Raw genomic sequence first — 60,948 nt, forward strand, 5'->3', positions numbered from 1 at the left:
CTTGCTTCTTCCCAAACTTCCCTTTTCTGCTGATCCGGGAGGTTCCACCAGGGCACAAATTGGGATGAGGGAGGGAGTCAAAGGGGAAAATCTGTTCAACCATAAGTTGACAGCTCGTGTTCAAGCTCTCTCTGTAGCTTTCTCTTAGTCTCCCTTTCTGTCGATGCGCTGTATCTGTCCTTGTCAATCTCCTCTGTACCCTAACACTTTGTCTTAACGTCTCTCCATCTCTCTGTCTATCCGCATTGGACTCCGTCTCCCACCGTTTCTTCCTCATCACATCCCTCTAAGGTGTCTGCTCACTGTCTGCAACCTCATGTATACCTTTTATTTGATGCAACACAGAAACAAGTTGGCTGGCAGTAGGATAGCTTTCCTTAAAACAGGACGATAATTGATGATCTTTTTTAAAGGACTGTCTGAAAACACATGCACTTATGACACATGCATTCAAATATTGCCATGCAAGCATGTTTGGCTTTTCTCTTGTGCAGCGTTAGCATTGTTTGTGTCTGTCAAAATGGAGGAGGCCAAATGCTGCAAAGTCAAATAGGAAACAGATTTATCGAGAGAGGATACAAGACTGATTTCGCACTCACACGCCCGAATGAGCAGGTACACAAAGTTATAGACATGCACATCAAACACGTGCAAACTAACTTATCTTCTTCATTTCTCATAGCACAAATACACACATGTGCATGCAAAGCCTCTGTTTCTGCCATACACAAACTCACAATGGGTGTGTGCACTTGAAAACATGTACACTCATACCTCTCTATCACAAACACACACACATGCCCACCTCTCATCCACACCACACACGCAAACACACACGTCTCCAGCACACATATCCTAACAGAGGCTTTTATGACAGGGCCGGGTGACATGAAGTCCGCTGGATGAATAGTTTGATAGCCCCGGGCGGGCGAGGGGAAAGGATAGGCCGTAAATAGGATTGAAGTTTAAATGGAATAATGCGGCCTGGAAAAGAGCTGGGACCTAGAGTAGGGGCAAACCCAGAGGTAACATAGAGGTGACGAGTTCGCCTGGAGAGCGACTGAAGCAATAATAAGACTTTTTGGATGGATGGAAGTGAGAAGAAAGAGGTGTTTGAGACAAAGTTAGAATATGGTACAATGGCGCAGTCAGGAGTGCAGATGAGGAATGTTGGTTTAGTTCCAGCAAACAACTGAACCTTGTGCGTTTGACAGTTTTCTTCTATATTCTTCAGGTTTACTGCGCAGGGCTTGCTATATAGATGACATACATGAGAAGAGAGAGGGACAAAGAAAAGTAATTGTAGTAATAACTAACATGTTTTGAAAGGGGAAGGAAAGCTTGTCCTTTGGAACTGATGAGTGGACAGCCTGGTGTTCGAGTATGGGGGTGATCCCAGTAGGCCCACATTAAGAACAGAGCACTGCCTTCGTTACGAGTCATTACACAGCCTTAGAGCTGATGGCATGGGTAGGGAGAAGATTAATAAGTATCAAAGAGGAAGACCATTTGCAGGATGTTTGTGCAACATTTGCATGCATTATGCTGTATACTTGACCAAACAATCAGCTGAAAATCACCTGACTGCACTAATTGTTGTATGTGCATGGGTGGATGCACGAATGTTTGAAAAACAAGAAAGTTATTATGCACACAGTGTAGTGAAATGCAACACAGTACCATGCAATGATTGAATGAATGTATAAGTGAGTGTCTACATATATATCATATCTGATTATAGCATGTATTTGCAGCAATGGTAAGCTGGGAGTTGGGACATGGTTTCTTTTGCATAACTTTAAATAAAGCTAGACATTGACAACCCTAATTAATTGCAATTTCAGTTTTCCCATTAACTGTAAACATGGACCTTTGCATGTAAAGTTACTAATCTAGATCTTCCCCCTCTTTCCTCTGCTCTCTCCCCTGCTTATGTCAATAAATAGCAAGCATAAAAACCATTACGGCTGCTCCCCTAACAAATGCAGCTTGGGATAAGCTTCACAGTAAATTAGCTACAATTAGCGCTGCAGCAGACATCGACAAGACCATCCCCCGAATGCTATTAAATGCCCACCCAATCATATCTGAGTTAGTACAGTCCACTGGATCATTTCTCAAATCAATGATCTCAGTAAGTGCTTGGTAAAAAGGCCTCCTATGCCTGATCAGCTGGATGTGGACAATTAGATTGGAGTTAGGGGACAGCCTTGATTAGCACTTCGCTCCGGGGCAATGCAAGTCATTTATTATGCAACGCTGCACCGCACCACCTTTGTACACAGCGACAGCAGCAACTTCAGCTTCACGGTATGCAGGTTAAATGTGTTTTATTTAAGTGATTAGATTACTTTAGGAACTTCTAAGGGACTTGATTTTTTTTCCCCCTTCAAACCCTAATTTAGGATTTATTCTGTCGTCTTGTAGTGTAGCTGTTCTGCTCCTATCACTGAGTATACTTGGTTTTTAAGCATAGTGTGTTTATGGTGGAGCTGTCAGTTTGATGCTGCAAAAACAAACAGGCCAAAATTTAACCTGAAATGTCTGGGTCATGAGATAGTTTCAGGCAATATGAAAAGCAATGCAACTTTGGCATCAATTATGACCAACCTCAGCTTTCATTTTACCCTTGTTTCAATAAAGTGAACTGTTTCACCCACGTCTTCTTCCTCAGATCCTGAGCTTTGTCACGAGCTCTAGTTTTCACTGTTACCTTGAAAATTCAGTCAGTTTAAGTTTGCAGTCAAAGAGGACTGAACAAGATGCACCTATTTTTCACAGTGGTATTATTCCATGACCATTTTAATTGCAGTAATGTGCTGTGTCATGAACAGCGCACACACTTTAAAAGAAAACTGTGAAAGCATTATATCATTTGTGTATTACAGGGTGATGTCTCTGCAGAATAACAACGTTCATGGAGGTTTAAAGCTACCGTATGCTCACTCACCCATGCCACCCAATGCCACCCACTGCTACCAGGTAATAGCTCTGGTGCCCAAGCAGCATCAGCCAGTCCTCACCTCCATGAAATTAAGCATAAAACATTAATAGAAGCAGATTAGGTTTTAAAACCAGACTAATGTAGCATGAAATGTTGCAGCCATGCTCTAGCGATCAGAAGCTCCGAGAACTGACCTATTTTATACCGGCTGCGTCTGAAGTCTCTTGGTTTTTGATGTAACACACAAACACATTCACGTACACAAACGGGAATACACAGTCTTTTATATGTCGTTTAAAGAAGCAGGCTCAGCCATACATACACGCTGCAGACGCATTTCCCTCGATGCACACACACTGGCAGCCACACATACGCACACACACGCACACACACACACCTAACAGGCATCAAAAGATTTTATGAATGTGATAAAAGAGGAAATGATTATTAATTTGTAGATTGTATAATATTTGGTATAAGTTTGACACATCTTTACAGTTTTCTATGTACAATATTCCGTTAAAATGTACAATTACCCCATTCAAGCATATGTAAATCACAAGAAATGGCAAAAAAAACATCTCAAATTGTCATAACCTGGGTCACCTAGTTTGTTTCCCCTTATATGGAGCAGAGATAACAGTTCCCATACAGAGGTCAACAAGGGCAATGTATCAGTCAATTGGTAGACAAGATATCTTTGCAGTGCTACTACATTACTGGAACAGACTGCATCTGGTAAATCAATTCAGGGGATAAACTGTCTCGTTCATATGTAAGAACTCATGGTGAAACGAATTGGAAAAGACTCCAAATGTACTAAAGGGGAACAGCTAGACTGAAAAAGGTCAGAGGTTATTGATTTGGGTGTTTTTATTTGTCAAGTGGATGTTTACTATGTTTCACTTTAGAGAGCAGAGTCTGGTCCATGAAGGCAAACTAAACAAAGACAGATAGGCAGTGAAGCAGGCAACAGCACTGTCGGATGTTGCTGTTTATGCTCCCCATCACACACACACCAAACACACACGCACTGCAAACACGCCAACAAACATATGAATGGAATGCACATCTTCTTGACACACACACACACACACACACACACACACACGCACACATCCTCAGCAGTAGACAGCAGGGCCCTGTCTCCAATCACGACGGAGCATGGATCTGCAGCGTGGTGAGAGCAAACGATTTGAGGCATATGTCAAGTCCTTGTGGATTCAAAACAAAGCACTGTCAAGAACGCTCTGCCTTGGCTGGGCAGCCTGCTCCCTGCTCTGCTGTGCTCTGCATGCAGCAGGCGATACAATCCTCCAAGTCCAAGACGAAACCCATCATCATCCTTTCACATCTTTCTGTTCTTTGCCCCTACAGACTGCTGTAGACTCCATGTGTGCTGCCCCCATCTGAGCCGCTGCCGCGGATTTGCCTGCGAGGCTAGAGAGGGGGCCACGACACCCAGGAGACTGAGTCCATTCACATTACCCACTGCGGGAGAAGCTGCGTGGCGGCCCAGGGAGGGAAGGAGAGAGGAAGACGGGGAGGACAAGGAGGAACAAATAAAAAGAAAGTGTGTTGGTATGTGTGTGAAGTAAGACTTATAGAACTTAGTGAGGTACAGACACTGTGAAAGGTTTCTACAAGAACTCAGGTCTCTAGAGAGAAAACGATCTCTGGTGCAAACATGCTGGAAATGCTGCTGAAAACTCAAACCAGAAGCAAACTGAACACTAACAAATATTTAAGTTGAAACACACGTATTCTTGCTGAGGCTTTGATGACAATCTAATCTAAGGCAGGATAGTAACTCACTGTGCAGACCAGAACTATTATCACCCTGCTCTTAATCTCAAAAAGAAAGTGAACAATATATAAACAATAATAATATTTTAGGAAAAATATGTCAAAGTATTGCTTGAAGGTTTCAACTTACAACCATTGTTTATCGAGTTGTGTCTCTTTTCTAGTTATATTCAGATCATTTTAAAATAAGATTAAGAGACACATTAATTATAACAATCATATAATGTGGAAAACATATAGAGGGGATAAAAATAAAATTTATGGTGCAATTAGTGGCTACAAAAATGTTATGGATAAAGAGATGCAGGCCCCACTAATGGTATTCTCTCTGTGTTTGGATCATAATGACAGTGTGCTTCTTAAATTAAAGAGCCCTCTGATAAAAGGGAATTAAATAATCTCTAATTGCAGTATCATAATAGTCTTAAACGTCTAATTCAATTATCAACACAAGTGGTGTAAAAAGTGATGTAGAGGGGGGGGGGAAAGAAACCTTATTGAACATGCAGTGCCATGTCAAATGAGTCTCCCCATTATCCAGAGTCAGAAAGTATTTCCAGCCTGCCCCTGTTAAAAAACAAAATGGGAAAAAGAGCCTCTTTTTTGTCCTCTTTGCTCCAGGGCAGTGTTAGACTCTAGAGTTTGCCTTGTATGTAGCTTGCTAACCTCAATAATCCTAATCCGACATAAGCAAATAAGCAGTTTCTCTATATGAAACCAAAGTCATAAATTATTTCCTTTATGAAAACAAATCCATCCATGTGTATTTATTCTTATCTGTCACTCTATTTTCCACTGGAATGAACAGATAACAACATTTTGTATTTGTCATGTGACACACATGATGCATGGGGGTGTGGAGCATGTACATATAAAACATTTTTAAGGACACAAATACTAATACTTCTACAGCTCATTTTAAAGTTTTTACATCGTAGATAATAATATACATCTAATTGTAGGACTATAAAAAACACATGAATATGATTTTTAAGAAAAAGAGCCTGAAAGCAGGAAAAATATTCAACAATACTGCTACAGCCATTTCTCGTTTCCCTCTTTCCTCCAAAACATGATGGATGGTTTTTCTTTGCACCCCACGAGGAGATGTATAATGGGGTTAAAACAAGGATTGCTGAGTTTCATATAGACCTCTTCTCAAGACCCTAGAAAATGACTCTCATAATCCTTCACAGCAGGCAGGAAGGATCCACTCAGTATGGACTTGTCGCTCCCTGAACCAATATGGCCGCCTAGACTTTCTCTGTTTATTTATCAGTCTGCAGTTTCCAACAGACTTGTAAATGAGCTTCAAGGATCCCTGTTTGTCAGGCAGATGTGTGCGCATACACACGGGCACAGAGGCGACGCTTTGTCCACCATCCGAACCCACTTCACACGTACCCCCCTCTCTAAACATGCTGCTAATGGAACTGTTCTTCCTTGGTCTTTAGTATGTAAAACTGATATGATAGATGATCAGAGGAAACACAGAGCAGGCTCAGACGCAGTGGTGGTGGTGGTAATACACTACGCTCGGTTCACAACAGAGTCGACCCAAGGCCCCGGCTAACGACTCCTTGCCAAGCAAATGATGATAAACACCAGCTCTACTTCCACCAGTGAGTGCGCATTACCTAATGATGTTCAATGGCAGTGGTGAGCGGTAAAGACAACAAATATATTATACCAATGCATCTTAAATGGGCATCCCTAAGGAAACCCATCTGAATTGTAAATTCATACGCGGGCCTCATTTTTCATATGCAGCAAGGGTAAAATTCCAAACAACTGTGTACTTAATGTGCAATGTTTTTTGCATTTTTACATCTTTACAAGCACTTACTGGGGTGTGTATGTATTTATTAATATGAAATGTGCAGCATTTACCCATTGTCAGGAGTGGACTAGGTTTAGATTGATGTTTTTGTGCAGGAGCTTGCCACAGGTCAAACTTCTAATAGTCTGTAACCCTGAACTCAAAGAAAAGCATAGAAATTGAAATGCTGAGCTTATTTGTAACGGATGAATCTGAATATATTCAGGCAATATGACTGTCACACTCTAAATCACCCAATAAGGAACTTTATTCATTCAAGGCAGTGTCTCAAATTGGAACACCAGCTTCTTTATTCATTTTTTCATTCTTTCATATTATTTTTGACAACTAACTTCAGTGTTGTCATGCCAATTCAGCAGCCGGTGGTTTTGGTATGAATCCATTTTCTTTGAATCAAAGGTTTAGTCTGGATCCATTTCAGCGTTTTGGGGGGGATTTTAAAGATAACTTGTGCACTCAGATGACCACAAAGACCCTTTATATAGAGAGGGTAGCCTATTAGCCGCAACTAGAGACGTCCTTTAGCCTCAATATGAAAGAATAGCTGGCATCAGGTCCATTACTTAGAAATCAAGCTGCCTCTGAGAGACACAAATTGCAAGGGACAGCAGGCCAGGCAGTGAATGAATGCTGGCCGGACTTAAAATGATCGTGAGATGGATACCTGGCAGCTGCTTTGGTGCTGAGACAGGTAAAGCCTGTTGGATGGAAAGGAGTGGGAAGGTAGGGAGACGAAAAACAAGCGTCCAAAAAGAGGAACATGATCTGATAAGCCTGGAAAAGACTCGGGCCTGGTGACATCTGTGCCAAGGGCCTTTCAGCAGCTCCAACTTAAACTGCCTGGCCCAGCAGGTCCCTTGGGAGAGCTGGAATGGAGCATATGCACACAAGCACTCGAACAGACCACACACACACACACACACACACACACACACACACACTTAGATGACAAGGGCATCTATATACATGTCAATACCAGAGGAAAGATAAACCCAAAATTTCCAGATAACTGGCCACTTGATCTTTAAGTAAAAGTGTTCTCGTGCATTTAAATGTCAATAATAAGTCTCTCAAATGTTCATACATATTCAGTATAATGTTTTATTTGTACAATACATTTATCAAACTACAGCACCTGAAATAATTTCCCCTGAGCATCTTCCTGCTACTGTAACATATTCTGACAGACTGCTGAGTCGCTGAACTCTGATCATTTACAAGCCGATACTGATCTTCAGTCACTTGCCTCAGATCGAGGAAAAAGAGCGAGAAGGAGACAGAGAGAAAAAGAGAAATGTTTGATTCCCTCTGGGCCCACCCGTACTGTTGTAGGGACTGTGGATAAAAGCGTCCAACAAAGGGCATGTACATCTGCTCTGTGAGTCAAATTTGAGAGAGATTGAACCTATTCTATTTCTGAAATCGTGAACTGCGGGTTGTCTGGGTGGGTGTAGCACTGAGAGCCTCTAATGGGGAGGTTTAAGTGCATCTCACACACACACATTGCCTCATGGCTTCGCAGTCAAACACTGAAAAGTACCTTAGTAAATAAAAGACAGCTGCCAGGGCTGCACAAGAAAGACAAACTTGATAAAACTTGCAATCAGCAACTTTCTGCATAATTGTCACCATCTTTCAAGGGTCGCCTTATGGATTTTTATACTGTACACAAATGGAAATCAATGGCTGTAATTTGAAAATGTGAAATTCTGAAAGGTTTATTTGTTTTCTTGTACCTGTAGGCTAATGCTAAATGTGAGCTTTGCCAGCCCATTAGATTAGCTTAGCATAAGGGCTGGAAGCAGGACGCTTAGCCTCTGGTGGCTAAGAAATAGCTCCGGCGCATGAGTTGGCTATTGTGGCTATAACGCTGGAGGGGTCAGGAGTCGGTGGAGACTAAAACAGGGTTAAAAGGTGAGTAAATATTATCAAACTTACATTAGTCAGGTGGCTAGACATATAACTGCAAATAAATGCCAGTATTGCTCCGTATCTCCTGGAGATAGCAACTGAAAAATACATCAATGTGCTCACAATTTGTTTCTAGATTCTGTTCAGTTTAACAGACAGATATGAGAGAGATATCGACCTTCCCATCTAACTACTGGCAAGAAAGTGAATAAGCAAATTTTTCAGAATGTGGAACTTGCTTGCAAAGAACACTGATATGATCCTCATGGTCCTTGGTATTCATAGATATGAACTGTTTTAGATACCACTTCTCTCTAGAAATAAACCAGATTTTCAATAAAACAATCTAATCGCATCCCCCTTTGGTCGAACAGTTGTGACACATAAACACATACTGTGCACACATTTGCCTCTCCATCTCTTCTTCACTCCGTCACGTTGAATGATGCAGTGTCTCAGTGCTACCAAGGGCACGTCAACAGGGGGGAATTGGTTTGTCCTGTTCGATTCAAGGGCTACTGCAGGACTGTTGAGGCTTTCAGCCACCTTGAAAGTGCTGAACGTCACCCATCTGACACATGAAATAACACATATGCACTCAAAGACACAGCACATACACACCCCTGTACTTTTTACGATCCCCACAGTTGAAGGTGTGTCAAAGCACGACCGAAGGCCTAGCTGCTAGCATGTCACCAGAGTGGACATTAGCTGTCACACACACAGACACACACACACACACACACACACACACACGCACGCACACACACACACACACACACACAGACTGATGCCTAGGCTAATGTCCTATCTGCTTCAATCTGGAGGCTGTATGACAAAGACCTCTACACTGAGGAACAGGGCTGAATCTTTCTGTCACTGAGATCTTTGTAGCTTGTAGGGAATCTGCTGAGGTGCAGAAAAAGACACAAATGCAGGACGTGTGTGTGTGTGTGTGTGTGTGTGTGTGTGTGTGTTTGTGTGGGTACCGCATGTGGGGTGGCCTGTATAAAATATCTCTTTCTGTTGGTTAAAACACTTCTTTTACAGACTGTTTACGGTCACCTCTTTAAGCGAGCACCATGCATCGTGAGATTATGAAAGCGGAATTCTCCAGTGAATGATTGTAATTACCCATGTCAACATGTAACATGAAATAAAAGGCTTCCAAAGTCAGAGGTCTCTGTACTCAGAGATGCCTCAGGTAAAACTAGTAAGCAACATCATGTGAAGGGTAAACAAAGGGTTAATGAGAAGACCCCCCCCACTCTTCATGGCCACCAGTTTCCATGCCAACATTCACTCCCTCCACCCACTGAAACATCCCCAGATGATGTCATGTTGCTCCATTTGATGTTTCCATCAATCTTTCTATAACTTCCTTCTTATTTGCATCTCAGTGTCTCCCCTTCTTCTTCTTATTTGGATGGCACCAGACCTCGGTTGTCTCGACCCCTTTTACCCAGCCCTCGTGGCCCCTGGGTCTCCTCCACAGCCCTGCACGGCCCCTTCACACCAGTCAGCCAGCAGCCATCTGTCTGTTCATCCGTCTCTGTGCCCGGCTCATTTGGCCGCCCAGTAGGACTGTGTCGATTCTCCATCGCTGGTGAGCTCTTCTTATCAGACCCATGCGGAGGGCCTAATTAGTCGGTGGGCTTTTGGAAGCGCCTGGCGGGTCCTGGAGCAGCCTGACATACGCCGTAGCTGGGGTTAAGAGGTGGCCAGCAGGGCCTAAGAGGTGGTCCGCTCCATCCCCTCCAGCAAAACAAAATGGGAGTGGAGTAGATTGATATGGGGAGCATGATTATTCCAGTGTTTGATAATGAAAGACACTGGTGTCAAAAGAGTTTCCTCTTGTTGGTTAGAGTTGTTTCTTTTTCTTCCCTGTGCTGTCATGGGAGCTGACATTGTCTGCAGCACAAAGAACATGTTTCATTGCCCCGAAGGTAACTACATATTGGAAATTTGTTGTCAAATGTTGAAAAAAATGTCAGTCAACAGTTTTTCTCTCTTTGGAAAGTTTTTTTTTTTTTCTTTTTGTTTGAGGCACACAAGGTCTCTGTAACACCAGGATCTTTTTACACAGCTAAATTCAGCATGTGTGTGTCACTCTGTGAGTCAGGAATTTCAGCTCTGTTTGTCAGTGGGTTTGATCCGGGGGTGTAATCAGGAACCATCTGCATAGAGAAACTTTGATTAAACACGATGTCACCTACAGGTAGAACAGGAAGATTTGGGCCTGAAAATGAAGGAAAGAATGGAGTGTGTGTTTTCAGGGAGAGTAGAATTTGTCTGGAAAGCAGTTGAGCTTGAGTTCACAGACAGGCATTGCAGTATCTTAAACACTGATTAATATAACTAAATTTGAAATTCACAGCAAATGGTTTTGACATCAAAATGTGTTTTTTTACCCATTTTGATGTGAAAACTGACAATTCAGAGGGTAAAAATGGGTGCAGAAATCAAAGGGTCAGTGCTCTGAAGTCAAAGGTCATGAACTTGGATGATTGTACACAACAGGATCAAAGACAACCAACAAGGATAATTAGATTGCAAATGCATACACACTCTCAAACGCACACACACTTTTACCCTGCTGCTTCCTCCTGTCACGTAGCGCAGTTGCAGCAGGCTGAACAATGAACACTGTGAAATCGACAAGGTGGCGACAGAGGAGAGGTAGGAAGCTGAAGTGGGAGAAGTGAAAAGGGAGGAAAGGAGGGGTTGGGTTGGGAATAGAGAAGAAGAAAAGAAATGGGGTTCAGAAAGAGGAGAGGAAGGGAGGAGGAGGAGGAGGCAGGGAATAAAGACCTCACTCAAGCAATTAGGTCACTTTAGTGAAGTGTTATGTGGAAAGGGGTTTTGGGGTCACATTGTGTGTAACGGCATGGTGTTCATACATCAGCATGAGTGTGAGTGCATGAAGTATTGACATTAAAAGCAGTGGGAGGTTATTACCCCCCCACCACCACCACCTCCCCTCCTGCTATTCCTCTCTCATCAGGTCACATTATAGCCCCTGAATGAGACAGCCCACGCACCCAAACAACCAACCACACCCTTCCAACAACGCGGGCACAGCCAATCACAGACTGCAGCGCTCCATTACTTTGCCTACCTCTCAAAAAACAAATCTGTGCATTTCTCTTCCTCTTTTGGCAAAGAAGGTGCAGATCTGTCTCCGCTCCCATCAGCCCCTTTCAGATCAGTTTTGTAAACAGGCTTTGACACAAATCCAACAGTATCATCATTAGCCTTCAATGGTGATACCTTGTTTAGACAAGATTTTGACAGGCCATGCCAGCAGACTTTATAGAAAATGATTAGCGTGACAAAACTATACAAATTGGGTTGCTGATTTACAGTAGATAGATTGATATATTAAATTAATAAAAGGTTGCACATACTGTCAAAGCCCTTTGATCTTCAGCATAAAATGCATGAAGCTCTTCATCATCATCCTCTTTCATCAGTGATAATTATAAAAATAAAAATCTGTGCAGCGCTGACAGTATGAAGTGATATGAAACACTCCGGATAATTCACTATACTTGATGCATCATGTGAAGATACAGTATGCCTACAGCAAAACAAACCTGGCATAAAATACAAGTATGAAATAGTGTAATAGTATAAAATACATAACACGTTTCATTGTAGATATATGGTGATGTGTGTTATCCACTTTCAGCTCATTGCAGCTGTAACTCATTCACCAAGACTTGTTGGGTCGGAGCATCTTGGTGGCACTGTGCAACAAATTTGGACAAATTATGAGAAACACACACATACTCACACAGGTACACAGACTTCCTCCTTCGTCACAGCCGGTCAGAACTGTGTTTGGCTTCCCTGTGACGGGGCCCAGAGTGAAATACAACACTCACGAGCTAAATTAAAGAGATGAATGCGTGCGCTTTGGATCGCTCAGTGACTTTCCCGTCTCGCCGCCACCATTCATGTGGCTTTAGGTGTGTTTGCTCATGCAACAAGGTCGTCCAATTAGCCCCCTCTCTCTCTCTCTCTCTCTCTCTATCTCTGTATCTGATTCCATCTCTCTCCCACTTCCTCTCCCTCTCTTCTCCCGAGGCCTGTGGGCAGGTGATTATCAGAGACCAGTTCTTCCTCCAATTCCAGAGATTTGAAATGAAAGATGACTGTGGCTATCAAGCTATAAGTGATTCCTTCATCTTAGGAACAAGGGGTGGCTGTTTTATAGGGACTTTGTGGTAGTAGTGATGGAATGATGCCACTGGAGATGCTGTAGGGTGAAGGTGCTCATTAACCTTTCCAGGGGGATTTTTGTGTTGTAGCATGGCAAGCTAAACAATCACAGTGAATTGTGGTCGTTTATTTTTTTCGGTGAGGCTTTGTTATTGTGTTGCCAAATCAGCACATACATACACCTGCGCTCAAGGCATCTTTCCTAGACTTTACTCATCCTCAACACCCTCTTTTCTCAAATCTTTTCTTTTGCACTGTGTAAAAGTTTGGCTCTTCAGATGTTTAATGATAAAAGAGTTACGGCGATAGCAAGCTTTAAAGAGACTTGGTAGATTTTACCTGAGGAATGAAAAGATTTCTCACACCTCAGCTTTGGAAGCTGCAGCTATAGGAAGGACACGCGGGCACCATGCTGGCGAGGTGGGGATTGATTTGAAGGGAACATCTCCCTTTCAAGCTCTCTTCCACAAACACATGCAAACACACGCACACACATACAGAATCTCTCCCTTCACACACACACACACACACACACACACACACACACTTACAGTAATCATTCAGCAGAGACATGTGCAGGTGGCTCAGGAGAGGAGGCAGAGGAGAGAGTCAAAAGCCTGACTTAAATGAGAGAGAATGACCGCTGGCGCTGCTGTATGGTGTCGGGGTTTGACAGCAGCCTGAACAGAGGCCACTCTGACTAATTGGGCTAATTTGGCAGCAAGGGAAGAAAAAGAGTCTCAAAGGACCAAGTGGCTACTCTTTTCATCATCTCTCTCGCCTCATCTGAACCCACTCACACTCTCACCAACTCTCCTTTTTTCCCGCTCACTGGCTCGCTCGCTCGCTCTCCATTTCACTTTCCCTTTATCTTGCTTTAATAACCGCCCCTCATCCTCCAATCAAGGGATAGTCGAGCCATCTGAAGTTACCTGGCTGTCAAAGCTGTCGCTATCCATCTCACAGATGTATGTGGAAACACTACTCCCAGGCGCATTAGAGTGGGCCTGCAGTTAGGATATGCCGCTTGCAGTACAGTATATAGTTCTTGTTGCTTTGTGCTTATTTATCCTTCCCTGTTTTTTTTATTTTTTTTCTCCAGAACAAAGCTTCCAGCGTGCCCTGCAAGCTTGGTGTTGAGTGAAAGATTAGCATGGCCAAACCATCTAGTGAAACATGATACAATACAAAAAAAAAAAAAAAACAACACACACACAGATACAAACACACACCCTCCTGGAAAGCAGGAGCAAGTCGGAGTACATGCCAAGGAAAAGATAATCTGCTTTGTGAAGGTTCCTCAAGGCAGCGCAAAGACTGTTCTCCTCCAATATCAATAAAACATACAGGCAATACATTACGGAGGCATGTTCGGTGGTGGTGGTGGTGGTACTCTGAATTTAATGCATTATGGCTCCTCTTCTGGGTTTTGATAGGGAGCATTCATATTATTTTGCTCCTCACTCTGGAGATGAATGATAGTCTATGTGACATGTTTCCAGAACACTCTCCTCTTCCTCCTGCCTTCCCTCTTCGTCCTCAGCCCTTGGCACTGGCAGACTCACTGGTCATCTGCACCAGTGGGATAAGGGGAAGAAGGGTGAGTCTGAGACACAACATATGTTATTCGCTTTTCCAATAGTGTGATGCCTCGCAGGGAAATTTGTGCTATCGCATTATGACACAGAAAATGAAAGAGGCTCCATTGTGCCCCAAGATGGAGTACGGACAGCCAGAAATAATATCTAGAATGTAGACATTGGGGGCGGGTGACAGTCGGACTGCATGGAGACATCACAAACAATATATCTGACTTCAACTTCAAAAACAATCATACCAAAGATAGAGAATGATAAAAAACAAAACAAAACTTGCAGATATATGTGTGTCTGCAGTCAAGGAGGGATGGAGAGAAAATTACAAATTGAGTTCTTTTGTTCTTCTTTGCTCTTCTGCGTCTGTCGTTTTGAATTTGTACATGGATAAAAGAAAAAATTACATATCAATATGAGCAGGAGAATAATAGATGATGTAAGGTTTTGAGATAGGGCTGGAAAACGCCTGGAGCAGAATATTCCCAGCCCCAGCCAGTCACAGTTTCTGGCAGATTGTCACTGTTTGCTATTCTTAGTGGTCGCTTCTCTAAAAGGCTAAGGAAGATTAGCCCACTTAACAAACAGACATGGATCTGCAGAAGAACAAATTACTGCATTTAAAGCATTAATTAAAAGCACAGTCCGTATATCAAAGAAGCATACAAAAATAAATATGTAACTAAATACGTCAAGCAAATATTGTCATGCGCTATTCTCTCCTCTTTCATGCCTCGCCCATAAAAACAAGTGAAAGTTCAGAGTTGAACAAAATGGCAGTGTGCCCATTCACTTAAAATTGCAAAGGCCTACTACAGCACACATGTAATCCTTGTATTTATGCACATATGTAATCACATAGATACAACATACATATGCTACATGCAGGGATTTTTGAGGATAATCACTCATAATCACCCCATTTGTAAAACCTGGGGTGCGATATATATATATAACCTGAAATTATTCATGCTCGTGCATCAGAAAGCTTGACGCCCGCATTGTGCACATGTGCTCATAGTAAAACTGTAACACCCATGAATTTACAATCACTTAAACACACGCCACAGTGTGAGGAATGCACATTGAATTGTTGTATGATCAGTGCAGGAGCATTCACAGCACAAAGGGGGAGGTCAGGAATCACTGACACACATGAGCATGCACACAGATACACACATGCACATATGCATAGCAGAGATATATGCAGCGTTTTTAAAGGTGTTAAAATGTATATACAACTGTGCTAATGTCAAACAACCATGTGCTTTTATGACATGGCTATTTAAATGTACATTATTTGAATACCACATACATTGCCTACTTATATATGCATCATCTTCCATGTGAAATAATAGGCTCTAAAGGATCATTCAATAGGCTCTAAAGGATCATTCAAGCCCTTTAAACAGCCTACCTGTCATGTGCATATGCAGTAAAGCTCTTTTTTTCATAATTTTGGGATTTGGCACAATTACAAGTACTGTTCTTGTTTGCTGCTGTAGCTCACATGCGACTAGGTATCTGGATGGATGTAAGAGGAATAAATAGCGAGAGAAGTGGAATCGGATGGACCTCAGAGACGCTTTCTGACCCAACACTGAAATAACATGTTTGTACACTTGCAGCACTTGCAGCAGAGAAGGTCAGGCAGGACTGAGAGACACACAGGCACAACAACACAGAAGCGCGCGCATAAATACACGAGCACAAGAGGCTCAGCAACAACGCAGGTCATCTGCAGCGATCTCGGAGCTGTGCGGCCAGGGTTCTCGCAGCAGGGGATCTGCGGGGCCAGTCAGTCCTCCACAACAGTGCTGCGCTGCCAAAAGCCTTCGTTTAGTGTCACAGCTCTGAATTTAGCAGAGTCAAACAGGCAGGAGAGGAGGGAAGGAGAGAGTGAGGAGGAGAACCAAAGAGAGAACAAACAGAGTGAAAGGAACAGAGAGCAAGCAGATTGGTTATCGTCTGGTGGTGAGCTCGTGGTGATAACAGACACCTAAAGGATCAGTTAAGGCTGATTTCATTGTGATATTCTCTGGCTCCCGCGTCAATTGTGATTCTTATCTTTTTTTTGGAACATACAAAAACATTATTAAAAATTACAAGTGATATATGAACAGTGACAAGTGTATAAGCTCACCCATGACCCAATTAATGTATTAAGTGTATATTATTTGGCTGAAGGGAGATCAAAATCACACATAAATGTGTACATTGCTTATTGAAAATGAATAAGAATAATCAGATACTGCTCAGTAGCAAACAGACTGGATGTGTAAAAAAATGACTTTTTCGGAAGAAGCCCTCCAACAAAAAAGAGCAGAAAAGAATGAGGTGTCTGTGTCTCACTTGCCCGGGCTGATCTTGGCTCCTGCAAGACAAGAGTGACTGTGCTGTGCTGGAAAGATAAAAAATGGGAAGATCAGGAGACAAAATTTGGCTGCGGCTCCTGCAAAGGAGGCGAGAAGGCAGGAGAGGGGAAGGGGTGATGACACTGAGAGCAGAGCAAGTGACAACAGAAGTCATTCGAGGAGTAACACTGCACACACAAGCAGTGTATGCACCTTAATTTGATATTAGTGATCCACTATGGTGTATTTGTCAATGTTCAGACAAATACAGTGTCATACAATAAAATCAGTTAATGTCTTCTGGGGACACCTTCATGTGCACAGATGGACACATGCCGACACGCCTTGTCTCCACCCTGGCTAACCACCCACCCAACCACTAACCATCAAGAGCAACACCACTTCCACCTCTGTGCTGGGAAATCATTAGTAAGAGATAATAACCTGGAGTGTGTCAAGTCACGGGAGGCCTGTGTAACCTAATATCACTAGCAACACACACACACACACACACACACACACCCTCAGTGAAGGCTGCAGTCAGTCCGACGCAGGCAGGTCTGGGTCACCCCCTCCCCTGTCTCTGCAGAGACGAAGGGGACAGATGTGATTGGCTGTGACAGATCCTTGACGAATAATTGCTCTAATCACTGGACGGCCCGCGACTGAACCCCCGTCCCCATCCTCGTTTTCCCCACTCCCCCGTTCGTTTGCTAGTCAGCGTGGTAACAACACCGGGGTGTGGGCGGACCGAGCGGCACAGGGATGGCTCCTCTGAGCTGTCCTGCGATTATCAAGGCTTCCGCCGTTGACACATTTATGCAAACGTCTACAATAAACGTGATCTCTTGGGGTGTGCTCACACATTTTTCACCCGCCGCCTTCCCCTGTCACTCTCTTTTCTTCCCGGCCCATCTTCTTTTTCCCGCTACATCTTTCCTCCTCATCTCTGTCAGTCCACATGTCAATTCTTGCTTTACTTCCTCTATGGTGATCTCTGGTGTCTCTGGCCAGTGGAGGCTTCTCTAGATTCCACAAAGCACATCACGCAACCACTGAGTTAGCCTCCATCAACGGCTCTATAGTATGTTGAGATACAGAACATTTACATTTTCCACTGGAGCAGCAACATGAGGTTTCTGACTCTCTCCTCCAGCCTGTTAAGAGATTAGAATGGATATGGAAACAGGAAGACAGAGAGAAAGAGGCATGCTCTGTAGTAAGTGTGCCAGCAGAGAAGCAGGCCAAGAGAGGGGAGCAAGAGATGCAGCAACTGTGAGGGTGGGGTGATGGTGACGATGAAAGGGGGGCATCTAGATATCTAACCACCCCCCAATCCATGAACAGCCACCCCAATGCCTACTCACGCCCACCCAGACCCACCCACCCTGGAATAAGAGACCATCAATTAGGGCCAGTGGGTTTGTGACCGTCCCTCAGCCTCCCCACCGCTCCACTGAGCTGCTGCTCAACCGGTGCAGAGGAGCTGGACGAGGAGAAGGAGGAGGAGATGAGCTATAGGTAGGCCTCTTGCTGTCATCTCTACTCATAGGTAGTGCTGCATTCATGGCCCTTAATTATATGTGGGTTGTCAGCACTGGTAGAAAACCCCGGCCAGTGAGTGAGAGAGGGAGAGCCTGAGCCGTGGTAGAGTATAGTTAGTGAGATTGGCGAGCGTGGACGAGACAGAGATGACAGGCAGGCTACCCGTTCTCCAACAGCGACGAGTCCTCCATCCTATCCCTGCCCCCCCCTTAACTCCGGTGCCATTGTCCACGGCTCGACTGGGCCAGTTGACTGGGAAGGTGAGGTAGAGGCTCCCTGCTCCATCTCATTGGGTAATGATGGGGCTGTCCGTCTCGGTCAGTTACTGCTCCCCTGCAAACCAGAAGAGCCTCAGAAAAAGAAATCGATATAATGCATCCCCGTTTCGTTTTTTTCTCCGATGATTTGTGTGTACTTAGTCACGGCCACTGCACACATAGTCTGGTTGTCTTCAGACAGGTCGTGTGGGGTAATATGTTGGATTTTCCCGGTCTGTGACCGAGTTATTGCTTCTAAAACACATAGAGATTATCATTATTATTTTTTGTTACGCTCTGCCTCATTACATATACTACAACCCTGGATAATATGTGACTTACACAGTGCACATGCACAGCTGTCACTTCCAAATAAGGAATACTTAACCTGATGCTAACATGGAGGTCAATCCAGTGAACTAGCAATAGCCAAGTAGTTTGGAAAAATAAGAGCCTGAATTACCAATTGCCATCTTAACAATAATCCTATCTTTACCCAAGCAGGAAAAAATAGGCTTAAAACTGTGCTTACTTTCCTATTTTTACACTGCTGACTTGTTTGATTAAAATGCTCAATTTAAGAAAACACTGGAAGTGAAAGGTTGAGTATTCAAAGAGGTGCCTTCTGTACAATTCCCGGTGTACAGTCGACAGTATTACCTTAAGACTATGTGTAATAAAAAAGAGCTTGCACTGTATTTGACTTTCATTTCATGAGTGACAAGACTAATAAACAGGACATTCTGGTTAAGTGCTTCCAGGAAGTGAATTTATATGTGGGGTGATACACATCTCAGCCACTCGCCTGTCTATAAGTGGATAATGCAGATAGGAAATTAACAGAGGCACACAGCCTAAATGCATATGTGTTTGTGTTTTTAAGCTGTGTTTCTCTGTCTGGACCCCTCAGGGCTCCACCAAAATAGTCACCAAGTTAAGTCCCCAAAGCTGGTGCACCATGCTGAATATACTGTATCTCACACTCTGTCTTGTCTGAGGTCAACTACGATCCAACGCACTGTATGTGGTAGTTGTGTTGGTTAGGAAACACATTATTTTTGAACAGTTATTTCTGTTGTGGTTTGTTCACAGACAGTATCGCTATAAATATCTATAAAGCACCCCCCACCCCCCCCACCCCCCCATTTTGCTGTCTTTTATGCTAAGCTAAGCTAGGCAACAATGGCAGTTTATTTTGAAGATGGCAAGTATGTCTGCTCAACAGTAGGCAAGAGTTTTGAAGAGAAACAAGGCAGTCCAGATGGCCAAACCAAGGCAATACTTGTTAACTCTGTCAGAACAATAATGTCGCGTGCAAAACTAAGTTGAGCTTAAGTTCAAGAAAAAGTTAAAAAACCATGAGCACACACAACATCAGTGTTTGGATCTGGTTCAGCAAACAGTTTGCCATGTTTTGCCTCAGGTATGTTCGGTAAACACCACAAGATCCTATTGAGAGTGACGAGTGGAGTGATTCCACCTCAGAATAAATCTCGGTGCTCGGCCCCCGAGCACAAACAAAAGGCCCTCATCATGGCCTTCAGGGGCTTGGTCCCAAAACAAGGGGGAGAGCACCTGGGACCGCACTCTGTACCCTGACAGCTTACACCCACAATGCTAACCAGGGTCAACACTAACTCACATGTGGGGGAACTGTTTCCAGAGAAGGCCACTTGTTTGTCAAAGTGGTTGTTTATCATCATTTTCTAACAAGTGAGGCTGGTTGGACTGCAGGACGTAGCCATTAGACTTCATCCATCAGGAGTCATTTAAACCCAGCGGTCAGACCAGAAAACCAAGTGCTGTCAGACGCAAATTAACATTCAATAAAACTGTAAAATATTAGAAAATATCTGAAATTATAGAAAAGACATGTTGAGGGATAAGCAAATACAAAAAACCTGGAAAGTGTACTCTTCATAGCTCATGAAATGAAAACTTAATATCAATGCAGCATGTATGGTTTTAAATCCTCTTTCTAAATGAGGAATAAATTAAGTCTCTATTTATAATCAATCAATCAATCATGGTACACCTGTCTGTGCATCCATTTTGGGTCAGTGGTTCAGAATACAGTAGCTGACACTGACCCTGATAGAGTCAAATGAAAGTTGTTAGTGCCGGGTCATTACACTGCTAAACTGGGGTGTCACACAGAGGGCAACAGGGGAGATGACATGGGTGGACGTCTCTGCATATTCACTGTACGGCCATATTTATTCTCTATCTATCTATCCTTAACTGTCCATGTCAACACCAGCATGTTTTCAATCTAGATTTAAGCGTACAGAAATGTTCAAGTCGAGTAAGAAAGGAGAACTTTGGTACCTAAAAGTCAACAAAGTCATAGCCTGCTAACTTCACCTTTTCGCAAAGTCAGTGATATAACAGCATTTCACTGTTGGCCATTATATAACACATAACTCCCTCTCCGTGAGAAAAGCCTTGGAGTCTTATTAAAAATAAAATCCCTAAAAACAGAGCAGCAACTTTCGAAGAAGAAGATTCCCGTCATTCTCCTCTCATTGTGTCTCACCCTTTTTCTGCTCCCTTTATTGCTGTTGTTAGTCTCCTTCATTTGGTAGCTGTCCCTGTAAAGCCCTCAGCATGTTGGCGTTTCAAAGGCATCCCAGAGTAAATCAAGACCGCTCAAGATTAACAGTGGCAAATTATTCATGAACCCAAGATCTCCTGGCCGGGAATAGCACAGAGTGGCCTGGGCGACATGTCACAAAGCATCGGGGTTAAAGAAAATGCGCGCACACACCAAACACACACAAACACATCTCACTGCTTCTGCTGCTGCCACCAACACAGCTACCACTTAAATTAAATGTCTTGGTTATTCAGTGTGTGCACACATTTCATTCCTAACAGCCAGAGGGAAGGCAGGAAGGAGTGACACCAGAGGTCAACAACGCTGAATGCGGTTACACTCACATTTTTACAAGCATTACATCTGCTCACTGATAACCACTCTGTTTATGTAATCAATAAACCAACACAATTTCGAATGGTGAGGGATTTCAACAACACGATTACCGCCTGCCTGACTGCCTGACTTGAGCGGATGTGGGAACAGCAGCCCCAATAACGCAGTCAAGGCAGGGGGAGCTCGGAGGGAGTATCCGTTTAGCAGTGACCAGCTTCGGCCTGCGCTGATTCCCCCGTAATAGGCTTTGGGCCCGGCTCCCACCGGAGAGTTTGGTTGACAATCTGACAAAGTTATCTCAAGATAAATGGGTTACGGGTCGGAGGCGGCAGGAGGGGAGAGAGAGAGCGACTTGACTTCTCTGTCAGTGATGTTTTGATGGAGGATGTGTATAGCCGCGGGCGCCGGCGCTAGCAGGTCCCCCCAGGTAGATGGGAAGATTGTCTTTGGCTGTATCTGCAAACAGAGCACTGCTGTGTGTGTGTGTGTGTGTGTGTGTGTGTGTCTGTTTCTCTGTCTATTGGGAAATCTGATAGCTTTATTAAGAGGTATATTTGCAAAGACAGAACACAGCGCATGTGAAGCGCCACCAGCAAGCCGAGAGAAACCTGAGGCAAAGGTCACAAGTTCAACATTTTAGATAGACAATTTTTCGATGGACAACGTTGATAGGCCTAAACAAGCGGACGCTCCGTATCAGCTTATATCATGAGCCATTTAAGTAATAACTGAGCCTGTCTCTCACTCTCACTTACACACACAGAAACACGCACATGCAAGCACAAAAGTTCTCTCTTCACCCCCACACGCACACACACACACACACACACACCGTGCAGGAGAGTACCTATCACCAAGCCAGGCCTCTCTTTACCCTTTAATTCCCCAGATAAACAGACTTTTCTCTGATCCTGTCAGCCTGCGTTATCTGCAACGCTGGTCAGCCAGTCCGCAACTGTGGAGCAAATTAGGCCCCTAAATGTCAAAATTGCTACACTTTATTAAGTTAATTAGATGCTGAATGTACAGGGAGGCCAGGACAGGACGACAAACACAGACAGACAGAATGACAAACACAGAGGAGCGCTCACAGCCACTGCAGAGTATACAACACAATGGACACAAGCCAAACATGTAGAATTATATATAGTAAATATAGTATAGTTTACATCCATTTGTTGACTTGTACTGTGCATACAAACGGTCCAACATGTCCTCATACCTGAAAGACTGGTTGATTGCTGATGACTCACAAAACAACAAATACAGTAGGACCATTGGAGACTAATTGTAATATTTGTACCGCACCTTTGTCATCATGTGGTTAAAGTTTTGGTTTAGGTTTAGAACTACATGGTTAACTAAAAGATCATTATTTGGGTTTAAAATGTTACTGTTATGTATATTTGGTAAGTTTAAAAAAGTCAGCGTTGAGTCACAGTTTCATACAGGACACAAACAGCTGTCTCTGACATGGAAGTCCTGTGTTTTTTTGGCCCATCCATCCACTTTTTTCTGGTGAGGACAGGCTGAAGCAGTCACACACAGTGTTGCAGACACACTATTTATGCAATGAAGCAGACACTCACAGGCACTTACACTATAACCCTGTGTAATATAGCTTATTACCATAATGCATTCCGCTGAAATTAAATGCTAGTGCCTGTGCACCTGCAAGTCTGTCATTACTGCAACTAGCAATACACAGAACACCACACAGGCATTTGCAGTATGTCATCAATGCATGTACCACTCAATCAGAAAGGTTAAGATGATGAAATTCTAAAGTCTGTTCAATTTAAATTTCTTCATCATCATCACCATGAAACTTTCTTTCTAATTTCTATTTTTACCGCCTTTAGCCTAAAATGTTGTTGTTGGAGCACAGTTGTTTCAATTAGTAGAGGAACTTAGGATGAAATTAGGTCTACTTAAAGATGAAAATCCACAACATTTTGTGTTTTCTGACAGTAACTTCACCTGCTCATTGTTTGTGGTCTTACAGATATCACTGTGGTATGTCTAAAAGTAATAGTAATAATTGCTATTTTCCCCCTTATATACAGCGTATATCTTTTTCTCTGACCTCATTAAAATCCAATGTGTAGAAAAGTACTACGTGGAAACCTTCCTTTTGCCACAAACTGGGCTGCATTCCTCATAAAAGTTACAACACAGAGAAATGACCATAAAGCGCTGTTATTACACCAAATATGGAAATATTGTGGCTCATATGGGCTGTGCACCAATAAACATGTTCTCATTTTGTTTTCCAAAAAGTAATTTACAGACAAGGAAACGTCGAGTATGTTATCTTACTCACATTAGTGATGTTTGTGATCAAATAGATTTATTAAAGATTTAGGATTTTGGAGGAGTAGTGCTTGATAAAAAGTACAATCACAGATATAGAGTAAATTGTGTTTAATATTGTTTTACAGCTGAACCAATGAGTAAAATCATATTTAGAAGTAAGTCAAAGTGTCAAAGTGATAGAACAATGTTAAGTATGTTTTATTGAGCTGTTAAAGGGTTACAGAGCGTGAAGGGTTCACAGAGTTAAAGTGTACATATACTGTTCAAGCCAAAATCTTTATTTTCTCTATTCTCAAAACTCGTCTGCTTTATTCTATTCTGACCCACAGATTTTAGTTACAAACCTGTTCAACACCCTTAAATCTGTATTTTCTGAACCTCCCCACCATCCCAACACATGAAAGCAGACCGCTGATCAATGCTTTGCAGACTGTACTAATCGATTAGGAGTGAACAGAGAGAGACGAGTCTAATGGCTGGTCCTGACTGAACAGGCCTTCTCATATGAGAGCAATTGTTCATTACAGGGCTATTTCATGGTGTTCGTCGCTTTGCAAGCTTCTGTCTTTCATTCAGCAGCGCGTTGGATGGAGGAATGGCCTCGGGATATATTGTCTGCTCAGAGCTTGAATGTTGTCATGCTAGTTCCCAGTGATTTGCCTCGTGCGATTCAAGACTTTGAAAAATGGGAAATGTGTTTTGCAGACTTGGGAGAGGAGGGCTGAATGTGATATCAGTGTTACCCAGTGCAGGATGTTAAGAAAAGTCTGTGGGAGAATGGAGTTATGTTTCAGTTCAGTCAGAATCTTAAAGTAATGTTTTAGTACTTATGGTGGCTTTAATGTTTTATTACAATCAGCGTTACATCCAGGTTTTAGAATGCTTTTTAATGTTTCTCAGCACTCAGGCCGAACAATATTCCACATACAGCACAGACTTTATATGGTTCACATGCAGTGCAGTATGTGCTTTGTTATGGAATACGCATGTTCCACAGCCATGTTCCCGGGAAGCCAAAAGCAATAAGTCACTGACAGATTCTTGACTGTTGCTCTGAGTTGAATTATTTACCCTACATTCCGACAATATGTAAAGTATCCAAACCATCTCAATCGAAATCTGCCTGCAACACAGCTCAGTGATTCTCTCCATACTAAACGGAGACCTCTGGGCATGACAGCAGCCATACATTATTTCTACCACACACACACACACACACACACACACACACACACACGGCTCATACATCTACACACCACACATAGCTCCACATATAACCTCTGATGCATTATTTCTCTTGCCTTCAGTGCGAGAGTCACAGGTGAGTCCTGGGCGCTTTCATCATAGTCTGGCTGTCCGGCTGGCTGGCTGCAGTCTCATCTGTCCCTGGGTTGAAATTGCCAATAAAGAGGGTCTCATATAGATCAACCCCGACGGGGGCTGGTGACCTGTCATGCAGACCATGATTCCTAGCTCTCAGAGAGGGGAAGAGGGACAAATAACCCCCTGAATCTCCCTATATCTATCTCGCCACCCTCCCCCAACTCTCCGTCTTCTTCCTCAGTCACACACACACACACACACACACACACACACACACACACACACACACACATGTCCCTTCTACCCCTCTCCAGTAGGCCATAAAGTGCCACACGAAGGGGATATAGTGGACACAGTCATAGGAGAGACAAGTGCCGGCCTGAGCTTTCACTTTCCCGCTCCAGAGGTAGTGAATCAAACTAATGGGTTAAAGACATGAAGACGGATGAGCGGGAGGATTAGGACCTGGGTGGAGGTTTCCCAAATGTGTTCTCATACGCCTGTGATTCTTACACATTTCAAACTTTGCACTCAAAAGATGGAGTTTCATTTTAACCTTTTGAAAACTGCCGAAAAAAAAAAAAGGAAGAGAGAATCATTAATGTGCCCCAGAGCACAGAATTGAAGGAGGCCACTGCAAGGTGCTGAACGGCACACTTGAACCTGTTCCTCATCTGGTATTGTGGAAGATGATGCTACAAAGCGACACCTTTTGGATGGCCATGATATAAGGTCATGTGAGGAACATGCATATTTTCATGTCCACACACAGAATTAAGTCCTTAAGATAATAGAATAAAGTAATTTTAATGTCGAATTCTAATAAAAATGTTCTTAATAGACAGTAAAAGTGCTCCAGTGTCTTGGTTTCATTATTTTTCGAGATGCGGTTACAGTGGTTTCAATACTTCTATAAGTTCCACATGATCCCATCTCTTTTTAATAGTCACCTTCTTATTTCAGATTGAAAAAAAGTTGATTTTTACAAGGCAGAGTCCTCTGCATCTGGACTGTGAATAGAGCTGGGCGTTGTGATTTTTGAAAGACCCACAGTGCTCCCTGCTGGTGAAGCACAAAACAGCAAAACGACTCTGAAGCTGCACACAGAAGCCACAGCTCACAACCAGCCCTTAGCATGTGTATGTGCCTGCGTGCATGCTTAAACCTCACGTGAGCTGCGTGAGCTCAAACCTCCAACAACATGGGAGTCTCCCTCATCAACCTCCCGGCCACAGCAAGAGCTCCGGCGTAACAATTTCCTCCAAGATTTGGTCTGAATCATGGACGAGAGACACAGAGCGAGAGTGAGACAGAGAGAGAGAGGGAGATGGAGAGAAACCTGCATGGCCAGTGGGCAACTTCAATAAAAGACAATCTGACTTTTCAGAAGCTATAATAATCAAGATCCTCCCACCGAGGTTGTTTGTCTGAGGGGGACACGGATGGCTACGGGTAAGGAGGAGGAAATTCAGAGCGGTAATTAATAGTCCTAAGTGACTGCTGCTGGATGGGAGGCAGGGACAGGGTTTGTTGTTACTGTGAGCTGGTACTGTGTCCCCCAGCATGTCCCTCAGCCTTGTGGGTTGGCATGTAAGCAGAGGAGGAGGAAATGGAGAAAGTGCCTTTATTACTTGTTCGTTTGTCTCCGGGGCCTCTCCTGATCAGCCAGAGACTCCAACCACCCTCCTCCTGCACACAGACACACACACACACACACACACACTTATGAGCATGCCTTCCAATGCTAATCTCGTGTCACAAATGTTAAGGGAAAGACATGAAATGCCACAAAAATGTCATCACTCCACTCCTGTCACTGGCTCATCCAACCCTTCCATCCCCCTTGTAAACATATTCGAACATACACTCATTTGCATGTGTGCGCATGTTTGTGTGTGATGCAGTGGGGGACCAGCTTGTTGTTTTTAGCCTTTGGGTGCCTGTTTCTGCATGGAGCAGCAGGGTGGTTCATATAATCCCATCACTGTTGTCGTCATGAAGGCCCAAAGGCCCCGCCTGGAGGTGCGACATTTCTGGCATCCTCTGACTCTCCTCCACTACAAGAGCCAGCAGCTCCGGAGCCAAAAGACACACTGTGCGGACTACCACTAGTCATATACTACACTGGCTGAAAGTGACTTACTGTATAGGAGATCTTGCTTGGAAATGAATGAGAAACATGTCACGGAGATAAGGTTTAGCTGCATTAAGGAACATTAAAACTGGAGCTGAAACAAGTAAAAGGTTAGTTGATTGAAAGGAAATTTATAGGGAACTATTGAATAAGAACTATTGAGTAAGTTTTTTCTGCTAAAAATGGCAAATGCACATTGGTGTAAGGATTGTCTCTGTTTCGTGTGAGAGTAGACTAATATCTTCAGCTTTTGGACTGTTGCTGAGACAAAAGAAGACATTTAAGATGCCACCTTGGCCTTCTGGGAGGACATTTATACACCAAACAATGAATTGATGATGAAAATAAGCTAAAAAGTATCAGTCATCCAGGTCACAGTTAACCAAAGAGGGGTGAATCTAGATTCTAGATACAGCTCTTACAAAAAATAACTGTGATTTTGTTATTTAAAGCCCACTCACTGTCCTATCCAATCTATTATCCATTTACCAAAATCTATTTTAATCTCAGTTTCCTCAAAAAGTTGACCATGCATCAAGCTCTTTGGACAGGATCAAACCAAAAATGAGACCTGACAGTGGCGGAAGGTGCAGGCAGCACTCTGACCCCCCCCCCCCCATACATCAGTCTTCATCTCACAACTCGCAGCCTTCTCCCAAAGTGTCACCCAGCCGCCTGGCGCCCGTCCCCATGTTCACTCCACGCCGGGGATCCGACCTAGCACCAATATGCAATTTCACCAATCCGTGCTGACAGCGTTCATGTCGACCACTCACAACCAATCCCTTTCCTCTCCTTCTGCGAGCATCTGTGTGGTTAAAATACAGTATTCAGTCAGAGAGCTTTCACAGGTCATGAAAGGTAACAGAGGAGACAGGCGGGGCTGAGGCCTTGCATCCCAGGCCAGACAAATCAGCGTAACAGCATATTGTAAGCTACAGACTAGGCAGAGGGGGATATATCTACCAGGACTGAGGCTGTGTTTATGGCTATGCCTGCCTCGGAAAGCCCCACGGCACTATTGGTGACCCCCACTGTAGATTTCCTTACTAATGTGACCCGGGATTGTGTATCACAATCTGCATGAGAAAACTCCCACAGGCTACAGTTAGTCCTGGGCACTGGGGATCGTTGTCCTCAGCGCGCCTGAGTACAGACAGGATGTGGCAGCTTGGAGGCATTTAGTTAAAGGAGACGCACTTTAACGCTGCAGGCATGCATTTATGGAAGCCCTACTAGGGTAAAAGTGTATGACGTGCTGGAGCCTATAAACAAACAGCAAAAATGGAAGGTTAGATGAAAAAAAAAAAAAAAAAAATACAGAGAATTAGCCTTACCTTGTTCCATGGCATCTAATCATTTGTGATAGTCTGTGTACTCATTCTTATAATTAATTTGTTTTCTGGGACAGTTTTTTCTCAACAAATTGGGTTTAAAAATATCATCTGTTCTTTTCTATTAAGTGTACACAAACAGAGGGAAAGATGTGGATACATGTACGTGCAAGGCAATAAACATCAGTGAAAGCAGTTCACATGAAGCACAGCTGCATATGAGAACCAAGTGGTACTCAGCATTAATCTGCTGTGCAGGAGTATGAGCCTGATGTTCATAATTGACTTGCTATGATAAGTGGCATGACAGCACTGAGATGCTCTGTGTAATGCAGAGGCACCGTAGTACTACTGAGTACACAGGGTAACTCGACAATGAGAATCACTATCTTTTAGAGAATTAGGATAAAAATAGAGAGACTCTTTGTGTTTTCTGTGGCCGTCTTGTAATTTCAGGCTGGACAGAACAGTGTAGCCTTGTGTACTTAGGCCTAAAGACTTTCAGTCGAATTCCATGATAAGGAATATGAACACTGTATTCATTTCCCATCTTCACATCATCAAGTGAAAACTAATGACTTGCAAAAGCTCAAATGAAATGGAAGATATTTTGATGTCACAGTCAGAAAAGTGCAGGTGTAAATCAATGAAGACTCGCTGTCACACTGTCATGGCTCACTGGGACACTGGAACAGAACAGATCTCTTGTTAATGTAATTAGTAATTTCTGTGCTTTTCCTACTACAGCAAATCAAACTGTCTGCTGTGAAAAAAGACTTCTTTTATTATGAGGGAATGAAAATGATTTCCCCCAATTAAGCGGTTGACGACTCCACCCTGAAGCAGATTTCAAATCTGTTTTCACTCTCAATTTGCCACATTCAAATTGGCTACTGGCTGCCTTGTTTATTGCACTGAACATTCTGCTCCTGTACACAAATCCAGAATCCAAAGTAACTTAAGCACATTTACTCAATTCTTTAAGTACAGAATTGTGCTTGCATGTTTCTACTCACTGGACTTTAGACTTTTACTGCACTACGTTTATTTGACAGTTTTAGTTCTGAGCGGATTGATATTCTAAAAAAAAAAAAAGAACATATAATGAGCATATTAGGAGGGAGCAGTTCCTCATGCACAATGAGTATTTTCCTAATAATTGTGTAATATTATTTAAGTCAAATTTTGGCTTTCACTTGCAAAGTTTAAATTGTGGTATTCCTACATTTACTTATCTGAATACATTTTCTACTGTGGCATGAATCTGCAAGTAAGTACAGTACAAAGTACTCACAGTGGGCTCAGTTCGGACTCCCTCCCCTCTGTCTCCCTTACTCTGCATCTCTTGTATATTTTATTGCAGTCTGAATAAGGTCAATAAAAATCCAAAATATGAATTTGATTTGTATTTCTACAGACATCACCTCGAGCCTTGTCATCCAGGTGTGCTGTTACAAAGTGAGACCGCTGGGGATGGGAAAAAAAGCTTGTAGTGTGACACCTCAGCCCAGCTGTCACTGTCTATGGTGTCACACGAGCTTGGACTGTATATATTTAATAAGCCCGCTTTTGACTGACAGATGACATTTCATTATGGAGAAATCGTAGAGACACGGTGCAAATCCAAACAGACACGACACACACAATGTCAGAGGCAGATAGACAGACAGGACGGGGAAACTTTGCTGCAGGACTTCAGACTGAAACTCCAGACCTTCCACTGTCATTCTGATTCCGTTTAAACACAAATCCTCTTGGAGAAGTTCTGCAAAAACAGGCATGGTTCTGCAAACTGGCCAGATTGCATAAAACTCATTTTTTATCAGTTCATGTGATGCTTCTGGTGGGGGATTACAGAGTTTAGACCACCCAAGGAATGCTGGGATACTCATATGCAATAACAGCATACTGCCCTGATAGAGTGCGATGTGTGTTTGTGTGTGCATTTAGTTAAGCCAAATTAAATAAGTAACTGGGGTTTATTTTGGTATGTGGTCAAAGATACTCAGGAATCACACCCGTCTGATAGATCAAATCAGATTTAGGGATTTGTGTTTACTTCTTGCAATAGTCATACGCATTTTATGGTGATCTGTGATTATCATTTATCTGGCATCCATCACAACCTTTGAAATTAAACCTTTGTAATACTGTAGCTGGCATGTTTGAGAATGATTTCCAGTGTGGCCTTGAAATATCAAGAGACTTCCTGGCTAGATAAAGGTGATAAATAAATAAACAGATAAGAACAAGATAAATTGCACTATCTATTAGTTTATTAGATTTTTGTTTTAAATTAAATCTAAAGAAAAATCTTCATTTCTGCTTTCTCCTATATAAAAACGGGTACTAATACGAACACTTTTCTATCCTGACGTAAAACTCGTCCTTAGTTCTATTTTTATAACTGATATTACAAAAACGGGGGGATAATAAATTTAGAAAATTAATAAAAAAAATAAAATAAAATAAAAAATCATTTGTAAGTGTGAAAAGTAAGAACATAGTAATTAATTACTAATACTTAATTTTAATTTTATTTTATTTTATGATGGAACGGATGACAGCTCATTCACTGATGCAATATAATGAAAGAATCGCATGCTGTGTTGTTATTGGGTTATACTACTGTCAGTCAAACTGTAGTGGGCGGGAGTTGAGATTTTCACCCAATCAGATCACACGCAAATTGCACAGCCCCTGCGACTGTCAGAAACATGGCGTTACGGGAGCTATCATCGCTGGAGAAATTTTTAGGATTGAAAAAGCCGAACAAGTACAGCACACAGGGGGACAAGAAGGTGACATGACCGTACATGTTTGTGGCGTGCACTGTTGGCTCCAAATCGCTATTTAATTTTATAGGAAGCACGTAAGCTGTTGTAATTAGCACACAGTAGCTAGCTAGATAATGCTAACATGCTAGCCATGTGTTTTGAAAACATAGGCTTTGAGCCATATCTACCTTGTGGTATCAGTCGCTCGTCAGTGGTCTTTCTCATCGTTTAGGCTGATACTCAGAGCAAATCCAGGCAGCAGCATTTGATGCCAGCTGTCTTATTTCCACAACTCAGCACAATGGAAATAGCTCCATGCTTTGCGCATGCCCGTTCATACAAGTAAAGTGAGGGGCGGAGTGGGCTGTCACTACTATATGAATTGCACCTGAAGTACTGATGACTGAAAAAGGGAGAGAGAAGTGCGTTATTTTAAGTTGAAACGATCTGATCTTTAGGGAAAAGGTTGAAAACAACTATTCTTATATCCCCCATATTGGGCATTATACTCATCCTCATTAATTGATCAAGTTAAATATTGATATGGCTGTGCATATGAGACACTCCCGCAGAGCAAACTGTTTTATTTGAGTGTGGTAGGTTTAAAGGATGAGGTTTAAAGCCAATTTTTTCTGAACTTGAATCAAAGATGAAATTCACACTTTTTTCTCTCCCTCTGTCTCACCTCTCCATGCACTGCAGGTACCTGTGCTACAGAATAATAATGGTCCTCCACTGGTGGGGCTGGTGACCATTGCCTGTCACTTGGTACAAGAGGCCAAGCGCCCAGACCTGCTGGGTGACTCTGCAGAGAGCAGGGCTGTGGTGCAGCAGTGGCTGGAGCACAGAGTCACCAAGCTGGACGGCTGCACGAAGGAAGACATCAAGACCATCCTGAAGGTAGAAATGCGGATATCTTTGAAATCTTGTTCTTCCAAATTGCTGTTGTATTGTGTCTGCAGACTGAAGAGCATCTGTGCTTAAAGGTTGTCCCAGATTTTGATGCAGTTGTTTCCAAGTTTCCTCTGAATTAAGCATTGCTTCCAGTTTTTTTCTTTCTGTTTTCATTCCCTACCTTTGAGAGGCGCCACAGCATCTCAGTTTTTCCTCACATTCCTTTTCTCTGCCCACCAGCTAGGCCACTCTGTGTGTGTGTATGTGTTTGTCTTGTTAAGGCACAAGCGACAGGAATACAGACTGATGTATGGCCCTTCAGTGACATGGCCCCACAAGACAGAGAAAAATGCTTTAATGTGCTGACGCCAGTCAGCGTGAAATGGATCACCAGCCACTGGTCTTCTGGATGCTGGGCGCCTCTTGGCACTCTCATGTCAGCATGAAGTGTTTGTCTGCGTGTGTGTCTGTGTGTGCGCACTTCTCAGCGTGACACACTGTTGTGGCATGGCTGAGGAGTCATGCTGTGTGGCAGCATGTTATCTGGACAGGCCTCTTAAATATTTTAATGGTGCCACTTACAGAAGGGAAGTCGCCCTGAGCAGCTCGGCTCTGGTCCCCGGTGGCCCCCTGTCCTGTCCTGCTGCTTTATCTCTGTCTTTAACACTCTTCTTTCAAGCACACCAGTCATCTCCCATTAAATTATCCAGTGAGAAAAAACTGTCAACTGCAGGAGTTCTTAAACTTTCTCACCCTGGGATGCAAAAGAGAAATTCATAGTTTTTCATCTGAGACTTGTTTCTGAAGTGAACATCTTGTGATGATGGCCAATTTGGCCCTGAACCCAAAGTTAGCCGAATGTAGAAAATTAAACTGGAGACTTCCTGCTGCCACAGAAGTTGATTATTATCATTGGTTTTATGAAGCAAAGCTGCCGCCAGTTACATTTAGGTCAGTTCCCATTTTGTCTTTAATCAACAGAGACATCTTTAACTCCATGTAATGCATTACAGGCTTTATGATTTCTCAGTTATGACATTTGTTTTAATAGAAAGCACCATTCACAGGGAAGGCAGAAAACATGCTTCATAGATTGTTTGAGTTTTTCCTCACACTTTGAAACGTGGAGTGACAAATTCTGGAGAAAGATTGTTGAGTCTCATTCCGAGGTCGTTACATATCGAGCCGCCAACCCAAAGTGTCCGTATTTGACGATCTGGAATTGAGACTGAACTATCTTTCTCCAGAATCAGTGACACCACCTTTCATGGTGTTGGGACGTTACATTTTGAGAGTTCATCAACGGTAATGGTTGCCTGACGGTTGTGTTGGGACAGTCTGTTTGCTGTGAGGTCACTGTGTCTGCATCAAATATGTAGAAAGGAGTGTTCCTGACAACTGTTAACAGTAGTTATCAGTACATCGAGTAGAAAAGGGCACATAGATATTCAATGAACTGCAATATTAATATATCTTATGTGTTATTCTTGGTTATTAGTTCCAGTCTAATATAAACATGAACAGCAGTGCTTTATCATGACCTACCCCAAAGGCAAAAAACAGAATTTCTCAAAGTGTTTGGCCCAAACTGATGCTGTACACCAGTACTCTGTCTAAATTCTGCTACCAACTTTGCTAGCATTGAATTTTCTAATGACAGCAGGCACAGTAGAGGCGGGGGCAGGTAGAGAAGAACCCAGGTTTGGAGATCCATGTGTTGAGTGGGGGGGCAGGAGAGCTGCCTCTCCTCTGATGCTCGACTGGGCTTCAGCTCCATGGCTGTAGGCTAAGAAAAGCAAGAATCTGATTGTGGATGGGGAGGAAGTCTGCAGTCTTCATGCCTTGTTTGGCATCACTCACTCTTGCCGCACAATAACTCCATTTGCCCCCAAGATGCTCTGTGTGCGTGGAGTGTTCCCTTCGCACAATGTACAAGTGCTAAAGATGGTCCCTTCCCCTGGGACCAGCACTTCCATGCACGACTTTGCACACACAGACATAGAAATACACATCACGATGCCCAAGTTTAGGACAGCTTCATTAGATTTGCAGCGAGAGTTGCAGTCATTTGGTAGTGGAGTAAACAAATAGCCTGTTCTGTACAGCATCTGTGCTAAGTCGCCAGTCATGGAGAGAGATGCTATACCCCCTCAGGTTACATATTATTCCTATCCACATAGCACAGCACAGACACACACGCAAGCTAGGATCCAGACTCGCGTACCTCACGCACCCACAGATATATAGGTTAACGAACCTGCTGTTGTGCTCTTTTAGTGTCCATCAAGAGGGTGAAAATTTGTTAAAAAAATAAATAAATAAATAATTGAATTGTATTCATTTTACTTTCTCTTTTGTTTCAGTTTGTTTTTCAGCATAGCCCAAAAGAGTCAGTGTTTACAAGAAGGCCACAACATTCGTTAATGAAACACAGAACATTGGTGATTCATATCAATATTGTTTTCTCCCCTAATGTATAATGTGTTAATCTGTCATGTGAAGACAAGTGTGTTCACATAGATATTCATGCCATAATGCAGACATGAATGGCCTCATTTGCATAGCATCTCATGTTGTGAAAATGATTTTTGCAGGACCTCAACGTCTACCTGCAAGACAAGGTCTACCTGGCCGGCAACCAGTTCACCATAGCTGATACTTTCATGTACTACGGAATCCATCCGCTCATCGTAAGTCACCTTTTCTGTCACTTTAGGTGTCATGATTCCGATTTCCTTGAGCTTATTATCGCTTGAAGTGTAATGTGACGCTAAAATATCAAGTTTTAGTGGGGGTTTTTTAGAGTTTTAAGTGATGCAGTTCAGTGAAAAGAAATGTTGAAATATTTAATGATTGGATTGAAGTTAATGTTGGTTAAGAGGGAAAGTTAGGTAACAATGACTGAAACTAAAACATAAAGACTTTTGAGGAGAATTTTTAGATTTTCCTGACTTTTCCAAAGATGTGTGCGATCGCATGTTCAGAGGTCAATGTGATTGATCTGTCGCGCCTCAGTGCCATTCTCACCAGCCTTTACCAAGGACTCACTCGTCCGTCCATTCCTTCATCCGTCCTTTCCCTCCCTATCAGTGCTCACTTCAGTCAAACCACAACTTTAATAAGCAATTTGTCACAGTGCATAACACACAATTAGACCAGTCATATGGCCAAAGGGCACCAAGAAAAAGTTGGCAATAAACACACGGGTTATAAACATATTCTCACTTCTGTTCAAAGGAATAAAGTGATGTGGCATAAAGTGAAGTCTTTAGCCTCAGACCAGGGACAAGTAAGTTTGTTATGCCTCGCAGGATTCCAAAAAAGTGAGTTCAGAAGTGGGAAAGACGGAATGAGATGGAGGGAGGGAGAGATCACATGTTGAGAGATGTCAGTGGTTGTGGCGGAGATGGAAGGTTGCCCCCCGCCACCAGGCAGAGGAGCGTCACTTTGGTTTGCAATCAGGGTGGTTTTTAACCTCGGGGACAAGGGGTCAGCCAGCCCAACCCTTAACCACAGCCTGTCCTGATGTTCAATTCATGGAAAACAACATTACACAAACATTAAACCTGACTGATGCTCGAATGGTTTTAGGCTGGATTGTAGTGTGTGTGGGGAATTTCCACATTCCAGTTAATTAGATACTGGAGAGCTCACGCCCAATACGATTTCCTACAAGGATGTCCGGATGCATTCTGGTATTGGGATTTGCCACCTGTGCAGCGGCAGGCAGATATGTGTTTGACTCCAACTTGTCAAACTTGTCTCAAAGGAAAAAATGATAAAGTGATGACGTTTTACATGCAACAGGGGACAGGACCTTGTTTGGTTACGTTACAAATTAAAGCTGCTATCAAAAAATTCTGTCTTTCACAGCCACCAGCATAGACTGCATAAAACACCCTTACCTTTGTCAACCCCACCTCCTCTTCTCTTCCCCAGGTGGACTTGGCCATCCAGGAGAAGGAGCAGTACATGAACGTGACGCGATGGTTCGACCATATCCAGCACTACCCCGGCATCCGACACCACCTCCCTCCTGTAGCTGTGCTGAGGAACAGAATTTACACCGGCAGACACCACTGAGACCTCACCCCACCCATCCCAGCCTCGCTCATCACAAGCTCGTCTGTCTTTTGAACCTGACCTGGGCAAATTATTCCCCAGAGTATCCAAGAGTGCATCATCATCACAATTTGAATATGAGTCCACATAATCACTTCTGTCCAAGAGCTCCTTTTTTCCTGTTTTTAGAATCATGATTCCTGCCTTTATGTTCTTCCTGAACTCCACCTGTATTAAGAAGAAAACACAAAATGTTTAACCAGGAAAATTAGTCGGTACTTAAACTCCATCAAGGGGTTGCTTGCTAATAAAAGTTCAGTTTAGTTCATGTTCTTTAAAGAAAAAACATTGTTTTTGATAACTGTAATGCCCAGTACCACTGGCTGTTGACTACAAGAAGGGTTGGGAGTGGAAGAAAGAATCTGTCATTCAGTCCTGCTAACACTAAGAGGTCTTGTGTCTTAACCCTTATTCCATAACTTGGGAGCACCGGTGTGAGACAGTTATGTCGGTCTTTTATGTGTTTTGGTTGGAAATGTTTGTGGGACTTTGGGAGGTCTGCTTTTGTCTGGTTGTCTTCAAAGGGAATGCAGTACGGGTTTCAATGAGGTGAAGTGCTGCTAGTTTGTTTAAAAGGTGTTTCTATTTATAAATGGTTGTTAAGTGGTTATTCTTTGTTTAATCTGAGCCTTAAACATGCAATGACAAGTATTATAAGATGTTGAGTTTAAGAGAGATGTTACTTAACTGGCAGTACATCGTGTCCTTAGGAAAAGCAGCTTCCTTCATGCGATATCAATGCATTTTCAGCAAGAGTTTGTCCAAATAAATGTGTGGTGGTTCACAATCATAACCCCATAATGACCACAGTCACTGCTGAGTCCACATTGTTTTGCCATCTATCTGCCCTGATGAAGCTGGTTGGCCTCTCTCAGCTCACATCCCTATCAGAACTGTGCTGTTTCTTTTTTTTAAACATGCAACTTTCAGCCATTTCACTGGACAGTTTAGTTTCTGTGTGTGTGTGTGTGTGTGTTCCTGATTACATCCCCGCTCTCTGTCCCACTTCCTCACCACCAGTCGTGTGGGCAGCAGTGAGCAGTTGAGCGTCAGCCCCAGAGTCAGAGATCAGAGTGAGGCTCCAATCAGTCCCACTACCACCACTGTTGATGCTGCAGGCCAGAGAGAGGGCAACGGGCTCACCAGCTGCCACACAGATCCAGCCAGCCAAGGCCAGAACCCAGGCCCCTGGGCGACAGTCAGCCACTGTGTGTCATTTCAACCCTCACGCTCCCACGGGGCTACTGGAGAGAGAGGGACGCAGCGAGGGAGGGGAGGGAGGCCACGGAGAGAGAAAAAGAGCACCCAGAGGCCGAGGGATCTTTTTGTGACATGTGAACAATGATCCGTGTGTCTGAAAGCCTTACTGCTGCTGGCTGGATGTTTGCTATTAGCACCATCAGGTCACGTCGCGGCGGTGGCGGCAGAACCTGCAAATTAACACTATGAAGGTAATAAAACAGTAGGAAAAGGAGGAAGGATGAGATAAATATCTCTATCTCAGCAACTCTTATTTGTAAAATTCCAGTTTTCATTTTTCTTGCTGGTGTATCAAACCATTTGTACACAGCATAAAAATGCTCTTTTAGCACTGGGTGTTTTTGTATTTGCATCAATGCTTCAGTTATTCGTTACCGTCTTCTTCTGTTGAAACGCTCCCATTTGAGCCACATGTTGAACATCCTCCATCCTTGCAGGCTGCTGCCTACAACCTCAGCTTTTCTGTCATCACATGTAACCATGACGTTCGCCCTGTGCCAATAAATCAAAGAGATACACAGCTCATGACCAATGACTTCTCTGTGGATTTTTAAGTATGTGCTTCTGGTATTCTCCAAGAATCTGTTTTGCGCAAAATCAGCCAGAAGACAGAGCTGTTGTTCAGCGCGGCTTCGTAAGATGCCTCGCTGTGTCTTTGTGGCAAGTGTTTTGAAGAATATGTGAAAGATAAAAACAGCTCGCAGTCATTTGAACCGGCCTTGTGACTGGTGTGGGCAGTTTATGATGTGGCATACTATTAAAGAAGCCCTTGTCCTCCTGGTTTTGTCAGCGTTTGGTTGGACTGCTGTTTCAAATGTGCAGTGTCAGACATTTGTGCTCATTTCTGAAGTGTAAATTATGACGCTTTGCCCACAGAAGCCGCTGGACAAATTGTTCTGAATTGACTGTTTGCAATGATGCCATGGTTACAGACCAAGCAAGGTTAAAAATACTGTTATTTTTATGGATGCCATATAACACCTTCTTGTTTTGTAAAACACTTAACTAAACAGGAAAGATGCACTTCTTAATGTGCCAGTGAAAATGTTAAAAATTACAGCAGGTAAAGCAAGAATGCCACAAACCATGGAGCATTAGTGTGTTAGATGAGCCGTGCAAAGTCATTTGTCACTCAACAAATCATCATTTTAAGTACAACTTAACACAATAAAATTCACGTGCTTTAAATAACTTTTTGCATCACTTCATTCTCTTTGTTGGCATTTCTTCTGAATGCTGAATTTGACATTATTTTCATTAAATCAGGAATACTTTGCCACTGCTAATTATTGACTTTATTTTCCAGCAATGATTCATGACTCACCAGCACTCTGTGTGTATTTTTAGAGGACTTAAACCAAAAACGTGTTTTAGAATGACTCCAACCGTAAAACATACTAATTAATCAGTCATTTTGAAACTTTCCTTGTGTGCCTTTGTGCTGACTGTTGGCGCGGTCTCAAAACGCTGGTGTGGTTCGGCCTCACAGTCGGCTTCCTCCCTGATCAAACCTGAGCGCAGTCAAAGTTGCAGACGCAGTTGAGAGGCCACAGCAGGTAACCAGGACAGAGGCACCAATTAGAGGCGACCTTCCCACCGACTTCTGAAGGCGAGGGGAGTAGCGCTCCGCAGGGGTGGCCCTCCCACCTCAAGACCCACCCACTTTACCAGCTGTGCCCCCCGGCCCTTGGCAGCCTTATTGACCTTTGACCTCTCCCCACCGCTCAATGAGGGAGAGGTCAAAGGTCTAATAAGGTAGTGTTATCATCAGTATTTACTGATGACTTCATCTCTCACCATGGAGCTGTGGCGGGCAGTGGTGCCCCTCTCTCTCTCTCTCTCTCTCTCTGTCGCTACAGCAGAGGATAAAAGGGCAGAGGTGGAATAAACCATGAAAAGAATAGCGACTTTGATGGTTTTACCAACAAAAAAAATCTTTTTCCAGGATTTTTAAACTTGATATATTTTATGTGTCCACACAGTGTTTATTATTGACTACAATAGAGAGTTCAGTGAAGCTGATGATACTGTACCTGCAGAATATTAGTGCTCTAAATGCTCTAATTAGTGCTCTAAATAAGACTCCTGATAATACTGAATAAATAATAATATGCATAAAGCCATGAGCAGTGTATTACATCACTACCTACGAGGTCACTCTAGGTGGATTTATTTCCTGGCCCACATCAGCAAGTCATCTGAGTGTTACAGAGTCAGGATTAGAGCAAAAAGAAATAAAAGCAAAAGACAAGAAATCAAAATATCTAGAGGTGGACTGCAGGAATAAACAAAATGATGTGTCTTTAGGTGGCCAATTTATCAAATAGATGGAGCGCTCTGGGGAGGGTGACGGTCATGAAATGTGAGAGGAATGCAGTGAAATCTTTGGCTTTCTCTTCAAAACAGTGGTTCTAGACACGTATGCTGACAAGATGATTAAGAGTTTAAGAGATAACCTTCTGGATTTTGATGAAATGGACTCACAGATGCATTGAGATCACCAGGATGACAAGACCAGATTTCCACCATAGGTGCAGGATTTATCTCTAGCAGGTGTCACTGCATTCACTTGATGATGAGGGAAAGTGTTCAGGTTTTGCTCATGCCACCTCCTCCTCATCTCCCAACACCTTTGTCACCTTGCGTTTACGAGCCATACGAGATAGACAGCCCCCACTCCACCTACGCAACAACAAACAGCCATGCAGCCGCCGCCACCCTTCATTTATTCTTATTAACAACATCAGGGAGAGGGAGAAGCATCGGCCGCGACATCTGCTAAGAGCAGGACTCCCCGTCTCTCGCTGACTGATTCAGAGGAACAATCAACACCGTGTGTTGGTGAGGGGAGCGTTAGCATGTGATAAGCTCTTTTGACAGGACTGCGCTTCATCCTGGTCTTACACATTGTGACATTTGTACCATGCGCCTATAAAGATGGCATCTGATTGTCTATTGCAATTACATGAGTGCATGAGCAAGGATGCGGCTATGACGGACACAAGGGGGAGGGGGCTGCATGTGTTGTTCACAACATGTTCTCGTTGTAAAGTTATTCCTGCAGACATGAGGGAGAGAAGGAACTACTTGTCATCTCCAGTCTGGAACATCTTCTATATCTTGATAGCTTTATATCTAAGAAAAGTGAATATATGAGTGTAACTTATGAACAAATATGCACTCTTCTCAGTTGCGATTTATCTTTTTTTTTTTTAATGCAATTTGCAGAAGTTTAACATATGTAGTAGGCTACTATCAAACTGGGTAATTCGAAATCTGTCAGATGTTGTCAAAATATTAGTAGATGACACACACATACTCAAAAATGAACTACACGTAGGGGCTACTGCAGCTATGAAGGTACCATGTGGGGACTTAAGTGCTGAGGGTCAACATGGCATGCAGCATGTTAAACACACAGCTAGCAAAGCCATTTCCTCTGCAAACCCCGTGCTCACCATGATCACAGATCTCTATCACAGGGACACACAATAAATGCATATAGTTGCAGTGGTGATGTCAGTGGATGAAATCTGATGCGTTCACTGTCCATTTTACTGCGAGATAAAGTTTGGCTGAACTGTTGGCTTGTTTAAAACCTGTCCACTCTGACTGGGCGGCTGTGGCTCAGGAGGTAGAGCAGAGCGTCCAATAGGTTGGTGGTTCGATCCTCCCCTTTAATTCTGCACGTCAAACCCCAAATTGCTCCCGATGGCTGTGCCTCAAATATGGCATTGGTTGTAAAGCACTTCAAGTGGTTGGTTGACAAGAAATGGGCTATATCAATGCTATGTATATCTATATCTTTTCTTGCCTGACTTCTATCAGCAATGTTTGCATGTTCACAGCTCTCAGCAATTAACTTGCTGCATTAATTGTTATCATAACTGACAGATTTGATGGCCAACGCTAAGAAAATATGACTAAAGCTGTAATAAGATAGAATTACCCTTTAACATTTCAATTAGGGGGTTAGCAAGTACTGACGTATCTATACTCTGATCTTCTCTTTCGTCACCATCTGTGAAAGAGTACATCATTATCTTAACAACTGAATCAGACATCTGCTTGATTGCTTACCTCAGACGATGGCTCAGAGGGCTTTATATCACTACTGTGAATCTACAAATACCAGTTTACCATATGTATGCATTTCTGCCAGCAGAGCTTGCCGAGTTGTTTTTATTCTCTCTATCTCCTGCAAGACACAGCCTCACCTTGGATTGCATAAGGATCCCAGGTGTGCAGCGAGATCAGAGTTTTACGAGATGCAACCACTCAGCTCATCAATCAGAGAGATGGGTGGCTGATTCGGCACGTTGGTGCTAAAGTACATATGTGTGACCCGGGGCAAGGAGATTGCACAAGATTGCACCTTAAGTCTCTCCTTGTCTCTCTCTCTCTCTCTCTCACACACACACACACACACACACACACACACACACACAGATAACTGTTGTTGAATTAGCCGCCTCGATCGCTCCTCACCCCGTCTGCTGATCTACCTCAGCTGCAGCTTCTTCGCATTTTTCTGTGTGTGTGAGTGTGTGCGTGTGTGTGTGACCACGCACCCGTTCACAGGGTTATGCTTTTGGCCTGAGGGTAAGAGGTGAATTAAGGGTGAGGGAGGCAAAAAAAAAAAAGCGAAGGAGAGGGTCGACCCACTCAGCTGAATGAGTTCAGAAAACGGGCCCGTAGCAGCAGTTAAAAAATGTGAAAAATATTCTTCCTTTCCGACTCACACACTTCCACAAAATTGAACAATTTTTAACTCTCCTATTAAAATGATTCCTGGCTATAGCACGCTTGGCCTCGGTTGATTCAAGGACTTCTCATTTGCCATGCCATCACATTGTGTGGCCCTGTCACAATCCTCATCCCTTTATTCAAATGTTCCACAAATTAGCCATACATTTATCCCCCCTCCTGCTCCATCCACCCCACAGGTCATGCCACTTAACTTCAGCCTGCCCCCCTGCTGTAATAGGTTCTGATAGGAAGCCTCCAGGGAAGTTGACTTCTCACTGAGAAGTGATACTAAAAGTAATTGCAGCTGAAACCCTGTGACAGGAGGGTGTACTTTGAAAAAAATGGAGAGTGCAGCAGAGGGGAGGATGGCATTTGAAATAAGCATAGAGGATATTTGGAGGGGGTGAGGGGTGAGGGAGGGTGAGGAGCTAATAGACAGACTCCTGGGTGGGCAGAGAGCAGAGAGCGCTGCCCTCAGCCATTTACTGTAATTTGACCTCCATGGGAAAAAAAAAGCAACAGTCTCCTAATTTGCATATTTCTCATCTGCATACGTCACCAGGATGGAGATTTTTTTTTTTTTTTTTAACATCCCATCTTTTTTTATTATAACAGTTTGGTTTTAATTTGAGATGACTAATTTATTTAAACCTGGAGTTAAATGCAGAGTACTTTCTCTTTTTAACGCATCTCATTTCCCTAATGATTAAAAAAAACAAGGGGCTGATGACAATGTAATAGAACATAAACAAGGTTTCATATCATTAACTTTGAATATGAGTTGTTAACTTAATGACCCCACTCCCTTTATTATTCTTGTGTGAAAACCAGCTAGTTATTTTTAATGAGGACGTGGATGTGGTGCCTGGTGGTTATGGCTGACACAGAGGAATGCCGTGCAAAATGACCTGGCACAATACTTTCACCATAAAAACAAAGGATTTTATTCAAAAGCGAGACGAGAGTCCATCTGCAGACAATTTAAGACAAAGCGCTTAAGTTCCAGTAATTTAAATGTAAACTCTCCCTCAAGAATCCCCGGTTTCCCCTGGGCAGGGATTAATCAGCCACACAGATAAAAAGTATTTCTCTTAACTGCTGTGAGCTCCTCTGTTTCCATTTTACAGATTACTCACCACTATTTGTCTAATTTCTTTCAAACTTTGCACCATCTTTTCTTGAAACTGCCAACTATGTTACAACACCCCGACCCCGTATCTCCTCGGTTTGTTTTTTTTTTTTTTTAAACACGAGTCACCCATTTTTCACTTCAGCCGAAAATGTGTCTTTGTGTGAAGATGAAGAAATAGTGTCAAAAGCAAACAGAAACCTTTTCTCCTGCTGATGACTTTCCTATGCAGGAGGGTAAAAGTGTTTTTAGCTGTTCCAAACATCCACACTGTGATGAAGCTGAGGCACAATAGTGAGATTGCAGATAAATATACTGGAGCACACTTTCAGACAGTCTTTCCTGAAAGGTATACATGTTGGTGCACTCATTTGTACAAATAAGAAGTGATGGAAATGGTTGTGTAAAGAACCAAAAGAGAAGCAAGTTTGAGAAAGATGTTCAAACCCTGCTTACCTTCTCACTCCTGCACACCTGACCCACTGCTGCATTGAATTAGCACGACTGTCTTGATTGTTGCTTTTGGAAGGTGATACAGTTTAGAGTCCAGCTCTGATATTTTGTCCCTTTTCTCTGTCTCTCTAAAACACTAAAAGCATTAAAGATAATCAACACATCGTTTTACTGCCTTCCATTTAAAATATTGAAGATAAATTTTAGCATCTGACTAGAAAGAGTCTCTGTATGAATGTCTTTCAGTTGTTCATTTGATCGACTTGGCTGGCGTTCATTGCTGAGGAGCTAAAGGAAGAGCAGTGTCAAGTGCGAGAGAGCTGCAGGACTTATTTAGTAGTAGTGCGTTCCTACTGTATTGTGTACTAACAAAGGAAACATTACCGAGGGAGCTACTGACTACACTCAGTAACAGATGAGGAAAGAGAGAGCAGAAATGTTACACAGCAGCAAAGTCTGATAGAGTTTATATAATGGCATGAATATGATATAATATGAATGATGCCCATACAGTACAGTGCAGTACATCACCCAGTTTGAGCCAGAGTGACTGATGGGACAGCCAGTCAACTGTACTTTAATTGATTAATCTTAAAGGGACATGATTATGAACCAGAAACAGAAATTTACTGTGTGTGTGTGTGTGTGTGTGTGTGTGTGTGTGTGTGTTAGGAGGGTGGCTTCACTGCTGACTGGTTATCTACTGGACTGAGGGCATGAAGCCACAATCTGGCACAGACGGTCCCCCCTACCCACACACACACACACACACACACACACACACACAGGCATGCCAACCATGGTCCTGACCAACAGTCTGCTCAAATGGCTGCTTCCTTGTTCTCATTTAGTCTCACACACACAAACAGGCAGTACATAGAAACGTACACATGACGCCGCACAGAAAAACTGGGCCGGATCATTATGAGTCGGAGAGAGAAAGGGAGAGACGGGGGAGACATGTAGGAGGAGGATGATGAAGAGGCAGCACTGAACCAACTGGTCTCCTGTATTCTCATTAGTAAACTTATTTAATAATGTCTTTATATCTGTGACTTTGTGGATACATTAAGTATTCATTTATGATAAACATTCAAAATACAGAATGAGAGAAAATCACTGCTATAGATCTAGAAGGGTCCCATAATTTTAAATAAACAATTGCAATGAAAAAAATTGGTTTACAAATAGATATCAGATTGTATGTGTGGGATCATTATTTATTGTTAAATAAAATATACTGTTAAAATGGGAGCAAAAGCAGTCTAGTGACTTGTGAAGACTGTTGGATATCAAGTTGGTGCAAGTTTATTTTGCAGTCTTTCCAAAGTGGTAAAACAGATCATTTAATGCAGCTTCAAACTACATAATACCATTAAGTAGAAATAAGTAGGACTTGTTAATAAGTAGCTCCTGACTCACTCTGAATTGAGGACTATACAGCAGCTGATGAGTTAGTAGAGAACAGAGTCTCTGTGTTTCCTGACAAGGTTGAAATATCATAATCTAAAGCAAAAACCTGGAGATTGTCCCCACAGAGATGCAAACTCCATCCCTCATTCAGAACTCCAGCAAGCACAGCAGCAGATATCAGTAGAAACTGATTCATGTTTTTTTCATTTGAAAAAAAAAAAAAAAATCAGGTCAAATGTTGTACTGCAAGTTAAAAAGCTTCAGTTCCAGGGTAGGTCAAGTGTTTTTAGTACACAGTCCTGCATGTGTGCGTGTGTGTTTAACAGTGACAGGCATGGATAAGCAGAAGACAAACAGATTGCTAAAGGTTAAAAGCAGGCTAATTCTCCAATTTGCAGGGCGTGGGCCGTTGAGGGCCGCTTTTATTTTCACTACCCCATGAAATGAATTACAGCCTGTCCATACAGTACAATAGCCAGTGGGCCATTGCAGGGCCAGCGGCCTTGATTCACACCCTCAACTGGCACCCAAGTGCCAGTTGCATCTCCAAGAAGACAGCCAGTGAACAGTATGATATTTGGATTAGATGAATATAACTGATTAAGTTCAGGAGGACGCCCCAAAAAACAGTTAAGCTCCTTTTTGGACATAATGACTGGGAGGGACAGTGGCTGATTTGTGTGTTTGTGCACACAGTGTTTTAGCACTGAGTTAAAAGCATTTGATCTTGAGGGATGACCAGAAAACACTCCTTATTCAGGCTAAATTTAACAGCACATGACAAACAGCTGATCACTGGCCTCTTTTAAAAGCAGCCACAAATGAAGGCAGTGTGAAATCGACATTTGGACAGAAAAACACAAAGTCATCTCTGTATCTCCTGATCCTCTAATGTTCTGCTGCTGAGGATTGCACACAGACACACACACGGACACACACACACACACACAGTGAGCTATCTATCCAACTCTACGATGCCTGGTATTTCACAAACTCTGACCCATCCAAAACCACCAGTTTTTGAAGTGAAATCCTAAGGATACAAACACACGGTTACACACACGGCCTGCCTCAGGGGTGAGGGTTTGAGGGTGAGTCGGCAATGAAAGATGCTGTTGATGCGGCGGAGGGATGGGCGAGGGGATAGAGGATGTGGGCCACTGATGAAGTGCCGATAGGCTCTACAATAGACTCCAGTGTGTGGCATTTAGCTTCGGAATCAGCTTTGCACATGCAAACCGACACAGAGACACACACAAATACATATGTACATATATTCAAAATGTCTTTTCTTAAAAACATGCACAAACTACATTACACTATGACTATTAAAATATATATACAGGGAATCACTGTATATGTCCACATGCTCAGGTCATAGCCAGAGGGAGGGAAACTTTGCCTTCTTTACGGCGCTGGCGGACTCCCCTTGTGACTTTCACAGCTGTCATGCTCCTCTTTACAGCTCTCATTCATCCACTGACCTCAGGGGAAGAGCATGTGATGATGCCTCTCTCTCTCTCTCTCTCTCACACACACACACACACACACACACACACACACACACACACACACACGTGGATAATGTACACAGATGCATTGATAGAAGGAAAAAGTTACCAATTGTTGACATGGTGTTAATGCGGAGTGTTATTTGTCATTTCACACTGTGTTCTGCCATTGCAATGCTAATTATATGGACTGTTATCAAGTAGGTGTTTTGTGTTCGGGTTTATTATATCATGCCTTTAATAATATTGTTGTTTCAGGGCTAATAAGTCTACTTTGAAAAGTAAATTTGATTGGGAAAGTGCCCCCCCTCTCAATAGTCTGTCTGTTAGAATGTCAATAATGCAAATTAGATTAGTTTCTGATGCATTTTAATCAGCCAAAATCGATCATGTGTGACTGAAATGTTGTAGTCACTGCGAATAAAGGCACTGCATTCATCAGGAGAGGATTTCATAAAACTAAATGATCCCCAGACGCTTTCAACACCACTGCATTCTTCACTGTGGCACAAAAAGGAGATAATGTCACCTTTCCACAAGGCTCTTATTCAAAAAGAGTCCCCTCTACGGCTAATGTGACACCACAGTCTTCAGCGCTTCAGTGGTGAGTGTGACACAACAGGAAGACAAAAATGAAAATGTCCCCTCTCTCTACAGCATATCTATAGAACAGTTGAGTAGCTTATTTGATATATTTTTTTTAATCCCTGTAGCCAGGAGTGTTATGCACCCTGCCACTTGGCTTTTGTGCTTTTTATAGGTGACACAGTGTGATAGACCCTGCCCGCAAACCCTCCATTACAATCATATTGGTCTTCTCTCAACTGTGTTCCTATGGGGCACCGTCACTGCCAAGACTGGCTGAAGTTTAGTCAAAGACATTAGGAGAGCACCTCCAGGGACAAACATCAGCAGAGAGCAGAGGAGAAGAAGAGTTGAATGATGAAGGTGCCTTAAAGCTGCAATCGGTAACTTTCGGCACGTTCAAAGATGACAGAGCGTCTAGTGTGGCATTTGGGAGGCTGTTTCAACATGTTGTTGTTAGTATGCAATGAGAACTACAACCAGGTCATATCAATGCAGCAGTGGATACAATGTGGACACTGTCCACCATTCAAGTTTGACTCTAACTGTGCTTTCATGCCAGTTTGTTCACATCTATTACTCATTATGTTCAACACAGACTGTGACTGTGCCCTCTGGAAAATCTAATTATCTTTGGATTATACTCTGTGTTATTATTCTGAATCTGCAAAGTAACTACAAATGAAATTCATCAAAGAAGTCTTCAGAAGTGAGAAGTACAATATTTCATTCTGAATTGTAGTTGAGTTTAAGGGGGAAACTGGATTTAAGTGCATAGCACATGAATAAATGTGCTTTTGTCACTAGTCTGGTGGCATTCCTGCTTTGATAGGAGGCAGAAGCTCAGACAGAGGACACATTCATTTCGTGTATCTCTTTTTAATTGGGTATGTTCCATGCATATTTGAGGCTTTTTTCAGCATTAGTATCTGTTTTCTGTTTTTGTAGTGTTTTGTCTGCAACTGTTTCCCACCGTTGTCATAGCCAGGACTCCCTAGCAAAAAGATTTCCAACCTCAGTGGGGCTTGAATAAATTGGAAATAAAGGTTAAATACATAGAAAATAAATAAAATGCCTTCCTGGACTTCGTAGCTGAGTGTGAAAGCAGCAACACAAGCGCCTCAGCGACGCTGTCGTCAGGGTTCATCCTCTGGGCACCATGCATATCCAAGGAGAGCTGGGGCGACTCAGCTTGGTTGTAGAAACCTGAAAATATTTCGCATCTTAGATGAGAGGCAAACAGTTCCCTTTGATTCAACCCTCCTTTGATAACCATGACCTGGATCACAGACACCCCTCATATTCTTTCATAAAAGCCATAATGAGATACACTTTCTCAAAACCACAGTCCCACAATGTCTGATACTGAAGTGTGTCATTTTCAACACACTTTTCGAGCCTGAAGAAGCTCAGCGTGTAAGCGTGTAACAATCGCACGCCCACGCTCGTACACAGTAAAGTGACAGTATCTCCCTCAAGGAGAAGTGCTGCCATCTCTCGCCGTGGTGGTCATCAGCGCTAAACTCCTGTCAGGTTCCATCTTACACCCTAACGCACAAATACACACCCTGGTCTGTCTCAGGGCAGGACAGGCTCACCAAAGGGCTCAACATGTTGTCACACACACCAGGGAGCAGTGTTGTTGTTGGCAGTCCCTACCTCCTCACTATTGTCCATGTCACCTCACACACTTGAAACCTGCTGCGGCTATTAGCATGCCAGCATGGCAGGGACACGTCGGGCCCAGGAGGACTTCACCCTGGCAAAAACTTGGCAGCCATCTTTTATTTATTTATTAAAAGAATGAGTGAGCAGTTCTTTGTCCCGCTTAGTTTGCAGACAGCGCACTGCAGTGATAAAAAAAAAAAAAAAAAAAAAAAAAAAAAGAGTCAAAGTGACAAAAATGAACAAATCTCAAGCAGTGCATGGTGCTTCTTAAAAATCTCTTTCAAATTTTGGTGGTTAATTTTGGAGTAGTCTTGGTAAGCCTTGCTTTCTTCACTTTCCAGGAAGTTTCCTAGAAAGGATTCTGTGAGGAGAGCTCAGTTTAGAACCAAAGCAAATGTTCATTCGTTATTCTTTTACTGTGTTATTGTTAAAATTGTCTTCAGTGCAGGTTGATTGGCTGTACTCAGACTTCGCATGTTCAGCTGACCTCTGTTTCAGTAAAAAATTCACTTTATTTTTTGAAAAGATTGCAGAATTGCACTGAAGGGGGTCATACAGGAGGGAGGGTTATGGGTTTTTTGTTTTAAATACAGGAGGGTAGTCTCCTTTTTTTAGGTACTGGAGGGTCTTTTAGCATTTTGCCATGCCAGAGTTACATGTTAGATCTTTCCTTATGAGATTTATTGCAAATAAATTCTTCAAAAAGTCACATAAAAGTACCTTTTGTCAAGACCACGCATAATAATGCTGGCAATCAATGGCTGTGTGAAAATGATTGTTCCATCAGCATATTAAGATTTAATAAGGTCGTCTTAAATTCTTAATGGTCTCTTCATCATCAACTGCACAACAGTTGTACCAATTTTTATGTCATTTTGAGATATTAGAGGGATATTTGTTGCAGTTTTTCTTCCTCAAGGCTCCCCCTGGCAAAGAGTTCATGCCACTGATTCATACAATCCATTCCAGCAAAGACGGTGTGACCACAGCAAGAGCTCTCACTTGGAGAAGTTGTTTTTATGACTCTTAATGGTTTCTGTCTTTAAGTTGATTTGGTGCGTGATGTCTCCCTTCATGTTGCTGCACTACTTACAAACTAAATGTTTACAGTTTTTCACGCTAACTACATGATCTAATTTGGACTAAATGGACAGCTTCATCCTCGGGGCTTTCGATCATGCCCCTTTTTGTACATTCAACAGTTGTTTCAGATCTCACTTTTCAGACAGGCTTTCCTTGATAATTTCCTGTTATGTAAATGTTCACTGAGGAAACATTTGATGTTTTGTTTAATGTCATTTTTGATCATGCGCCTGACATTCACAGCTGTCTTACAACTGGGACAAGAGGGGGTAAAAAAATAAAAAATAAAAAATAAAATCTTGGTGGAAATGCCTTTCCACTCAAACATGGTACATCTCTCCCAGGTGACTGCTTAGCACTGGCAGTAATTGAAAACTTGCCCCTGGCCCTGTGTGTGTGTGTGTGTGTGTGTGCGTGTGTGTGTGTGTGTGTGTGTGTGTGTGTGAGCACTGAGCATGCAGGGTGTGTACATATATGTGTGTCTAACAGTTTTTTTTCTGCTTGAGCATGTGTATCTGCTAGTATCAGCATGTATGTGTATGCATGTGTGTGTTTCTTGGTGTTGGAACAGTGTGTGTGTGTGTGTGTGTGTGTGTGTGTGTGTGTGTGTCTTCATTACAAAGCCTCCCCCCTCCACAGGTCCACACTAATAAGTCCACCTTTCCTGCTTTTTATGTTGTTGGGAGTTGAACCACTTTTCCCAACAGCAGGATGAATTAATAACATTTTTTTAATACCACCCTCCCTTCCCCCCCCTCTTTTTGCTCTTCCACAACGAGGGGCCAAATCTCCTCAGCATTTCCAGCCCTGTGAGCTAATTTGACAGCTCACGGGGGTGACGCTGATTCCACTTCGCAGAGACAGGTACCCTAGGGCTAGCCAGCTGGATCGCAGCGGATGCTTACAGATTTGGCTTTAGCTTCATGCTGGGTGTCATCTGTCTCTTTGGTCTGGCGCGGGATAATTTTTGTGTATGCATGCATGTGTGTGTGTGTATGTGTGTGTGTGTGTGTGTGTCCGCCCTGACATCATGTGCCTGAGCAGTTTGTGCCTGGCAGGCCTTGTCTGTCCAGGTTGGCCATCAAACACAGCCAGCATGGCCCTAATCTGACGAGGCACTGCTCCAAACATGCCACAGCAGCCCGGAAAGTGTGTGTGTGTGTGTGTGTGTGTGTGTGTGTGTGTGTGTGTGTGTGTGTGTGTGAGTTTATGTGCATGTGTGCGTGACCCCAGGGCAGAGCCCCTTTTTCCTACTCCTTGCCTTTCTCCTCTGCTCTGTCCCACGTCGAATATCACCAAAACACACACACTCACACACACACGAACTGAAGAAAAACTTCAAAAAGCATCAAGTTGAGCTCAGTCGACGCTTCCCCTCCACCTCACAGTCTCAACTCCTCCTGTGCGCCAGTGTGTGTGCATGCATGCGTCATTGAAGTGTGTGCGTGAGTGCATGTGTGTGTGCGTGCGTGCGTGTGTGTGTGTGTGTGTGTGTGTGTGTGTGTGTGTGTGTGTTTGAATGCTACAGCCAGGAGACGCCGCAGACAGAGAGATCTCCTCGTCCGGCGCTCCCTCCACCCCAACATCTGTCACTTTGATTGCGGGCACTTTGCAGGACGCTCGGCCTCAACAGGTCTAGAGCCTCCGCCAGCCTGTTGCCCTCAGTCGACTTGGACACTGCCTCTTGCAGAAAGAGGCGATCCCTCCCCTCGTTGGGACGGGAGAGGACAGGGGGACAGCCCCCCATGGGAGAAATGACAGTGCGGTTCCCGTTAATCTACGGGACGAGCCCCGAAATGGCAGCAGGGGCCCGCCGCGAACGCTAATCGTGGCCGACACACTGGTCTCCCCTCACACACACACACACACACACACACACACACACACACACACACACACACACACACACTTCCAGTCCAGTGCCGATCTCAAGCTCTAAAGAAAAGGGGCAGTTCACCGTCATCGTAAGTTGAGCCTGACAAGGTTTCGTTCTGTTTTGCTGCGAAAGAGAGAAAAAAAAAATCCTTTCCTTCCCTGAAAAGCGCAGGATGATGAGTACATATGTTGATCTTCAGGCTGTGAGCCATGTACCGCCACTGTGTCTTCCCATCAGGCCTTGGGACAGAGTGACAGCGGGATAGTGTCACGCTACACAGTGACTTCTAAAGTGCCACTACTGAACGGCCTCGACTGTTCCATTCTTTTCTTTTTTAACAGCATACCTTTTATTGTATTCTCTACGTTGGCCGGTTCCTCCATCACCACCTCTTCTCCCCTGTGCTCTGGAGCATCTTGCCTCCAGCAGGCGGAGGAACAAGAAAGCGGACCGCAGGGACTGTCCGAGAGACACAAAGTGAGATAAGAAACTGGACATGAAGACAGAGAGGAGGGCAGGAGCGGGTAGGTGGGTTGCTGGGCAGCAGGTCCTCTCCTACCACCCCCACCTCCCCTCCAGCCCAGAGGCTTTGGCATCCAGTGAGTAACACCCCCCTCCTCCCCTTCCCCCTTGCATCAGCACCCCCCACCTGTTCAGAGCCGCGGTGCAGCGAGTGGCGTTCAGCGCGCTGTGAACACAGAGCAGCGGCCCCGCGGCCCTCCGCCTGGACCTCAGTGTCAAGACCCAGCCGCGCTGAGATCGAGAGAGAGAGACAGAAAAACATGAGAGAGAGAGAGAGAGAGAATGGAGAGCAGCAAAATGCAGAATAATTATACCCAGTGGGTAATGCGAGCACGGTTACAGGGGCGGTGTGGTCGGGCCGAGGAGGAGAGGCACGGAGGCAAGAGCGTCACCGGGGCGAGCTCGCAGGGCCAGTGGGCATGTTTGGTAAACCACACTCACAGACCTCCCACTGCACTGCTCAAGCACCGTTTGTGGAAGTGCTGCAGGAGATCATCTGGATACTGGCGAGCACATACGCGCAGGGGGTGAAACACCGCTGCTTTGGTCCTGCGCTCTGCGCGCAGATCATCTGTGGACGCGTCATGAAACGATGAGGGAGAAAGACTGTTTCTTATGACACATACAGAACACACACAACTGGTGATAGAGGTCAGAGCTGACAATAACAATGCAGGGAAGATTCTTCAGTGGATTGGCACAAACCAAAGAGACTCTGTGGGAATATACACATTTATTAAGCATACAATACGTGATTAATGTGTTTACTGAAGATTGTGTTAAAGACTTGGATTCTATCTCTGAGCTTCAACTCAATACTAGCATTTATAAGACTATAAATTCTACTACATGACATTTTAAATAATGTAAATATTGTCATTCTCTTTAATAAACTAATATGTTAAACTGGTGCTGAGCTTTTAACCACTTTAAGCCTTAAATATCTGAACTGAATTCAAGCCTGAACAGAATTGAATTGATTGCATCTAATGTAGACAGCAGCTGAAAAATATTGACTGAATTAGGCAATATTTACCATATAAGTTTCCAACTTAGAACTTTGAACATAGTCTTTCCTTTTCTGTGACAATTTTGGAGAGTGTCCCAGAAAAGACTTTGTGTCCAAGGCAGGGGTGTCAAATAAAAAGCAGAATTCACTTAATAGACCTGTGGGACAGAAATACAGAGAAACACATGATGTGCTTGCATGCAACGAGCCCTTGCATGCAAACTGCAGCCGAACATCAGGACGCTCGCAGATATTGATGCAGAAGGACAGATTATTTCCTCGTTATGTTGATGTTGGCTCGGCCCTCCAAATTCTTTGGTGCTGTGGAAATCTAAACTTTGCAGAAGTTTTAAAGCGTTGGAGGTTCGAGCTTCTTTTTTTCTCCCTCTTCAACATTTCAGCTATGTAAAGTCTTTGAAACACACTATTTTCCAACCTCGAGTTACGTGTGAAAACATCTCATTTGAACTGCTTTTAAATGTAATAATTTTAAAATAATAGATGATTTAAAACAATTTGGAGAATTGTTTAACTCACTCCAAATGCAAATCATTGTGTTAATAATGGATCTGTTTATGTATTATAGTATACCAATGAACACATCTGTTTTTAGTCTATTATTGGCATACAAGGTTTATTCTTTTTTAAATGATTTAGTCCTTTGCAAATATGGCAAAAGTTTGAGTTATTAAACTGTTATTACCTAGTTTTTATTGCTCTGCCAAATATATAATACATAATAAGTATAAAATAATGATTACATGATTTTAATATCTCCTCTTTTATTTTTTGATCATTGTTAACCATGAGTTAGATTTTTATGTCACGCTGCTATGCTTTAAATATGGTAATGAATGCTGCAGTTAAATAGCCCCTCTGCCATTCTCAGAGTTGATCTTCATGCTTTTAATTTCACCCTGCAGAGTCATAAATAAACAAAACAACAGGACGCACATTCCTGTCACGGAGGCCTTTGCTGGATCTGACGTGTTCTGTTGTCAGAGATCCTCTCGTGCTTCTCCAGACAAACACGAGGCTGCAGCAAAGGGCTTGTTTTTATCCCTGGGCTGTTGATCAATCACTTAATCTCTTTAATAGGCCCAAATCAAAACTAATGGTGCATCTAATAAGTGTTTAGCTAAGCACTGTGGACAGTGGCGGACTTAAGTGGTGCCTTAATGATTTTCTCTTAACTGAGCATGACAGTCTTAATGAATTTAGAGCTCCCAAACAAACTTTTGACAACTAATATGCAAAATTTGCCCCAAACAATGCCTCTTCTCACTCTGACTGAAAATCTGCATGTACTTTGCTCTTGCCACGAGTGCTGTGTTTATTAATACATTTATGCCAATGTATTTGCATTTCATAAAGTGTAATAAAAGCATTTGCTAATCCAAGATAATTCGGTCACAAGGGTCTTTGCCAACCCTGGATTCGAAAAATTAGTGTGAGAGACTTGGTGCCATCTTGTGGTGATTCTGCTGTTTTTCTTTTTCAAAGAAACTTCACATAAATTTACTGCACCTAAGATTTTATTCTAGCTAATTTCATTATCATGACGTCTTGATAAATACAAATGTCATATTTCTAAGATACTAAATATGAATTTAGCTCTCCTAATTGAGATGCTGAGAGGTAAACACTCAAACAAAGATTAAAACTTGTTTGCTCATTTATTTAGATCTCCAGTGGCATCACTACATGCAGTAATTCCTTGATTATTCTGAAAGGGATTAATAAGTTTGATGGATTTTCTGCCACTATGATGTGTTATTGTTGCCTAAAATAATTTTTGGCAGGAGGATATAATTTAGAAATCATAACAAATGTCATGAGCTAAGAGAAAATATAACTTTATGATTCCCCCGCCATTATTATTATTATTATTATTGTTGTTGTTGTTGTTGTTGTTGTTGTTGTTCTTGTTGTTACAGACACTTTCAGTTGCCAGATTGGCTCGTGTTTATTCTTTTTATTTTGTAATAATGCAGATATTCTTATCAAATACCTGTAGTTTTCACACTTTCTCATAAACCACTGAGTCTATAGTTACACATGTTAAAGGTTGCGTTAATTTAAAGGAATTTGGTTCAGTTTTCCAGAAGGTAAGTGGGCCATTAGTGTGTCAAAACTGCGGAATTCTATATTATTCCTATATGTGTATTATGTGTATATACCCATTATGTTACTATCAGTGTATAGTGAACAGAGAGGGAGTGTATGGAAACGAGTTTAAAAAGCAGGTTTCGATGTTACTTTGTTCAGCGCAGAGCAAGACTGACATCTGCTGTCCAGAGTCTCGCAAATCTTCAGTCTGCTCCTCCGTCTCTTATTCTTTTTCACACACGCAGACACATACGCTTGTAGACGTTTAAAAGCTCCAGAGTAAACAGTACGTTAGTGTAGACCACCTCAAAGACCATAGAGTGATGTATTTCACGCGAATTGATAAAAAAAACATCAAACCGAGAGTGGACCCCTCACTCAACTAAATATGGCACCCCTCCTCCCGCGACTTGGTTCAGTCCATGGCCTCGTACCCGGAAGTAGTAGTAAATGTTTACATTGGAGTCACCTGACTTCTGTTCAGCTGACAGTAGTTGACATAAGACCACTGCATTTCTTTTCTTTGTATTATAGCTGCTGCGTATTACTATGTTATTTAAGTATAGGCTACGTTCAAGACTGATGGTTTAGTTCTGCGACGTAGCTCTTTGGGTTTAACAATTAGCTTAAATTTTTAGCATTTGGAGTATTTAGCAAGTGATTAGCAGTAGCTGGTTAAGCTAGCTGCTTCACAGAAGACAAATCTTTGATTGAACTGCAGAGTTTGTAAAATGGACAAGATTGCTCAAGGTAAGTGATACATACCACAGAAAAATTACTGTCTCTTTCCGCATTTTAGCATGTTTGCCTCGCTGTTGATCTAGATTGCAGCTGATCTGATGTGGTACATTAGGTTAACAATGGTAAAATTATATCTTTTATAGCATGCAGGCTAACACAACATTACATGCATGTGCAGTTTATGAAGTTGTACATAAAATATTGTTTTAAAACATGGTACTAACTTGCCACAAGAACGTTGTAAAGATATTCTTACCTTTGTGTTCTTGTTTAAACTGGATTTCATTTGAGCTCTGTTGGTCCTGCAGATGTGGGTGATATCCAGTCCAGACTGCTAGACCACAGACCAGTCATCAACGCAGAGATCCGCTACTTAGTGAGAGAGTTTGAGGTACTTGACATGGAATAATGACTCAACACTGTGGCCTAAGCCCTGTGACAATAACTATGGCTGTACAAACAGCTACACACACATACACACACACAACTTGTGAGTTCAGTGCCACTGATGACAGCTGTTTGCCATTGAGTTAATTCTTTTTTATTCCTTTTTTATCAACACTGCTGCCATTCTCTAAGCTGCACATCGGACATTGAGAATCCACCTGTCAGGAAAATTCACACTGAATTAAGTGTTATCACTTTCATGCCAGCATTAGAACAACATCAATCATGGACATTAAATCCTGTAAGTGTAGAAATGCCATAAGACAGGGGACACAATAGAGGTTCACAAATGTGCCACATTAGCATAAACCACAGCATACTACATATTGGGTTGCAGATACAGTAAAAAACTGTATTTTGTAATCGTGCACCTCAATAAATAAACTGCAGATTTCAATATTAATAATTGTATTTATCTCCATTATAAGCAGTTCGACAAAGTACTGAATTTAGTTTTTCTCACTCGGTAAAAGAATCTGTGTGTCGTTCTAAATGAACATCGACTTGTTCGCTAAGCACTAACAGCAGTAAGCTCTCCTCTGCTGTTGTTTAGGAGAAACGTGGACACAGGGAGAGCAGACTGCTGGAAAACCTCAATAAAATGGTGCTGGAAACAAATGAGCAAATGCTGGACACAAATTTAGAAGGCATAAACCAGCAGCTGACGGACGTCGCTAAACGCTGTAAGTCCTCTCTCACAGATTCATGCCTGAGACTTTTGTTGTAATTTGTGCTGACTGTGTCATTTCTTGCTCATCCTGACATCTGACCACACACTTGGATTTGTTGCCATGTCTTCAGAAAAAAAAATGCAATGTTGTATTTCGTATTGGTGAATTTGCAAATGTCACACGAGCCAGCATCACTGTCAAAACAATGTGAATGTAAGTTCTGAGAATAAAAATGAAGAATATCTCTTCACAGTGGAAGCTGCTAAACACATGGCAGAGAGAGTCCAGCAGAGGGAGCTAGAAGCACAGCAGGTAAAAACAAGCCTTCACAGTGCAGGTGGACACGATATCATAGCCCTGACTGGATTGCAAATTGTACAGACATTTATTATATTGTGTCTTGTGTGTATACACAGCACGATTAGGCTGAATGCCAGAGCACATACATCACAATGAGCCCATCTTACATCATCAGCACCTCGATGTAGTGTACGAATGCAATCGAATATGAGAACTTAATGTTTTCTTCCTGTCAAGTTGTGCAGTCAAAATGAACAATCTGTCTTTTCTACAGATACAGATCAAGATTAGTGTGAGCCATTTGCGGAAGCTTTCTGTCACCGTTGTTGCTCATCTTCTTGTGTCCTTCCAGAGCACCCAGCTGCAGGCGAACATGGAGTGTTTGAAAGATGAGTGGGCAGAGTTTCTGAAGGAGCAGCAGAGATTAAAGGAGGAGGTGGATGAGGAGCAGGCCAAGGCTGTAGAAGAACTCCACACACGGTATGCTGAAATGAAGAAGGACTTGATCAAGGATGCACCCCTCTAATTAGTTTATGCTTGTGTGGGTGTGAGGGGAAAAAACACACTCTTATTACATGAACACTTGTGTTTATTATGGACATGAAAGTCTGCACATGCAAAATTAATCTGCTGGCTTTGGTTGATGCACTTGGTAGTTTGCATAAAAAGGTTTCGCTCCTGCACAAGACTTAACATTTTCCAAATCGTGAATGCGAAAGTGTGATTAACAATGTGACATTTTCACAGGCCATCAAACTCACAGGTTTCTGTCTTAAGCACATGGAATTTTCACAGCACCTAAAAGGTCTGGAACATGTCGTTTTTAAACAAGCAATCATTTGATTGCTCCTTGGCTGTGAAGTTTTCAACATTTCAGGATTGTAAATGGATGCCTGCCTGAAGGGTGCTGGTGATAAATTTGCATCAGCTTCAAGTTTAAAGGAACCCGGTGTTTGGCACCAAAGCGAGATCATTCAGTGTTAGAAAAGCTCTTCTGAGCAGGTGTGTTTAAAGCACAGATCAAGTGTTGTAGAAACGAGCTTAAACAGAACAGCTTGCAGAACAAATCGTCCCTCACCAGCTCGCCAGTGTTTGGAACGTTTGACCTCTGACATTAACTTCAAGTAAACCAACTGTCTGTGAAGTAACTTTCATTATGAAAAGGCCTTTGCTGAAACCAATTTGAATGATCAGCAGCAGCTGTTTTGTGTTTGCTGTGCCACCTCAAATCTGAATTTAATGAGTCTCAAATCCAATATTTTCATTGCTGTTTAAACAGAAGAAACATGAATCAGATCGTGTTCCTCTGGTCTGAATTTGCTTCTGGATCCCTCTTTGGTGGTTGTCATGCTTTGTGCTTTGAGAATGACAAGCAAAAAATATGTGCGACAAAAAAGAGTGTTGGTTTCTATTTAACAATTTCTGCTTATTAGATCAACTGCCCACAGAGGCATGTGTTTTAGTGTAAATTGAGCAAATAATGTATAAAAGTTGTAACATGAAACAGAAAAGAAGTGAAATCACGTGTGCGGTTCTTGGGGGGGATGTTGGACTCCAGCACTTGTAATGCAGTGTTTTGCTTTTGCCCCAGACAATGGTGTGTTGTTTGACAGGGTAATGGATGGGTGGGCACACTGGGCACACTGGGCACATTCCCAGCATGACTAAGAACAGAGTTCATCTCAGACAACGTATTAAAACAAATATGTAAGATACCCCCAGTACTCCTTAACACCCGTACCACACACCCCTTTAAATTGCCCAGACACCTCGGCTGTCAGGCTTCACCTCATCCATCAGCTGAAGTAAAATAAATTTTCTGTATGAAAAATAAGAATAAAACAAAACAAGCCAGCCGTGGAGTTCCTCCGCTATGTGACAACACAGCTGAAGTGAACTCAGCTCTGTATCGCCTTTCACAGAAGCTGCAGCTTTTTTCCATTTTGGCTAGCGATGACCTGCCCCCTCTGCTCCTCATGCAATACCGATCTCTGGCTGCTCTGTGTCTGCGCATATTGTACATGTGTGCGTGAGAGAGTCAGCGACGGCTGGCGTCAGAGCAGGACGCAGTGGTTGGCATGTCATCAGAGATCAGAGAGGGCACATGTACATCTGCATGTGTACGTGTGTGTTTGTGTGCACGCCTTCCCACAGTGACTGCAGCTGTCCAGCGTGGAGACGGCCCATCGTCGGCTAACGAGGAGCGACAATACGGAAACGTGGCCCACCTCTGCCAGCAAGGCACCTTTTCATCTGCTCTTGTTTATTTTTTGGGGGTTTTCATTGGAAAGAAAGAAAAACAGTCAGAGTACACGAAAGGTCACCGTTAAAGTCACATGAGTGTTAGCTATTCATGAGCTGAGGCACATGAGCTTCCAGTTAATACAAGCCGGGCCAGATAAGTCGGGGTTTATATCTGTTATAATGAAGTTTGACATTGCCATGTTATGTCAGATTTAGAGAAAAATTCAAGTCAGCAAAATTTTGGAAAATTTTGTAAACTGATTTGTAAGTTAGCCCAGGTTTTACAGGAAGTAAGGATTCCCACAGAGTAAAGTGAACACAAAAAAAGTGGTCTTCCAGGATTTAACACTGGACTACAGAGGTGCACGTGCATGTCAAGGGACATAACATTGTTTGTTGCCTGGCCTGCTCTTTGCTGGTCCAGTTCCACAAAACCATGAAATACCTACCTAATGACCAGGCTGAGGCAGTGTGGGAAAGCCCCCAGGTCAGAGTAACCTCCCGCCATCCGCAATTTCATTGCAAGACTGTTGCTGTCAATAGTAACATGTTCTTTGCCAAACTAAATTGACATTAAGCTGTCTGGGTTTTAGATCAACGTCTGTTTGCGTCCGCAGGATTGCAACAACAACAAGTTTCGACATTCATGGGAATTTTTGGTTCTAAGTGAGAGTACAGGCTGAAAAGTAAGAAAAGCCAGAGATCTCAGCATCTGGACAAGTAGTTGTTGAGTGACTGGTATTGATCAACAAGTTTGTCTTGTTTAGTGGATTAAAACTGGAAACGTCAAACTAACATTAGGGGCTAATGCTATCACACATTTCAGAATAGAATGTGGTCAATCTGGATAGACATATCCATCAAACAGGAAAC

General features: G+C 42.9%; 2 protein-coding genes across 2 annotated transcripts; both read left to right on the plus strand.

Moving 5' to 3' along the window:
- The first annotated feature begins 31,206 nt into the window (after window positions 1-31,206).
- On the plus strand, window positions 31,207-37,098 carry eef1e1 (eukaryotic translation elongation factor 1 epsilon 1). Its single transcript, XM_076721398.1, has 4 exons — window positions 31,207-31,313; window positions 31,992-32,189; window positions 34,778-34,873; window positions 36,123-37,098. Exons 1-4 carry the CDS (start codon window positions 31,230-31,232, stop codon window positions 36,264-36,266), a joined length of 522 nt encoding a protein of 173 aa, XP_076577513.1. The 5' UTR covers window positions 31,207-31,229; the 3' UTR covers window positions 36,267-37,098.
- Window positions 37,099-56,133: 19,035 nt separating this feature from the next.
- Window positions 56,134-59,657, plus strand: bloc1s5 (biogenesis of lysosomal organelles complex-1, subunit 5, muted). Its single transcript, XM_076721500.1, has 5 exons — window positions 56,134-56,422; window positions 56,722-56,804; window positions 57,414-57,543; window positions 57,785-57,843; window positions 58,184-59,657. The coding sequence occupies exons 1-5, from the start codon at window positions 56,404-56,406 to the stop codon at window positions 58,355-58,357; spliced, it is 465 nt and encodes a 154-aa protein (XP_076577615.1). The 5' UTR covers window positions 56,134-56,403; the 3' UTR covers window positions 58,358-59,657.
- The last annotated feature ends 1,291 nt before the right edge of the window (window positions 59,658-60,948 follow it).

This window comes from Chaetodon auriga, chromosome 21 (assembly GCF_051107435.1).
Source record: "Chaetodon auriga isolate fChaAug3 chromosome 21, fChaAug3.hap1, whole genome shotgun sequence".
Classification (NCBI taxonomy): domain Eukaryota; kingdom Metazoa; phylum Chordata; class Actinopteri; order Chaetodontiformes; family Chaetodontidae; genus Chaetodon; species Chaetodon auriga.

Excerpts from the sequence above, each read along its gene's own strand:
- eef1e1 (XM_076721398.1), top strand. The coding sequence starts at position 31,230 with ATGGCGTTACGGGAGCTATCATCGCTGGAGAAATTTTTAGGATTGAAA. Across the intron at positions 31,314-31,991 it reads GCACACAGGGGGACAAGAAG|GTACCTGTGCTACAGAATAA; the intron begins GTGACATGACCG and ends CATGCACTGCAG. Across the intron at positions 32,190-34,777 it reads ACATCAAGACCATCCTGAAG|GACCTCAACGTCTACCTGCA; the intron begins GTAGAAATGCGG and ends TGATTTTTGCAG.
- bloc1s5 (XM_076721500.1), top strand. Across the intron at positions 57,544-57,784 it reads GACGGACGTCGCTAAACGCT|TGGAAGCTGCTAAACACATG; the intron begins GTAAGTCCTCTC and ends ATCTCTTCACAG. Across the intron at positions 57,844-58,183 it reads GGGAGCTAGAAGCACAGCAG|AGCACCCAGCTGCAGGCGAA; the intron begins GTAAAAACAAGC and ends GTGTCCTTCCAG.